This window comes from Suricata suricatta, chromosome 7 (genome assembly GCF_006229205.1).
Source record: "Suricata suricatta isolate VVHF042 chromosome 7, meerkat_22Aug2017_6uvM2_HiC, whole genome shotgun sequence".
Lineage (NCBI taxonomy): Eukaryota > Metazoa > Chordata > Mammalia > Carnivora > Herpestidae > Suricata > Suricata suricatta.
In genome coordinates, this window is record NC_043706.1 from 73,003,983 (window position 1) to 73,068,023 (window position 64,041).

At 39.2% G+C, this 64,041-nt stretch overlaps 1 protein-coding gene across 1 annotated transcript; it reads right to left on the reverse strand.

Moving 5' to 3' along the window:
* Positions 1 to 29,218: 29,218 nt before the first annotated feature.
* TBX18 (T-box transcription factor 18) lies at positions 29,219 to 55,454 on the reverse strand. The gene is made up of 8 exons (XM_029945313.1): positions 55,148 to 55,454; positions 53,779 to 53,983; positions 51,522 to 51,623; positions 48,386 to 48,557; positions 40,906 to 41,073; positions 37,968 to 38,032; positions 31,467 to 31,561; positions 29,219 to 29,943 (listed from the first exon to the last, which is right to left on the reverse strand). The coding sequence occupies exons 1-8, from the start codon at positions 55,452 to 55,454 to the stop codon at positions 29,219 to 29,221; spliced, it is 1,839 nt and encodes a 612-aa protein (XP_029801173.1).
* Positions 55,455 to 64,041: the final 8,587 nt, after the last annotated feature.

Consider the following 64,041-nt stretch of genomic DNA (forward strand, 5'->3'; position numbering starts at 1 on the left):
ATTTATAGTTATTACTTATATATTCCATCTCCTCCATTCTCTCTAGTATATTATTTTAAACTCCTGCTATAGGACCTCCTCCTGTCTCCATTTTCTGCATTTCTCAATCTTGCTAACACGTTTTATATTACTATATCTCTATGATATTGTAGGTTGATTTTTCACATAAGTCTGGTTCACTAATTCTTTTTTCAATTTTGTCTATTCTGCTATTTTACTGATCCATTGGAATTTTAGAAATTAATGTATTTTTTAAATTTTATTCTTTTTTGGTTGTCTTTTGTTGCATGCTTGTCTTTGTAATTGCATTCTTGTTGTCTTTAAATATCTAAAACTTAGCAGTCCATGGAGGCCCAAATCTATTGTTTGTTCTTCCTACCAACTCTCTTCCACAATGGACTTCCTTCTAGTGCATTTGCATGTGAACTCATAGCTTGATATTACTCTTTAAAACTCCTGTGGTCCTAACTTGGGAAACATTCCTCCAGACAAAGTTTGGTTCTGCCTCAACTGGTCTGATCATCAATGGGTACATATGACCTAGAACTACCTCAGTCTTTCTAAAGAGTTTAGCTCAGAGCCAGAGACCTAGATACAACTTATCCTCACTACTATTCCAATTCTTAGTATCTCACACTAGTGTTGCTATAGTAGCACAGCCATAAAGGTATAGTAATGCATCCCTCCAGGCTATCTGCAAAATCTGGCCCTTTCCCCACTCCCTAGACACCCTGCTGCTCTAATTCCCCTATTACTCTGTCCTCAGTCCCCATGTCTACAATCTTGATCTCAGTCATCCATGCTTGATGCAGCCTCACCAAGTCTTCTGGCTGCCCTGAACCAAGATTAGGGGTGCTCATGTTATGTGTCTCAGGGGAGGCAAACAAAATAGAATAAATATAAGGGAAAATGCATTAAATTGGACAAAGAGCAACTCTCTCTGCCATCCCGATTCTTATCTACCTAGAAAGCACCTACCATCTTTCAAAACTCAGCTTAAACATCACTTCTAGGAAGGCTTGGATAACCATACCCTATTTGTGTCTCTACCTACCCCAGTGGGATTTAGGACTGAATCCCTCCTTGCTCTGAAGTGGTTCCTTTTCCTTTCTCTTTTCTTTCTTTTTCTTGTTTGTTTAAGTTTTAATTTGTTACAGGAGAGGAAATGCTCAAAAAATTATGGGTAACTATGTCTAACTAATAACAAATTTGAAAAATTGCTCCCATGTGCAACAAAATTACCAATACATTAAAGAGAAGTAATTGGGAATATTAATTTCTGACCAATTCATTATTTTACTAAATATATACTTAATTTGTTTTCAACCAAATTGTTTTTGACCAAATTATCACTTACTCCTTTGAACCCTACTAAATCCCACATGTATTTTTTTCCATAGCATTTCCAACATTTTATTTCTGTAGTTGTTCCCTAGAGTACTAAATTATAAATTTCTTGGAGGCAGTAACTATTTACTTCTATTCCAGCCCATAGTAGAAAGCCCAATATTCATTATTCATTTAATATGGTTAAAGTAATGAATAAATAACATGCAGAATGATCCCTTTATGTCTAAACAAAGTATGCTAACTCTGTTTCTATAGGCAAACAGCTTTGTACACTACTGTTTATGATTTATAAAGCTGGATGCTTTATCTTAAGATGTGTTAATCTTAGATAATTGCTTGTATATAAAAGGCCTTTGGACTGTTGTGAAAATGAGGATCATGAAATTTAAAACCATGGGCGTTTGCATAGTTCAGAGTTTTTACAAAAGAGAGCACCAAGGGAGAGAAACTGTGTTTCCACTTCACCCAGATTTGTCTCCTCAAGGATCACAATCTACCTAATTATTTATTACAAAAATATATTGACCCCACCAACTATTGGAAGTTGGTGAGATGAATCTTAGAATTTGAACTCCAAAAGTATCAAAATGAATTCTAAGGCCCAGAAATTATATTTCACTTGCTTTGCCACATCTTCTTTAATTCATTTCTTGCCAGTTTTCTTAAATGAATGCTTGTTTGGAGTCTAGGAAATGGAAGAGATTGTTGTTTTTCCTAGAATTTATCTCAATAAATATTTACCAAATTGAATATTAATCTTCATTCATATTGATTCTGTTGATGTACTGAATAGAACAGCTTAATGTATTCATTCTATTAAAAGCCATTAAAAGTTGAACCTAATAATTAGTATCCTCCAAATATTGTCTATCACATTCAGTAGTGATGGATTCTAATTCTGCATGGATTCTATACTTGATGTCAAAATCTTGAAAAGTACGGTTAATGACTATCTCTAGGTATATTTTTTTTAACTATGTGACCATTTCCATACTGAAATGTTCAACCCACTGAGCGGAGGAAACATACTATCATTATTATGTTGATCCCATTCTTAAAAATAAGTAAGGTGGTTGAATAAGTAGAAACTGAAGTAATCTTAGGTTGTGTACCAATGTTAGAAAATATGACAGAATCATATACAAATCCATTTGAGAAGCAGTAGTCAAACATTTGGATTCTGTGATTTTTCTATTTTTTTTAAAATACATTTATTTATATTTGAAAGAGAGAGAGAGAGAGACAGAGAGCATGAGCAGGGGAGGAGAAGGAGACATAGAATCTGAAGCAGGCTCCAGGCTCTGAGCTGTCAGCAGAGTCCAATGGAAGGCTTGAACTCAAGAACCATGAGATCATGACCTGAGCCAAACTCAGATGCCTAAGTGACTGAGCCACTCAGGTGCCCCTGTGATTTTCTGTCTTTAAAACCCAATTCCATTTTATGTTTATAGTGGTGAGTGAACTGATAAATAAAGTAGTGACACAGATCTGGTAAGATCTAGTGGGCATGTTACCTTTCCCAGGGACTCACAGCTAGATTCAGGGAGAAAGTGTAAGAGATGATGAGAAAGCAGCCTATAGGATTGATCTCTGGAAATTTTTTCATAATATACCTTCTAGACCCCAGAAAAATATGACCATGGGACATGTAAGAAAGATGGCTTTTATTATATGTTTCTCTACCTCCCATGCTTAAGAATTACCTATGTTTAGAATCTAAGGCATCTTAGGTAATGTTCAAGTGCACTCCATATTTCAATGGCCCAAAAGAAAATTGATACGCAAATGAACACCCTTTATAGTAAAGATACAATGGTCTCAGATATAATGGTTTCCATACTATATACTGTATAGTCAGTATAATGGCAGCTTTTTCTACTAATTCTAGTTAGTCAGATAGCTTAGAAAACTTAATAGTCATTTTTCATGTCTAATGAAACTTCTCCTTTACAGAAATCCCATTGGTCAGTGTATATACTTAAGTTAGTGATGCTGTGCTTACATAATGCTAATTATGTACCAGGCACTGTTCTAACTGCTTCACATTGATGAGATGATTTAATCTCACAATATCTCTATGAAGTAGGTACTATTGTTGTCCTCTTTTTACAGATTGAGAAACTGAGGCTCAGAGGAGTTAAGGAAAGCATGCAAAGTCTCAAGGCTAGAACGTGTTAGGACCTGTATGCACTTAAAAATTTAGCACAAAGCTCCTTTCATAAGAATATGATACAGAAACCAAATGTTTTCTTCTGTACCTATTGAACCAAAAGAACTATCTGAAAATGTCAGATGAAAAACATGATAATTCAGGTCATTTTAAAGACATGGTAAGGAAGTCAAAGTCCAGGAGAACTTAAGTTATGTGGATTATCAACTTTCTTTGATTTTCCTTTGTTTCAGGGATTTTTATTCTTTAAAAGAATGGAAAAACTGGAAGAATCCATACTAAGTTAAAAACAAAATGCACATTCCTGTTAAAATCTGGGATGGAATCAAGTGTCTTAAATCACTGTTATTCTTCTCACAGAACTATTACAGAATGGGTCCTGAGTGACTGCATGGTGAATAGCATATCGTTTCCCCCAGTGGATAATCGTTGGGCATCCAATACTCACACCCTCAGTCTAGGTTCTTTCTCTTCATAAAATGTCCATGGTATGCTCTGGGTCGGCAGTTTGAGTCTTTCTTGCTGATCTCCTTTTATTGGCATGTTTACTGCATAAATAGTAGTTTTGTTGTTCAGAGTACAAGAGCCACTGACACAGTTACAGTTATACTTTAAGATTTTCAGATATGACCCACTCTACCTCCAGTCAAGTGGACAATAGCTTCCACACACCAGGTAAAGCTCTTTCCCACAGTAGTTGTACGTAAGACAAAAGAGGCAGAGTGAGTATGGTCAGGAACAATTCCAGTGCGTTCAAATACTATCAAGATATGTATGTATATATTTTTTAAACTATATGCAGTCATTATTATTGCTAATGTTATATAATCCAGTATGAACATGAAATGCTTGACATCTGTCAGGCTGAATGGAAAAGGAAGGCTCAAATCACTCATCTTCATAAGGGTAGGCCTATTCTACTGAAGAATCAATGTTAGATGATAATAGTACAAAAAATCAACATATAAGCAAACAAATGTGAGCAATACCTGGTAAACAGCCTATAATGCTGATTTTCTGCATAGGATAAAATTTATATTCAAGTTGACAAAGCAAAAAAAGAAGAAATATTTATGGATCTGAGCTAGGATCGTGAGGGAGGGAGAAAGGGCAAATACTCTTTAGACAAGACAAAAAAGTAATGAAAAAGCATTTCTAGCTCAACAATGTTTTGAGGGAGTTGAGCTCAGGAAACAGATTTCTGATGGACTAGCAGTTGGGTCAGCCAAACAATCAAGAAGACATAATCAGGGGTGGCCATTTCATCCTTCATTCTGTTGGAGGCAAAATTGTGTTGATGTATAAATGCACCTCTTGGTTTCCAATTGTTGTTCTCACTCAGCAATGAGGCATGAAGCCTGGGAAACCACAGATATTTGGATCTAAGAAGGTATTTTATTTCCACTTCTCCAGGGCTGAAGAGTGAAAAATACACAAGAGTACTTTATCTTAGTCTTACAAGGCCTCATAGACCTATAATCCTCTTCCTCCGAGCTCCAAGCTTATCAACTTGATCTGTACATAATTCTATTATCAAAAAGGGCTCCCTGGTATATACATTCCAAGCCAGGAAGAAGATAAGTGGATTTCTTCCCTCCTCATAGGCCATGCACCTTAACCATCTAGGTTTTCAGTTGCCAGAAACAGTCCATCTTACAGCAGCAACAATCTCTTTGTCTTGTTATTTAGCCTTCATATGCCTTGTTGGAATAAGTTTCTCACTGAAAAGATGAAAAATGGTCCTCACCCCATCTAACACACATACACACACATGCACACACAGGCACACACTTTTTTCTGAAATCTCCATATTGTCTTAATTCCTTCAAGACTAAGTCAATCCCAATCTCTTCCAAGGGGCAGAGGAAAGGGGAAGTGAGACAGAGCAATGAATTCAGGGTTTCCCAGCATGGTTTTTACTTTCCTGAATCCTTAGAGACCTCCCTCCCAACTTTTTTCCCAGCTGTAGTTGGAAACTGTAACAGATCCAGAGACCATTTTAGAACCTCATTTGTATTGTCCTGACACTTAGGAATCCAGTTTCTGTTACGAGGATGTCATCAAAGTTGGTGGGCTCAAAACATGACCTACTTTTTAAAACCCATCTGTTAGGAGCTATAGATTTTCTTTGTTTGTTTCTGGCTGTCTCCAGAAAGAGCAACAGCAATGTTCTCACTTTCCAAGCCCACCCCCCAAACAACAATCAACTGAATGTGCACCATAAAGGAGCCAAATATCTTCCAAATATGCATCAGGCAAACAAACAAACAAACAAATAAAAAACAGTGATTTCCCTTAATGTGGAAGGTGAAGAGTAAGGGCAAGAAGTAGAAATCAGTTTAATTTATGCATATCTAGGCTATTTCCCAACAAAAACTCAACCAGACTAGACAGCAGCATTAGAAAGTAGAACACAAGATCTAGCCTGACAAGCTTTTGCCACCGTGGGGTCATGAGGTTATGGTGCCCTCTAACAATGGTGTTTGCAATACCAGGTGGCCAAAGAAGAGAGATTTGGGGACTGCAAGCAAAGTTAATGAACTCCTTCACCTAAGCCCCTATTGCCCTCTGATAGTAGCTCTTCAATGGTTCTCTCCATTGATTTCACGTAGGTCAATGGCTTAACGAGTGCATGTGCAAACATGCACAAAATGAAACCTCTATGTTTCCCAAAGATAACCATTCCTGGATTGGAATAAACTAAAAAGAGGGAGGGTGAAAGGAAAGAAGGAAACAGAGAAGAAGAGACAGAGGGGAAGAGGGAGTGGGTAGAATAAGGGGAAGAAGGAAAGCAAGAATTAAAATCAGAACATTCATATATAATGGTTATTTAGCTAACTCCTGCATCTCTACCTAAAATCAGATACCAGATTCTATTAACACTCAATTTCATGTCAAACAGACCCCAGCCCAATTTTAGTCGCTGATTCAGCTGTTGACTGTTAATATGGTTCAGGACATCATTTTATAGTCTTTTGATTAAAGTCCAGCCTTCTCATGTTCCTGTCTTTAATCTGTGATTCTGTAGAGTATCTTTCTTCTCGACAACTGACTCCATACTCCAGTTTACTCTTGCCACTCCTACAACTAAAACCTGCCAGTGGCTGGCTCTGCCTGGCCCACTGGAAAAAGTTCAGAGTTCATGGCCTGACATACAAGATCCTCTGCATCTGGCTCAAATCTCCCATCTCAAACTTATCTTTACTATGCCTCCATGTTTGTGCTCACTAAATGTCTCTTCGACCTCTTGGATTGTATCTGTATTTTAAGTGAGAAGAAGAAAAGTAGAAGGGAACAAGAAGTGAAAGAAGTTTTCCTGTACCAGGAAAACAAAAACTTTTTAAGAAATCCCTAAAGTACATTGATTTCTATTGTTCACAATGTCACCAATGGCCACAAAGAAGTTCAGAAAGGCAAATAATTCCCAAAAGATAACTGACATTCTGATAGCAAAGGAGAAAGACAGGATGGTTATTGGGTAGGCAACCTACAGAGTCCAAAGCCAATAGTGCAAGCAGGTTACAATGTAATTTGGTAACATAAACTAGACAAATACATCAGTGATGCAGGGCCAAGCTCTCCATAGTAGCCTGTGAAGTTATGTAGGATTTTATATTAGTTATAATAAGGATTATATTAGTTATAATAAGTCAACTCTACAGATGGGATATAAAATTATTATATCTAGAAATAAATATTACACGTAGATACTACATCTAGATATAAATATTTTTAATAAACTTTTTGCTCTCCTTTTTGAGTCCTGAGACCAAATCATAAATTGTTAACAAATAGAAAGAGATGTATTAAAAGGGTTAAGTCACCAGAACATTGATTACTCAACTATTCTTTCTAATTAGAAGAAACTTAGTCCAGGGATAAAACTGAATATCAAAATTATCAAGCATTTTAGCAAACAGCTTGAGCCCAAACACATTATGGTGACTGATATTTTGGTGTTGAGTCAACCAAAAATTACATAAACAGTTACATAGCATCAGTCTGAAAGGAAAGAATCAGAACTGATATAAATCAGTTTCTACATGGGAATTTACATTTAAAAAAATAAACACACAGGTGGTATTTTTATTTCATTTCATTTCGTTGAGTTTTATTTTATTTAAGTTTATTTATTTATTTTGAAGGCAAGAGAAAATGGGGGAAGGACAGAGAGAGAGAGAGGGAGAAAGAGAATCCCAAGTAGGCTCCATGCTATCAGCGCAGAGCCCAACACGAGGCTTGATCCCACGAACCATGAGATCATGACCTGAGCTGAAATCAAGAGTTGGATACTTAACCGACCGAGGCAGAGAGTATTTTTAAAACATCATCCTAACCGTTTTCAGATAGATCAGCTCTAGGGGTGAGGATGGTCAGGAACAATTGTGTCTCTGATCCAACTGGCAACTTGAGTGAGTCACATTCTCTAAGAACTCTGGTAAATGATGCTGAACTGTTGCCAGGCGAAGGAAATGGAGTTTTTTCATAACTGCATTGAACCATGTGGCAGAGTTCCGTAAAGGGACTAAGGAGAAGACTCTCTAGGGCTTGGCACCATCAGAGAAGCTTCCCTTCCTTCTTCCACTTTAGTGTCTACCAATTTGGGTGGGCATCACTTTTTTGGTCATTTTACTTTTGACTTCTGCACTATCTTCTCTTTAGAACATAAGCTCCCAGAGTTTTGTGGTCTTTGTTTTAATTTTAGCATGCTTCTTCTGAGCCAATTCTGAAGATAAGTGCTCCATGTCCAAATCTGAAGAAATGGTAGAGTCTGGGTATAGTCCAGGAGTTCAGCCTTCCAAGTTGAGACAGACTTGCCATGTGGGCTTCAAGGCATTCATCTCTCTCCTTCCATTCATTCATCTCTGAAGTGGAAATAATAGCAGCCGTCCTCACTTACAGGATCGTTTCCTTTGTCATTAAATATTTATTAAGCATCCACATGCATGACACAAAGTTGGAGCTGTAAGGCTAAACCAGACAGACGCTCTCTCTGGCTTTAGAGAGCTCTCCTGATGCAAAAGACAGGCATAATCTCAGCACATAAGTACAGGGCAGGAGTGTGAATATTTGCATGCATGAGTGTGTGTGTGTGTGTGTGTGTGTGTGTGTGTGTGTGCGCACGTGTGTGTGCGCGCATGCTGAAGAACAAAAGCTGGAACCACATGTTGTTTGCCATCTTTCTAACCTCATGCATTTGCGTTGATTTTAGGTTATCTTTGGCCATGAATATTTGGAAATATATTTGGATTTCAAAACCTTTGGATTTCACACTACAGCATAACCAGATTCTGCCTCCTTTTTTATTTGCAAAAAGGTCAGTCATTACCACATGCCCAAAAGGTATTCAGGTAACAAGTACACAAGATAGTCCCCACAGAAGAACAAGGAGCAAACGTTCATAGCATCGCCAAGATTCTCATGTGTTGGTGTTACCTAAGTGTATCAAAGCACTAGGGTGTTATTCTTTATGGTAGAAGTCTACATGAGACTGAATTATAATGGTTATTTCTGCTAAGAAAACACTTTCTCTAGGAGAAGAAAGCATTGAGAGAAGTGGTAACCAAGAGGGTGAAGAATGAAAGTTACTGTGTATAATACGTATCCAGCTATAAAGCTCCATCCCTTCCCATTAACCTTGTGTCAATCTGTATTATTAAGAGACAGTCAATTAGGCGAGGTACGTTATAATTTTTTTTTAAGCTAGCAATAGTTGGAAGTTTTCATCTGGGCCCTAGCTGAGTTTCCCTTGTTTGCTTAATCTGGACTTTTGGTCTTCCTGAAAGATGAAAGGCTGCCATTTTAGCCTCAATGCCTCATAATATGTGCGTTAAACTCAGCACTGCCTCATTATTTATTAATGTCAAGTTATTATACTTCAGTGGAGGATGGGGGCCGGAGCCGCAATGGTGACAGATGTTCCAACAGATCAGCTTATATAATGAGAAGTTGGGCCAAATCTGTCGAAAGAGGTGTTTTTTTAAAAAACACACTGACTTCAAAGAAATGAGTTGTGGCATCTGTAACATCTATGGAGCAGTGCCAGTGGAGGCGAGTGGGTCTGCAGCCGGGGGGCACAAGTCATGCGATTATTGGAGCTTGCAGTGCAGTGACTGGAACAACATCTGGGCTGCAGCAAGCTGGCCAGGACATTTAAAAAGAGCTCCTGTGGTGCCTCAAACTTTGATTTTACAGAGCTGTGGGGAAAGAAACAGGCTGCATTCAAAAGCTCATGTGTTTTGGCTCACACATTTTGTCCTCGGTCACTGTGGAGGGCCCCACTCAGCTGGGGGATATCAGGGACAATGCTAGGCAGTCATTCTCTATCCACTCCACTACCTCGAAGGGTTGGGCTGGGGTCTGGGCAGGTGATCCCCAAAAAGAGGATAAAATAAGAAATACCTCTTGCCAATCCACAAACATGACACTTATTCTTTCACAGCAAGAAATTCTCAAGGGATGCATTTGTGCAAGAACTTGACACTTATCAGTTGGTTTTGGATAGTATACCAGTTGGAAACTAAATAGTGTAGTGTGTGTGTGTGTGTCCGTGTGTGCGCATGCACGCACGCGTGCACACACATGCGTGTGTAGTGAGGAAGTGAAAAGCTTGTGTCCTACAGTTGAGAATTAAGAATATTCATTTCCAGTATCACAAAGTTCAAAAAAACTTTTCCCCTGTTCCCCTTGTAAACTATTCATTTATTCAACAAATATTATTGTGAAACTACCATGCATGACATAGAATAGACAGAGCACTGGACAGAGAAAAGGTCTGGGAATGAACTGCAATAAGTGAGACTTGCTTACTGCTCAGATGCTTTGGAGAGCATTTATGAGGTGCTCTGGAAACTCTGAAGTGGAGGAGGCAGGGTAGCATGTGATGAGGAGCATGACTTGTGGACCCAGAACCCTTGGGTAAAATCCTGACTTTGCCACTCCAGGTTGTACCACCTTGGGTACATTATTTAATCTCTCTTTGATATGCAGTGTTCACATCTGTCAGATAGGAGTGATAATAGTAGTAATAATAGCCTAGTACAGAGGTGTGTTGTTAGGAGCAAATGTGTTAAAATACGCATGATGCATTTAGATTGTACTTGGCACATGAAAACTTCGGGTAATTGCTCCTTAGATACACACAAGCGCGCGCGCGCACACACACACGAAAGGTGTTATTTCGAAACTCAAGCCATCAAACGGGAAAATCAAAACTTACCACTCTTATTTCTGTATCCTTCTCTTTTCAGCCCTCACTTGGCCAAACTCTGTACTGGACTTCCTGATTCCCTTGTTTTTCCAACTTTCTGTGTCTGTCTTTTAATCAACATAAGCTTCCTTTGCCAACCTTTTATGTATTATAAAGTTTGGAAGCGTTCTACTCCCAAAACACAAGCAGCAGCAGAACCCGAAGGGCATGTTGTACGTATAAAACAGAAACGGAAAAGTTAGTATGGGAGCCTGGAGAGAAGTCACTAGGTAGAGGAAGGCCTGGGGCTAAGGATTCTGAAGTTAAGACTGACTTACTAGTGCCAACGAACGTTCAAGAACCTTTGTAAAGTGGGCTTTGGAGCAAATCAGACCAGGTATGAGTCCTGCCATGAGTATTCACTAGCTGTGGAACTTTGGTAAATCACTTAATCTGGTTGAATCATAGTTTCCTTGTATGTAAAATGGGAATCATATTAGTTCCTTCCTAGCACAATTACATAGACAATATGATATAAAGTCGGTAAAGGACTGAATAGAGTTATCTATAACACCGTTAAGTGCATAAAAAAGAGCAGTTGTGAATATCACCACTGGCCACCCACTAGTTAGGGAGGACTGTGGAGAAGGAATGGCCTGCATCAGAAGAAGTAAGAGAAGAAGAAACCCCCCAGTTCTCTGCCTTTCTTCCTCCTAAGTCACAGGTGCTTAACAGTGTCTGACAAAGCCTACTCCTCATTGCTTGATAGAAAAGGAGGGAGCTAACAAGAAACCCCAGGCTGTTTACTCAGGAAAACAGAGATATAACTATAACATGAGGACAAAATCTCAAAGAACTTAGCAAGAAAATACCATTTTTTTAAAGGTCAATGAGCCCAGTTCTTTGTGCCTGAACAAAACAAGGCAAATACGCCAGCAGAGCAGGAGGAATTAAAGAATAACTTTAATAGGACCATAATTTCATGAGCGAGTGCATTTGTTCTGATCTCTAAAAGTAACACTCCTCCTGGTGGAACAGTTCCATTCACATATTTCAGGAACTTTCAGAATCATCTCAATGTAGAAGCCCATAAATGAGTCACTTTCAAAACAGCACATTTTCTTTTCTTCTTATAAATTCAGGAACAGCAGAAAGAGATCATATTCTCTGGAAGCCACAGTGATAATCCTCCTTATCCAACTTATTTTCACTTTGGTAGGAAAGATGGTGTCAGGGTCCAACAGATTTTTCTTGAAGTTATGGTGGGTCAGCCACACAGACATTAAGTCCAGCTTCCTCTTTGATAGCTCCCTTTTCCCCTTATCTAATGCCAACTCAACTTTGCTTTTTATTGGATTTCCATTACCTCAGTGTTCTTCATGGAGACTCAGTTTCTGTAACCATTATAGCTGATGGTAGTTCAGTACTTTGAACATCATTAATTAACTCGCTGCATCACGCAGGCCAGGCACATTTCCCTCAAAATTGCTATCTTGTCCTTCAGCCTAGAAACCTTGGCATGGTGCCCTCTCAGAAAGCCTGGATTGCATCTAAAACCATGTGGCAGAGAGAGAAGCAAAGACGTCCGTCCTGGGCAAACTCAGGATGGGAAGCAAGCTATACCGTCTAAGCAATAAGGGACCAGCCACACTCAGAAATGCTCCCTGGCCCGCCCACAAGTCTCCACACTTCTCTGATCAGATGTGCTTGCTTCCACACCACTTGCCTCATCCTGAGCCCCTCCACTTCTATTACAGTGATGAATAAATCCAAAATCCAATTTCAACTGTGTCTTCTTTTCAAAATAAATGCAACTCCAGCATACTAGGTATACCTAAGGCTCATCAGAAATCAATAATCATTTTCATAAAGTATAAAAGAAATTCCTCTTTTCTCCAACAATTATCCAATGATTGTCTTTATGAAACTCCATCTTGAGTCACGACCGTTAGCTGCCCTTACAGATAAATAGACTTGTTTTTATCTTTTAACTGGTTAAGTATTATATGACTACTCCAGTGGATATGAGGAAAGAAGTTAGTGTTAACACTAAGTACCTGTTATATGTTAGTCCCATTCTGTGACTTCAAAAATTTTAATTCATATCATCAATATAAGGCTAACAAGTTCATAACAATGGCTACTACTTTGTAAGAGATTACAGTTATCCTGTATTCTGCTTCTATGAGTTACTCTTTTCAGTCCTTAACTTTCTAAAGGGAAGATGTCCTTTTACCTCCAAGTCCCACACAGATCCTTGTAGGGATCTCAATGCTCATACTTCTCCTTTTCCCAGTAATTCCAGATGCATATATCCAAGTGTTTAATAGAAATAAAGTAAATCCCCAAATCATGGAGCTCTGGTTCTCACTGATTGAGACCTACCCTGTCTAATATGATAGTCACTAGGCACTTGGGGCCACTGAGCACTTGAGATGTGGCCAATGTCACTGTGGAAGCAGGTTTTGAATTTTACTCAAACTTAAAGTTTAAATTTTACACCAAGAAGCAATGTAAAATATTTTTTCATTAAATAAAATGTTATTGTTTTGGAAGGACTATGCTGAAAATTTTGCATCCAAATTGAGATGTGCTGTTAAGTGTAAAATCAACACTGGAGTGCAAAGACTTAGTCAAAAATGTAAAATATCCCATGAATAATCTTTATATTAATTATGGAGCTCCTGGGTGGCTCAGTTGGTTAAGCATCCAACTCTGGCTCAAGTCATGATCTCGCAGTGAGTCTGTGCCCCACACCGAGTGAGCTCGAGCCCTGCTTTGGGTGAGCTTCAGCCCCACTCCAGGCTCCACACTCTCTCCCTCTCTCGGCACCTCATGGGATTCTCTCTCTCTGCCCCTTACTCACTTTGCGCTGTCTCTCCCAAAAATAAATTAATTAATTAGAAAAAGAATTTTTATATTAATAACATGTTTAAATAATACTTAGGACATATTGGGTTAAATACAATATTTTATTAAAATTAAGTTCAACTATTTCTTTTTATAATTTGGCCACCACCCCAAATTTAAATTTACATATGTGGCTCATTTTATATTTCTATTGGGCAGCGATGCTCTAGAAACTTATAAAGAGAATGGAAAGAGTAGTTTCCACACTGAAATTCAGGGAGAGAAGGATAGAGGACAGAAAGATGAGAAACTAATTTAGCCCATCAAACTATATGAAAGGAAATAATTTTATCTGAGATTAAATCCATGGCCTACAATTTCCTATAGGTTTAGTTTTCCACACTGTGTTCCTAATCAAAACCCTGCACGGGCTACTTCTGAGTGATGAGATTGCTCTGTGAGACCCTGGCGACTCAGTGCCTGGACGTGACACACACTCCCCTCCCCGGACGAAAGTGCTTAACAACGGTGTCATAAACACGCAGCTTACAGCAATGCCATTAAACGTTCCCCTCCATGGAATCTGTGTGGAGCTTAATTAGATGGAAGGATTGCAGAAAAGTTTGTGTCATAATGATTCCTTAAAGTGAAACTGTAGATCAAAGTTCACCACTGCCAAATATACAACTTGAGAACAAACTCAAGTGCTGCTATTAATCATGGTTTCTAGGGATTTGATGACACAGATTAAACTGCTGTAAAGAATACTGCTGTGCATCACATTCTTGCAACTGTCATCAACGCTTCTGCCAAGTGTTCACAGAGCAGGAAGGAAAGCCGCTCAGCGTTTAAGAGAGGTGCCTCTCACTGAGCTGAGTCAAAAATCTGGGCACCAGGTTTAAGTTCCTGACAACACCTCTGAGGTATCTGTAAAGCCTCTGATTTCTTAGACGCTAGGGAACGTCTTGGAGAGATTGAGAGGCAAAATGGAGAGAGAGTGTGGGTCAGGGGGAAGTAAATGGAGAGCAGATATCACCATTAATTTCATTTCCATTCAACTTTCAATCTGATATAAGACTTTCCATAAAGATTCCCTAAAAATATTTAAGTAATTTATAATATACCATATTTCAAAGATAAGAAGATATGTGACTTTTTTGTTACATTTTTAACATCTTTCAAACAGAAATGTTTATTAGAGTTGATGGCGTCTTATAGGGAAAGGCTATAATAAGGTCATTGCTGCCTGCATGTTGTGTGCCCATTTAGCCATGCTGCTACTTTAATTACTTTCTTTGAGTTCTGTGCACTGTTCGAACAACAAAGGTCAAGTGTAACTGCAAAAAATAAAATGTCTTTAAGGCTACATAAGGATACAACATTGAAACAAAAGGCTACTGTGCATACAAAAAAGCATACAGACAGAAAGGTGGGGCATAAATTTGACATTAGTAAAGTCATCACTGGAAGAATGACATCAATTCCACCTGTCCTTACAAAGCAACAACCAAATGTTTTATGGGACTAAACAAGCAGAAGAAGCCACCTTATAGTACGTCAAAGACATGTTTAAAAAAGCAGCCTATTGCATAGCAAACAAAGCAATGGACAGCAGAAGAAATTGCCAACCAACAAGAGACTGGGCTGATTGATTCATGTGTTGTACAAGACTGTGGGTAAGGCCTTGTATCAAGTTTAATTAGCATCATCTTTTTGTTCTTAGTGGTTCCAAAACTGACAACACATGTTAGATTACAAAAATTTACATATAGATAGATACAAATACATTGATATAGATATAGATATAGATGGGGGGAATAGTAAAGAGCTTGTGACCTCAGTTTATTTTGGGCCTGAGTGATATGCTCCTAAGGGACTCTGTCTTTTACAAATAATAAGCTGTCTCCTCTTCCTTCTAACACAGAGGATGCTTGGATGAAATTTATGTATTTCCTGATTTAAATAAGGATTCATATTTTAAAATATGAATCATGTGGTTTTAAGTTTATTTACTTGAGAGACAAAGCATGCAAATAAGGAAGGAGCAGAGAGCGGGAGAGAAAGAATCCCAAGCAGGCTCTGCACTGTCAGCGCAGAGCTTGAGACGGGGCTCCCAGCCACTATCTGTGAGATCATGACCTGAGCTGAAATCAGGAGTTGGACACTTAACTGACTGAGCCACCCAGGCGTCCATGAATCATTTGTGTTTTTTATAGGTGAGCAGTTACAGAAATTATGAAATTTCCCTGTGCCCTCTGGCCAGTAAATAAAATCGTCTTCCATTCTTCCTTACTTAAGATCTAATAGCCAGAGGGGCGCCTGAGTGGCTCAGTCGGTTAAGCATCCAATTTCAGCTCAGGTCATGATCTCACGGTTCATGGGTTTGAGCCCCACATTGGGCTATGTGCTGACAGCTAGCTCAGAGCCTGGAGCCTACTTCCAATTCTGTGTGTCTGTCTCTCTCTGCCCCTCTCCTGCTCATGATCAGTCTCTCTCTGTCTCTCAAAAATAAATAAATGTTAAAAAAAAAAAGATCTAATAGACCATAGAGACTTACTAAATAATCTTGATAAGCTGTCATGATTGCCAGGAGAGTCAGATGCTCACTAGTAGATGACAGGTACGAACCAAACACACACCAGTTGCATGTGTGTGTGTCAGACTAATTTGTTTAGCAGGCTATATTTTTAATGCCACACTCCTGCAGTTGCACTAGAAACATTCCCATGCTCCCTAAAGCAATTTCACAAGTGTACTTGGTTTGCAGAAATGAGACACTTGGGAAACCTGTGCAATCCATGTTATTTGAGGGGCAGCAGTATAGTGTGCCCAGCACGCAAGTGTGCATGTTTAAGTTTTAAACTTAAAATTAAGAACAATAGTTTTCCTTCCTTCAATCATATTCTTCCTAGTTATGCTCTCAGAGCACCACCCTTTTCATGCAGAACACTTACACTGTGGTGATTTTCATATTTATTTGAGTTGAGTAAGGTCTGTTTCCTCTGCTAGATCATATACTATGTGTGCAGAACAATTCTGTGTCCTATTCACCATAGTACTCCTGGTTCCTAGAATGATGCCTAATTCACTAATGATATCCAATAAATATTTGTTAATTTGAAAGTTAAAATAGGTAATGGAGTTCTGAGACCACAATTCATGTTAAATAGATCAGGCAATGACAACATTCTTAAGATTTAAATTATAAGCTCATGGAATTTTTCTTCAGCTAATAGAGCTACAAATTGGAGAACTTTGGCACTAGGCAAACTTTTCCTTCAAGAAACAAGTTGATACTGGCATGCCTGGATGGCTCAGTTGGTTAAGCATCTGACTTTAGCTCAGGTCATGATCTCATGGTTCGTGTGTTTGAGCCCCCTATTGGGCACTCTGCTGTTAATGCAGAGTCCACTTTAGATTCTCTGCCCCTCCCTAGCTAAAGTGCATGTGTGTACTCTATCTCAAAAATGAATAAACAATGGGGTGCCTGGGTGACTCAGTCGGTTGAGCAGCCGACTTCGGCTCAGGTCATGATCTCACGGTTGGTGGGTTTGAGCCCCCCGTCGGACTCTGTGCTGACAGCTCAGAGCCTGGAGCCTGCTTCAGATTCTGTGTCTCCCTCTCTCTCTGACCCTCCCTTACTTATGCTCTGTTTCTCTCTATCTCAATAATAAATAAACACGAAAAATTAAAAAAAAGAATAAACATTAAGAAAAAGAGAGAAACAAGTTGATACCATTCTTCTCTAATATTCACTATCTCAATATAAATGCTCCCTCTTGTAAGAGGTGTAGAAAAAATAATTTTCTCAAATGAAGACCTGACTATTAGTATTATTTCCCATAGAATTTTGAAGAACATGGATACATGTTTCTAGGAGGATCATTGGAGGGACAGCTGACAGTTTCACTTCTCCTCTTTGCAATCCCTAAGAGTAAACTCTGCTAATTAAAAGAGGTCACTGGACTGATGTGTCTCTAAAGCTGTTGTAGCTACATAAGCAAACCCAAATCTGAGCCTGTAAATGCTCTAAGGTTAGGCAATCAAATGCTAAGGACAACCAATCACAAACAGCCAATGAGGCTTTAAACTATATTCAATCAATAGTTTCCTTATGTTGCTTCTGTCTCCTCTCGGTAGAAGTCTGTCCCTAAGTTCCCATCCATAGAATGCTCCTAACCATTTCTGATTTGGTACTGCCTGGTTAGAATCAATTTTTGCTCAGATGAACTCAAAATATTTAATCATTTCATCTTTCAAATACTCTTTAACATAACCAAGACTCTCCTACTAGCTTTGCCCCAGCTCTGAATCCCTCAGCTACCAATTCATGGTGTGGGCTGCTCATGGGAAACAGGTGGCAAGAGGAAGTTGTACTGAAGGATATGTTTGGTGATTGTTTCTGTCAACCAATTGCTTTCTCCAACAAGAACTTTGTGTTTTAGTTAAAATCAGCAAGGAGCACCTCTTTCTCTCCTCTTCTTCCTTCCTTTCCCTTTTCTTCTCTCTTCCTCCCATCCCAGTCAAGAATTTATCCCCAAACATTATTACAGTCCTAATCTCATTTTTTCCATGTTCTGGCACTATTTAAGCATCAGAAGACTAAAGCTGAGCCCCAGCCTGTCACTTAATGGGGGTAATGGCACTCCTTAACTTTTATGAGCCTCAGTTTCCTCACTTATACATAACGTGAAGACCAACCCATCTCTCAAGATTGTTGTAAAGACTAAATGAAATCATGCATGGGAATATGCAATATGCAGTAAAAAAAAAAATGCTGCACAATCTCTAATTGTCTTTTTGTACTTCCCATGAAGAAAATTCTGCATTAATTTTTCCTCATCTTTCCCTGTGTAGATGATGCTCCTGGAGGAGTCTTGCTTTACTTCCACTGAATGAGTTAAGAAAGTGTCTTCTTAACTCATTCAATGGAAGTAAAGCAAGAGAAAGAATCACATTCGCCAATAAATGATCATCTCGGTGCTGCACCAGGAGTGGGGAAGTAGAGCAAGAAGAAAGGAGTAAGGGTGGTAGAGTCACCCCAGCCAAGGAAGGTAGCTGCTGACCCTGTAAACAAACTTCCCTGTTTCAGACTTAATAACAGCTCTTCCCAAAACAAACTTTGTCAAAAGGAATTACAATGTGCATACTCCCCAGAAAATACCCCATTGGCCTCTGCCTGATAGAAAGGAAACAACCTGAGGCCTGGGTCACCGCTGAGTGATTATATAATAAGACCAACTGCTTGTAGGACAGAAGGAGAACTGCACAGGGGTTCATAAATGAATTGCTTGGCAGAGTCACATAGCATTAGTCAGCTTTTAGTAACTATACAGTCATGACCTACTCATAATAACCCTCCAGGAGCATCATCCACACAGGAGGTGAACTACATACTGTCCATTATCCATACTTCTTTTAGGATGTGCATTACTTTCTGATTTGCAGAGTTTCCTGGAGCTTTGCTGTCCAACATGGTAGTCACTAGCCACATATGGCTACTTAAACTTGAAATAATATGAAATAAAATTTAAAAACCAGTCCATCATATTTGCTTCACTTGAAGCGCTCAGCAGTCACATGTAACTACTGTATGGGACAATGCAGATAGGTACTATTTACATTATTATAGAAAGCTTATTGGACTATTTGAGTATTGTTTTAAAATGCTCATCCTTCATTTTTCCCAGTCCTCCAGGCCTTTGTCAAACAGAGCCTCACTTTCACAGCTTTCCTTGATCCCACTCCTCCACTTGCCACCATATAATCTTAATCACCTTCTCCGATGTTCCCTTGGTACTTGGTATTACCTCTTGGTACTCTTGGTACTATCTCTATTTTAACATTTACTGCATTGTATCTTGACTATGTATTTGCACATGTGACCCTATGATGAGGCACCCCCAAAAGAACACATTTTTCTTGCTCATTGTCACATTTCTAGCAGCAGAATCAGTCATGTGGCAAGTGCTTAACAAATTCTAAATGCAAAGATGAATGAATGAGTGAACTTCATGAAAATAGTAAAACACTTGGCTTAAGAGCTCACGATGTCATTCACAACCTTCTCCCTGGGGTTCTGAAAGATGCATCACACACACATGGAAAGTAGGAAAAAAACAGGCACAAAATACAGAGTACAGTTTTATCAATCTGGGCAGATATCTGGTAGCCCCAAAGCAGAGCCATGGCAAAAGATATTTCATGAGCTTAGTAGGGTCTCCTTCTATATATATACTCTTTCCCCTTATCTATTGTTATTTCACCCCTAACCTCTTAGTTGGATCTTACCACTAAAATATGAAAACAAGCAAACCAGCAAACTAGCCAAAGTACTCTCCTATATTCCAGAGAAAAGGGATTGGATAGACAGCAAGGAGTGTGTGTGTCCCAATATGCAGTGACCCACATCTAAGATGCTTGCTCCTACGATGGCACCAGCTGCTGGGTCAACAGACATCGTTATGGTTTCTCTCATAGCAAAGATTTTCCCCAAAGTGTCATTAGTCTCCATCAATAAAGAAAGTTTTTTTTCCTTGACAGATCACTCCTAATCCATGGTAGATGGAGAGATCTCTAGGGTCCTCTTCTGAAATTTTATTTTTTATAGTATATAATAAGTGCTTTTGCTAGATGAAATAATATTTATTACAATATCAACTCACTTGCACAGATATACAACTAATAACCTAGAAGTCAACATCTTAGTAAAACCTAAAACAGCAATCCCTTTAAAGCCACTGGGCCCATAACTCCCAGGATACAGTATGCCCATCTCTTGTGAACCGGCTTCTCTATCATCCTATCTCACTACAATCAGCAACACATCTGTGGCTAGCTGGATGGCAGGAAGTAGAAAGCCTCACTATCCCCCCTATTATTTCAAGACTAGACTCTAAAAGGTGCCTGCAACAGAAACCACCAATTCCTGAAGTCATAACTTCAGCCCACTGAAGCTTCCCACACTGAATGATCTCCAAGTTGCATGTAACACATTATCCCCTGAGTAGTGTCTCCCCCTTTGATTCACATAACATCCCAATAGCTTTCAGAGATATTCATAATAAAATACCCACAGTCTGAAGAGGAGCATCTTATTTAGGTGCCGGCCATGATCCTCTCTTCATACAATTCAGTTCAAGAAAAGGAAGGAATGAAGGAAGGGAGGAAGAAAGGGAGGAATGGAGAAAGGGAGGAAGGAAAGAAAGAAGGAAGGGAGGAAGAGGGGAGAAGAGGGGAATGGACAGCAGGGAAGGGAAGGGAAGAGAATGACAGATGAGAGAGGAAGAATGGAAGGGAGAAAGAAAAAAAAGAAAGAAGAGAGGAAGAGAGGGAGGAAGTGAGGAAGGAAGGAAAAAGAAGGAAACAGAGAAAGAGGGAGAGAAGTATTCTTTACACTATCTTTTCATGAGAAAGCTACAGTCCTCTGTATCTCCATTAATAATGGCAAATGGCAGCTCACCAAGCAAAACCTCCAGATTTACCAAATTTGAGGTTCCATTCTAGGCTTACAAAATGCATTCATTATTTTATTCATTTATTGACACATTTATTCATTTATTCACTTGTTCATTAATCATTTTTATCTTTACCATATTCTGTGGCAAAAATAAATGAGATACACCTCCCTCCTTTATGGATCTTCCATTGTAGCTGAACTAGTTGACCTACATGAAAAGCATATGTTGAAGAGTATTCCTCTAAAAGAAGAATGAAGAGTGCTGTGACAGTATTTTAGAGGGAGAGTTTATTTCTGCTGGGGAAAGGAAAATGGAAGGAATGGAAATTAGGAAAGTTTCACTCAAGAAAGTCTAGAGTACATTTTTGAAAAATGAGAATGCAGGTTTGAAGTACATTCAGGACTGGGGGAAAAACATAAGGAAAGACAAGAAAATCTGAAAAAGTCTGATGTCATTGGAGACTACCACCAAATTTGCTGAATATCTTGTCTAAAGCTTATGGATGAGTCAACATGGGTTACCTCTGAAGGTCACTTGCTTCTCCACAACTATCCTACTTGGTATCTCAGGATCTTCTGGCTCTAAATTGTTCTATTTTCCTAAGGTAAAGCTGAGCAAACAGCATACATTTAAACACATACCATTTCGGGGTGCCTGGGTGGCTCAGTCGGTTAAGCCTCCGACTTCAGCTCAGGTCAGATCTCACGTTCGTGGGTTCGAGCCCTGCGTCAAGCTCTGTGCTGACAGCTAGCTCAGAGCCTGGAGCCTGCTTCTGGTTCTGTGTCTCCTTCTCTCTCTGCCCCTCCCCCTCTCATGCTCTGTCTCTCTCTGTATCAAAAATAAATAAAACATTAAAAAAATTAAACATATACCATTTCTAATTCCTTTCTTCCCCATACAGCAAGGTTATCACATTTGGAAAAACAAAATGAGCAGAAGCTATAAGGGACCCACCATGATGTTTGTTCATTCTGAGCCAACCTTCCCTAAGGCAAGGCACTATTGGAACCATGTAACATTCCTGGATAGATGTTCCTTTAAGATTCTCTTTATTGTTGTTGAGTGGGGGCTTCCATTTTGTTTGGAAAATGTAGTTTAACTAATTTTCTCTTGAAATTCACTTAGGCAAATTAAGAAAAAGGAATCCGCAAATCTCCTGCAATCCATTTCATCAAATGCCTTCAAGAAAACTGTGCAGGAGTTTTCCAAAACCCTAAACAAGCAAGGTTTTCCCTTCCTGCTATTAATAGAGAAATATCTTATTACAGTTCTGTAAACAGAGCCAAATTGAAAAAATTGCATTTAAATGATGTGAGGGTTTCCAAAGAAAACCACAAAACAAACTCCAAGTTAAGGCGATAATGCATCCCTGTTGTACCTTGGCAAAGGAGCAAGCATTTTGCAGTGACCATCTGGGATATGTAACATCGTAATAAGGGCAAGGGCACCAAGTCGTAGAGAAGCCAAGTGTGGCTATATTTTTTCCTGCCAACTGTGATATATTCTAGTATGAAGGTTTTTCCAGGAAACCACCATTTCAACTTTTACAAGGCATTTGAAGACACCAAAATATTTTTCCTGCTATACCCCAAATGTCTAATGCCAAGCAAATAGGAGATGCTCAATAAGTATTTATTGATTAAATAAATATTAAAAGTGCAAAGCTTTTTCTATAATAATAAAAATTTCATGATGCTTTGGGATCCTTTTACCTTCCCTTAAGACACTGAAGGATGTAGGGGTGCCTGGTGTCTCAGTTGGCTCAGCATCTGACTCTCAGTTTCAGCTGAGGTCCTGATCTCATGCTGTATGAATTTGAGCACCACATCAGGCTCTGTGCTGACAGTGTGGAGCCTGCTTTGGATTCTCTCTCTCTTTATCTCTCTCACTCTCTTTCCCTCCCCTGTTCCTTCTTGCTCTCAATAAATAAATATTTTTAAAAAGACACCAAAGGACATATCATTATCTACCCAAGAACATTCTAGGTGTGTTGGTATAATTTAGCAAGTACTATTAAATTTCTACACTCAAAAATCACTTTTAAATGCACTTATATTACTACTACTTCTACTAAGAATGTGAAAAGGCAAATTTTAAAAGTTCATTAAAATCTCTTGGCCCTCACACCCCAAGCAGAAGCAACAAAAGAAATAAGTAGGTAAATCAGATCTCTTCAAAGTTAAAAACTTTTGCAATGCAAAGCACATCATCCATAAAGCTAAAAGACAGAGCATGGAATGGGAGAAAATGTAGGTAAATCATAGATCTGATGACTCTAAACTCTAGAATATATGAAGAACGCCTCTACTTCAATAGTTAAAAGACAACCAAATTAAAAATGAGTAAAGGACCTAAACAGGCATTTCTCTAAGGATACACAAATGGCCAATAAAGCACAGGAAAAGATGCTCAACATCATCAGTCATCAGGGAAATGCAAGTCAAAACCACAGTGAGATACTACTTTATCCACAACAGGATGGCTATAATCAAAAAGACTGATAATAACAACTATTAGTAAGGATGTGGAGAAATTGGACCCCATATGCACTGTTTGTAAGGATGTAGAATGGTACAACCACTTTGGAAAATAATGTAGAAGTTCTGTGAAACATTATAGCAGGGCCTGGCACATACCCAAAAAAGGAAAACATATGCCCACATAAACGTTTGTACACCAATGTTTTTTAGCAGCATTATTCATAACTGTCAAAAAATGGAAACAAGCCAATGTCCATCAGATGAATGGATTAATAAAATGTGAAAAATACCTACAGTGAAATACTATTTAACAATTTAAAAATTTAATATTAATCCATGCTGCAACACAAATAAACTTTGCAAACATTGTAAGTGACAGAAGTCCATTACAAAGGACCACATATTGTACGTGGTCCATCCATTTACATGAGATGTCCAGAACAAGCAAATCTATAGACAGAAAATTCTTGGACTTTGGGGTAAATAAGTGGTAGAGGGAAAGGTGGGGTGACTGCTAACTGGCACAGAGATTTTCGCAGGGTGATGAAAATGTCCTAAAATTGATTGTGGCAAAAAAATTGATTGTGGCAATGGTTGCACAACTCCAAATGTGCTAAAAACCAGTGAATTTCTCACTTTAAATAGGTGAATTATATGGCTTGTGAATTGTGGCTTAACAAAGCTGTTATTCAGAAAAATATTTTGGCTCTATTAAGTTATTCTAGGACCTAATCAATATAATGTAAAATGTAGACACAGGATGTGCATGAAGATCCAGCCTTGAAATTCAATGAATTAGAGAATAATCAACTGTTTTATTATTGTGTATGAGTCTCAGCATAAATTATATCCTTCAAAAAGACACAGTCAAGTATTTTCTGGATGATGATTTAAATTTATTTTGAACATATTTGGAATGATCTCTAGGTATTTTACTAGATACTTTTCCAAAATGAAATAATTTTATGCCATTCAATAAAAGCATCATGAAAAGAAATTTTATTAATATCTTTTTCTGTTCACTGTAAAGTAACAAATACATTAAGTTCAGAGTCCTCAAAATACTAAAATACTCAAGTTATGTCCTATGTATTATATCTAACAAAGCATAGTTCCATTTAAAAGATAAATTCCTGGGGCACCTGGGAGGCTCAGTGGGTTAAAGCATGCGACTTCAGCTCAGGTCATGATCTCGCGATTCATGACTTTGAGCCCCACATCGGGCTCTGGGCTGACAGCTCAGAACATGAAGCCTGCTTCCAATTCTGTGTCTTCTTCTCTCTCTGCCCCTCCCTGGCTCATGCTCTGTCGCTCTCTCTCTCAATATTAAGTAAACATTAAAAAATTTTTTTAAATAAAAAATAAAGATAAACTCTAAGTAACCTGATAAGTTTAAAACAATCTTGGTTATGGTATGTTCTTTGTAAAAAAGAAATATATATATATTCCAAAAGACCTATCTCTATAGAGATATATTTTTATAAAACTATTTTCCTATTATTAAGCTGGATGTGATTTACAAACTGTCATATGAATTTAAAACTGAAAGGAACAGTATAAAGTTTCTCATTTCAGTCACTCCTTTCACACATAAAAAAACTGAGACCTAAGTAGTAAAGTTTTTGTCAAATATCATGACTGAGAAGTCCATGGTTTGAAGCCAAGCTCCCTAATCCCCAAGGAAATGATGTTCTCACCTTACCAAATTTCCAAAAAAAGAAGAAAATTTATTATTTGAAAGTCTATCAGCATGTAGAAGGACACTACATTTATGTATGTCTCGGATGTTTTTACACTTGAATATCTATTATTTGTTCATTTCTATCACTGATGTTTGTAAGCTTTGAGCTCCTAGAAGGTTGCATTCATGTGTGTCTACTTAACTGTTCACATAGTCAGCCTTACTCTCAACTTAGCACGTGTTTTTTAGAGTTTATTTTGAGAGAGAGCGAGAGAGAGAGCGAGAGAGAGAGCGAGCACAGGGGAGGGGCAGAAACTGCGGGAGTGAGAGAATCCCAAGCAGGCCCCACATTGTCAGCACAGAGCCTGATGCAGGGCTAGAACTAACAAACCACAAGATCATGACCTGAGCCAAAGTCAGACACTTAACCAACTGAGCCACCCAGGCGCCCCTCAGCACATATTTAGAAGAATGACGATCAAGGATATTAAAACACAATGTGGTAATAACACAATGTGATATAACAATACAATTATTTAATTTTCAATGGAAAGCTTTAGAAAACCTCCATGTAAATGAGTCAATAAACTCCCCATGAGGAAAGGCGGCATGGTTGCACTTTGAAAGGATTGTATACAAACGTGTCTAATTAGAGAGAACATCAGCATAGCATCCACCAGCTCTACCATGACTCCTGAAAGAAGCTCATGAAATGATTATTTTTAATGGTTTTACACCAGGTTTGGTTAGAGAGCCTTCTTGTACCTTCCACTTCCCTTTCAAATCTTCTCAGAATTGCCTTGCTCCAAAAATTACTCTTTTCTTCTAATCAAATTCTGGCTACCTCCAAAGCTTCTGTTTATCTAATTCATAGTGAGGTGCGAGTTGCTGATAGGTTTAAATCTGAGGAGTGATGTCTCAAGAGGAATTCACATTTTTTTTAATGTTTATTTTTCAGAGACAGACGGAGTACGAGCGGGGGAAGGGCAGAGAGAAAAGGAGACGAAATCTGAAGCAGACTTCAGGCTTCGAGCCATCATGTCAACACAGACACCAGCGCGGGGCTGGAACTCAAACCACAAGATCATGATCTGAGCCGAAGTTGAATGCTCAACCAACTGAGCCACCCAGGTGCCCCGAGAGCAATTCACATTTTAAAGTGAGGCTTCTTTTGCTCAGAATTCCATTAATTAATGTGAAGAGTGAGTGTGAAGAGCAACGTTGTGCTCTGATCTCTTCTGGGGACCGCAAAAGTCTCCTGACCCTCTACATTCCAGAAATCAGGGGTCAGCAAGTGGGTGCCCTGCTTGTGAAAAGCTGTTGACCTCTGGAAAGCAGCTTGTAGAGAAGCAAGTGTTAATTTTCAAAATGTGACTGGCTGTGATAGCAGCAACATCACCTCACCACAAAGTCCCTTGGAATGTTTTCCAGTCAAGGGGTCTAGAAGTGATCTGTCATCACTGGTCAGTGGTAAAAGCGGCTCATTCTTGTATGCTTGCCCTTCTCCCCTGGACCAGAAACAAAACATACCACCGTGTCCTCCTCTTCTTGCATTTGAATTTTCATGTGTTCAACATTTGTCAGGGCTTCACCTTCGATGACATGGTCAGGGCACCAAGAAATTATATTTAACACATGAAAATGAAGGCCAGACCCATTTCTCCACGCCTTGTAATCGAAAGCTACAAAATTTGTATTTGGGGTGTTCAATGTGTGTTTGTTCTTGGAACATTTATAGACACTTTAAATGATTACCCTCCAAAGTCGTAAAAGGGTTTAGTAACACACTTTAATATATAATTTCTTAAGCACTTCTTTAATAAAATACAGATATATAATTATAATTATCAATGCATGAATGTCATTTTAATATAATGATAAAAGGCTAGACTTTGAAGTGATTAATATTTACAGTAAAGCCTAAAGGAAATAGCAATTTGTATAATATTGTTAAATCAAAAAAATTAATTAAAAAACTCTATTCATATTGTGGTATCATTTCAAATCACCAATGGCTAAAAAGGAAAATGTTCCGCCTATCAATATATATAGGGTGGATCATTAATTTCCATGTTTTCTTAAGATAGAAAACTCTTGTTCTTGAACTGTACTAGGCACTAAGGCTGGGATGTACTCATGAGGACTTTTCACAAATCTTTGTCAAGCAATAAATACCATACACAAACATCTTACACAGATCTACTTGCTGGAAACATTCTGTGTCCCTGCACGCGAATCTTCAGTTTAAAAATCAATATAGTTTGATGAATTGTTACAGAATCCATGACCAAATTTATCAATATCCATAAACAGATGTTGTCACATTTGGTGCAAATAGTTTTCAAATAGTTATCAGCCTAAATATTTAACAGCCATGCTGTTTTAAAGTAAAGAAGCGAATCAGGAAATATACCCTTTCTCTGTCTAAACTAGGAAAGAGTTAAGGCACTTCTGTTTACAACTGAAAGGAAATCACACTGCTTTAGCTTGACAAATATATGAAAGGTCATTAATGAGTCAACTAACAGACATATTACTTGAGCTTCTCAACAGACATATGGTAATGCTCCTCACCATGCATTCTTAGACTTTCCTATTCATCTCATAATGCGCATCAAAGTTCCTTGTTTCAAAATCTTAAACCATGTATACATTATTTAGGGATTTTTCAAAAATTAATTGTTTTCATTTTTCCAGTTTTGAGGTCAAAAATACTGCTGAGGTTAAAAGTTTTATGGATCCTTTATCATAATTAGTATCTTCCTCCTTCATCTTCTAAGGGGGTCTTTATAGTAATGGGCTTTGGCCTTTGCACTACAATCCTCAAAAGACAGATTGCTTGAGATAACCCCCTGAAATTCCTCACAGTGTTATTTAATACCATAAAAGCCTAGAATCTATCTGTTTCAAGAAAGACTCAGAGAAACAAAGTTAAAGAGGGGGAAGGCTTCAATTTGTAGGAGTTGCAAGATGTAAATGAGTAGCATAAATGCCTTTTTCCTTGCTTATAGACCATGGATCAGGAATCTCAAAGCAAAATGGAAAAAAATATCCTGACTGAAAAGCCACACTATAAAAATCTAAGGGATAGCTGACAACATTATTCCTCTTGATTTAAAAAGACAGACATTTCTCATTGGAATCAAAGAATTTGAGGGGGATTTAGTTTCTTTTTGCCATTCCACTCATATCATATATTTCTTCCCTGGTGAAAACTGGAATTTGAAAATGTTTATTAGAACATTCTTGGTCTACTTAAACTAAATAAAATGAGGAGCAAAAAATCCAAAATACTATAAATTTATTCTCTGCAGATGAATAAGTACCTATTACATACCCAATGGAAAGTAAATAGAAAGTACAAGCCTCTCTTACACCTTACTTAAGTAAAAATTAGCACAGGTCATGGATTTTTACAGAGCCAAGGTCATGTACTATCTGTGAGAAACAAGAGCAAGCAAGAACACAAAAGCTAATCCTTCATGATTACAAACACCTCAGAACTAATACCAAGACCTCAACTGGCTTTTGCATTTTAGGTTCTCCTTTTGTGCCCAAGAATAACAGAAATCACAAGACTCTGTGTGCTGGTTACTGTTAGTTATCAACACTCATGTATGAAACTGTGTAGAGCATATTTCTGATAAATTAAGTTATAAGTCTTGGTCTGGTTAGTATCACTGCCAAGTTTTAAGTTTGCTGTTTGGTTTTTAATAGAGTCTGAGAATTTTGGTTAAACATTACTACTTATGCCAATACTCTGTGCAACTAGATGAAATAGGGGGGAAAAAGAAGGAGGATGTGGTTTGTAGGTTGCAAAACTCCACATGCTATATACAGTATATGTATATACCATAGATAATTACAATCTCACCATGAGAAAGTCAAAACACTCAGTGAGCCTTCATTTCCTATTATATGTAAATCTTACAAGCTACTGATAGTTTCTTTTCATATTGCTTTCAAAAAAAAGAAAAAGAAAACAAAGAAAGAAAATACATTAGACCAATTTGAATACGGTTTAACTTCAAGGATTCATCAGACCATATGTGCAGACACTTGAGATGATGACAGAGTTAAGCTTCCTAGGGTCCTAGAGTCAAAGAAACTCTGCTGACCCCCACTGCTAAGCAGGTGCACTCCTTCCACAGGGGGCAACATCTGCCGATCGGTCATGGTCCCACTCGGTGAGGACCCCAAGAAACTTCCTTGGGAAGAAACAATTTTCTCAGGACTGGCAGCCAGCTTGGGGGATGTAGAGAAATTATATCCATACAAGGCACAGGGGCTGTGTAACCTGAAAGTGTTATAGGAGCCCTGATGGGTCTGGTTAGCAGCAAAGGCGTTGCTGGAAGGTGAAGGCATGATGTACTGGAGCTGGGGGGACATCCCTGAAATCTGCATGGACAAGCTGGTCTGTGGGCAGCTGAAAGTGTCCCCATCAGCGCCGCTCATGGACATGTTCACCGAGGTGCTGCTGCTCACGCCCACATAGGAAGGAGTCCTGGGCGCGGCGAAGGTCTCGCTGGTCTGGCTGGTGAGCCTGTTGTAGGTCTCGGCCAAGGATGTGCTGTACCGGTTGAGGGTGAGGCCAGAGCGAGCACAGGTGGAGTAGTCAGCCGGGGCCAGGCTACACAGCTGGCTGGTGTTGGGCCCCAGATGGAAGGCAGGAGAGGAGCAAGGGGAGCCAGACAAAAGATGAGGGTGGGTGGCAGGGACGCCACTCCCAGAGCCTTGGAGCAATGTGGAGGAACTCGTATTTCCTACAAAAGAAGTTGAAATGTAAAGAGCAACGACTCTACCGCCATGTCTGCCTTTCAATGTTATGAGCATGAGCTAGACACAGCTTGTCACAAGGAAGCCTACACTGAACGATGAACAGGAGATGGTTTTGTCTCTCAAGGAATTAGGACTTAACTGAATTCCAACCGAAACATTTCAGACACAGGTCCTCTCAGTATTTCCAAGGCAAATGATCTCCCCAGGATCATTCTTTTTTAATTACAGAAGATACTAGGACACTGCCACATAGAATTTTCACATTTTCCCCCTCTATTAGCTTTCCCAAAGGTTTCAGAGTTTTCTCTAATATTACAAAGTTGACTTTCCTGGCAACTTTGTAAATTTCATCTCCCTATGTATCTTCTTCCAAAAGTATAGCTGTCACCTGTTTTCTTTCCCTATTTTACTCTTTCAGCAGACCTTGCTCTGGATCGATATGTGTTCTTGCAAGAAAATAGAAGGAATTAAAAGGAAAGAGCCAAACTAGTCAAAGACACATCTTGCCTCAAACACATCTGCATTTTCCCACTGAATGCTGTGTGCATCAGTGGCTGTATCCCAGAGGGCTGTTACAAGAGACAATAGTCTAGAACTTCAAAAATCTTACTTCCAACCAGAAAACAGGTTGATGACCCAAATGCTAACACAAGAGCAGAGGCCCACCAAAGAGATAGTCCTGTGAAACAGAGAGGGTGGTTAGCCCTGGGTGCAATCAATGATGGTGGTGGTGGCCACTCCTCTCTGGATCCGCTGGCAGATTGATGTTTGCAAACTTGACAGAAGTTAAAGGGAGAGGAAAATTCCAATAGGATGGACAGGTTGTAAAGCCTTCATTGCTCCACGACAGTGTTTTAAATAGCTTCTCAAAATAATCTAAAAGCCCGAGACAGTCAATGATAATTATCTAAAACCTGGCATGTTAACTGTCACCGGGGTGCTGGGCAGGATCAGGCATAAAAAGCTTGAGTGCAGGAGTGGGCTGAGAGTCCTACCTACTGAGCAAGAAGGAAGCATCATTCCTTTGCATGCAGCTTCCTGAGGAAACACTAGCCTGAGCTTGGGGGATATACTCAGAGGTGAGCCTGGGAAAGTCTGCCTGAGTCTGCCCGCTCTTCTCAGCATAAATCCAACAGGAGAACCCTGCCTAAGGGCAATGCTGCTGAAGGTAGTGAAGAAAGAAGCTGTCAAGAAAGGGGGACCTGGGACCACCACTGGTGCACTGCAATTCCCTGGGCAGTACACCTGGCACAGTCCGATGTTAATTTTAGAAGACATTTAAGGGTGGTGTAAAGGTCATGAAATATATAAACAGCTTAAAACATCCAACAGTCATTTTTCTGGTCCTCATCCACATTCCACACAGAAGAGATGGATGCTGTCACAAGAGGATGTTGGTAATGAGGTCGCCATTGTAGATGCAAATGACGACTCGTTCATTTTTCAGTGCCCGAGCTTCCAGTCAAGAACTGGCTGTATCTATGACCCAGGAGACTTTGTGTTTTACCTTGCTTGGGAATTCCAGGGATATCTTCAAAGGTGAGAGTCTGCAGTGAAGGTCTCCAGAATGCGTATGATTCCACAAGGGCTTCCAAACCCATTCTAAATGGAAGGATTGGGACGGAGGCGGACAAAAGAAGCCTAGTTAGGAGCAGTTGGAGCTTTCGCCAGTAATAAGCAGTGCAGAAAACATCACTGGTGTTGACGGTGCCCCCCCCCGCCACGTTGGTAGGGTAGGAGTTTGGCAAAGACAGAAAGAAATGCTTCAGAGATGGGTTATATTCTGTCACCAGGAACACAGGATGATGGAAACCACCAAGATGTCCTGTTAACAGTCTCGAAAAACTAAGCTGATCCTGGAGAATAAAAAGCTGTCCCTCTGTGCTAGTGAGCTGAGGTGAAGAGGTCCATCCTAGCTGATGTGAGTCCAAGGCCCTGCTGGGATCTGGAATCCACCCTCACTCCCTGTAACATTACTTCTCCCTCTGAGGAGCAAGGCTTTGCCACAAAAGCATGACCTTGTAAAGCCAATTATTCTGAAGAGGCATTTCTGCCCATCATTCAGTGCCTCGGTAGTCAGCTTTAGAAGAGCATTCATCCAAAGAAAACTGACTTCTCTCCGGGGAGTGCAATCTCCACCACACCCAGTAGAGCCAGGATAGGCGCCCCCTCCAGCAACAGGGAGTCCAGGAAGGCAGGAGGCAGCACTAACCTCTCAGCCCAGCATGCAGGAGGAACACAGGAAGGTGATCTCACAGGCTGGTGCAGTATCTGGAGCTAGTAATAGCATCAGTCTTTTCAGGTCCCTACATATGCTTAATGAACGGATACTTAGAGACAGGACAAGTTGGCTGTAAACTATTTATATGACATATGTATATTTGAAACCAAGGGTAACTACTCTAAATACATACATAAAGGTATGTGTCTCCGACCATAAGTGATTCAGAATCTTCTCCTATCAAATAACAAAGTCCTCTATGTTCTGGAAATGAGGCACTTTACTCAACTGGCCCATTCTCAAGACATCAGTTTTCCCTCAACTACCACAGCCCTAAGCAATTTGTTAATCTTAAGAACATTGTGATTTTCATGAAACATAGAGCTCCATTGTAGGCAATGCATGCTTTCTTAGTGTCCAGCAATACTCAGACATCTTTGTGATTGCCAGACACTTTTATTTAACACAGATAATTTGTATTTAATGCAAATGTTAAAGATCAGGTCTTTCTCTAATAGCCTGCACTCAACTTGCTACCTCTTCTGGATACGTTGCATCCCCAAGTAAGGAACTATAACTGAGAGTAGAGAACCCCCCTAGCCTTGGAGTCATACCACCTACACAAGATGGGGAAAACTGTTCAAACACTTATAATAAGTGCTATGTGCAGATAAAACCATCTTATACAACTTGCCCTACTGTTCTAAGGATTTACACACTGAATTTACTTCCTTATAGTGTTCAGAGTGTAGAATCTATTAATTTGTTGAGGTCTATAATGACTCCATTGAGCATCACTACCACATCTTAGGGATAGAAGGGACAGAGATATGTGTGTGGATGGGTGGTGTGAGTGCATGCACATGAGCCCACACATGGACCTGACTTGTCTCTCAAGTCACAAGTTCAGGCAGTGCTGCTCTTCAAAGAGCCATCACCAGCCCCATACAGATGCTAGTACTGTATGGGGAGAGCGGGGCACAGAGTGGACCTGCACATGCCTTACAGCTGGGCTGTGCTGAGAGTGAAGGGCAGAATCTGGCTTTGGATATAACCAGTGTTCCACAGACAGAGGATTATTTCATGGTAAGAACACTGGATTGGGCGTCAGGAGAATTGGGCTGTGGCTGCAACTCATTAAAAATTTCACTGTGTGACCCTAAGTAAATGTTTTAACTTCCCTGGACTTGTTTCCCACAAAGTGAGGATTCGTATACAAAAGCTCTGCCTTATTTCCTAGCTCTAAAATTGTATGCTAAGTGATTTTTCCAAAACCAGACATCATATCTGGGGCTGACTACATGCCAAATGCAAGATCACTCTACTCAGTAATATTTTATGTACATGAAAGTATTGATTTGGGGGCAGTTTGGCAGCTTGGTCAGCCCCAAAACCTATGTAGCCTGCAGGATGCATTTAATACTCAACTAATGAATGCTGGGGACTATTTATCTAATTCATCTATATTTAGCTTGTACTCAGTGTTTATGACTTTCTAGAAACAAGCTTTTTAAATGCTCAAGAATGTTAGGATGTAGTTTTGTATAAAACTGCTTTTTTATTACCACATAGATGAGTTTTAGGAATCATTGTTTTAATACTAAGGATACCAAGTGGTCATGGAGTCTCGGGGGAAGTTTGCTAAGAGGGAACTAATAAGCACCCACTGGACTTAGACATTTATTAACTACAGAGATGTGCATTACCGCATCATTTGTTTTAGCCATGTAAACTTCATTATGCTTCAAATACAAATCCATAGACCAAATTCTTGGGGAGATGTTATTGATCATCTCAAACGTATAATCCCAAGCTTTAAAGGGATGCTCTGGAAGGTGACATATCGACATGTGATCTGACTTGGAGCTATTGATATTTTTCTTGAGGCTGCTGTTTCACACTGCAAGTTCCAGAAAGGATTTCAGATATTGTGCAGGAAACAGTTATAAAATATTTATTAGCTGAATCTGGACTTTTTAAAAAAGGCCTTCATTTTCTCCAGTAATGGAGACTTTTCCCATCTAGTTAAAGAAAAGATAAAAGGCACCTCCTGCAGGAGTGTAGCCAAGGCGATAATTTATACAAGATGCCTTTGAACAATTTCCACATTTTATCACCACCCGAATTTATGCTATCAAATGGCCAAGTTTATTTAGTAAAATGGTTATGTTTTTCCTGAAGTATTTAAAGCAGAGAAATTTCTGTACCTTCCTGAGTAAAAAATTTTATAGGGTCAAACCCAAGGCCTAACTGAAGAATGAAACTATTCTCAGCACATAAATTCTCTTTCACGTAGCAAATGTCTTGCAGGAGAGCTTTTAAGGGTTGAAGCTACTGATTCCTATAAAATGGGTGGTAGAACCATAAATAATCAGGAAGGGATAATTTTTAATTAAAGTAAATTGTTTTATAAAGTTTAAAAAATCTCAAGTCCATGTTTATTTCTTGTCCTGCTTAATTTGTTTATTTCATATGTGGGAGAAAAATAAAAACAGCATTTATGTTAAAAGTAAACAAGAAAACAGAACCAGGGGTATTACAGAAATATAATGAACTTTTTCTCATGGGCTTTCTTCTCTATTTCTATGAAAAAATATCGCTCCTTTCCCAAGTCCTCAACACCAATGCACCTTCCAAGTCTTACATATAACTTAACTCTTTTCTAAAGGAAAATAATAGATAAGTTGGAAGTTTTTAAAGGTGACCAAATTCCCTCTTCTCTATACATGCATTTTTGCATTTATCAATAGAAAATGTTAAAATTAAATTTTTAAACAGAGGATATTGATTTATAAATATTTAGTATTCCAAAATAAGGACTGAAATGCTATTTATTATAAGCAGGAAAAACTAATTTCAATGAGATAAAAAGTGAAATTATTTATTTCACTAATAAGAAAGCTATATATAGGCTCAACACATTTTTCTTGCACTATAATATTGTGTATGTATTTGGAGCAAAACAAAAAATTTAACAAAGTGCTAAAATTAAAATTAAAAAAAATTTTTAATGTTTTATTTATTTTTGAGAGAGAGAGAGAGAGAGAGAGAGAAACAGCGTGAGCAGAGGAGGGTCAGAGAGAGAGGGAGACACAGAATCTGAAGCAGGCTCCAGGCTCTGAGCTAGCTGTCAGCACAGAGCCCGATGTGGGGCTTGCACCCACGAACCCTGAGGTCATGACCTGAGCCGAAGTCGGACGCATAACTGACTGAGCCACCCATGCGCCTCTAAAATTTAAAAAGTGTTAAAACATAATTCATTGCATTCTGTATTGCCATTAAAAACTAAATATTTTAGGGGAGCCTGGGTGGCTCGGTTGGGCGTCCGACTTTGACTCAGGTCATGATCTCCAGGTCTGTGAGTTCAAGCCCTGTGTCAGGCTCTGTGCTGACAGCTCAGAGCCTGGAGCCTACTTCAAATTCTGTGTCCCACTCTTTCTCTCTGCCCCTACCCTGCTTGCATTCTGTCTCTCTCACTCTCAAAAGAAATAAACATAAGTTTTTTAAGAAGTTAAAAAAAAACCTAAAAATTTTAGAGTCAGGAAAGAAATAGCAGTGAGCACCACGGATGCTATAACTATATACTTATAAAACAAAAAGAAGGAAAAAATTCATATCAAACCTAGCATTTTTACTTCATGATAACAAACACAGGACTTCATTTATTTTCACTAATCCCACAGATTTTTTTTCACTGACCAAATTTAAAAAACCCAATGCCTTTTCATTACACTGACATTTCTAGAATTCTTCCTGAAAACTTATCATATGCATCTTATAATCTCACTTCCATTTGTAGGTTTATTCACTATTGTTGCCTATCCAAAATACACCTTTAAAAATATTTTTAAATGTATTGCTTCAAACATGAACAGACGGTATACAAGCAGTGTGATTCTCCCAGTATCAACACCAGTGATATGTTTGCTAGGTCAGTCCTACAGGAGAAGCTGGACACAGTTCCTAACTGAAGACCCAATGCTGCCTTCCTGGAGTTTCAGAGAGTTCTAATAAATGTATTATCTGCTTTAAAAATAATAATGAATTGAAAGTAATGCAAGACTTTTAAATGGATAAATACTATACTGCTATAACCAAAAGCACAAGAAGACTCCATCAAAGTTCTTGTCAAGGTAGAAAGAAATCACCCTAAAGGCTTCCTTCAGTCCTTTGTCAGTGACCATCTCAGTTACTAAATTATTCAGCTTTTAGAAACTCCTCTGAACAGCAAAGGTAACCAAGAGCTACTGTAACAGTAAAGCCAAGCAGAGTTGTTCTTAACACTGAAACAGACATCTAAAAACGAGAGAAGAATTTCAGTATCTCAGACAACAGGTATTATAGGAATACTTGCAAATCTTCCTACAGAATGAAGAATTTCAGAGGGATTAGTCCTATTATTCATCAGTCTTGTTGATCTACCTGCACTGAGTCAAAGGCTACTCTACTCTCAATGCATTTCAGCTGCATTTTTGTCCTCCCATTGCATAGTATTTAAATAATGCCATTGCATATGAAGACGGAATCAGATCTCTGCAAGCACTTGAGTATACTCTGAGAAAATAAAATCTCTGCCTGCACTAACCTTGCCTCATTAATCAAGTGGAAGAATGAAAAATCTGAACTACTACCTGATTGTTTTCTCTCTAAAATTTTAAATCAAATGGTCCCTAAAACAAGATAATCGGGGTTTCTTACTTCCTGCAGACAGCCTATGCATACCACGTTTTCAAAAAGTATTAGAAAAATTTTGGGAGTAAAATTATAAAACTTTCTCAAATATTTCTTTCTAAAAGCAACATGCTTTTAAAAACATTTAAGGCAAAGCCTTACCCTGAAAAGGCATCTGGAGAACGTTAGTCTATTATTACTCTCTATTACCATCAATACTTATTTTAGAAAATGTTGCACCAAAATATATTGGAATAGAATCATATCAATAAATTCAAAAACCCTTGGCACACAGACTAGGGTGATCTGCTTTTTGATAAAAGTAATAGAGCGGAATTCGTTATTGTAGCTTTCCCACTTAGTACAAACACCATAAAACACGACACAGAAAAAATAAACTACTGAATACTGGAGACAAACCATGGACTGAAGGGGGAGGGGGTGGGGGGAGGGGGGATGGTCATGGTGGGGGGCACTTGTGGGGAGAAGCACTGGGTGTTATATGGAAACTAATTTGACAATAAACTATTATAAAAATAAAATAAAATGAAATAAAATAATAAAATATCTCTAAAACTGGGGAAAAAAAATAAACAAGTGTGTGGCTGTCAGTGGAGCCAAAACAAATTTGGAAACTAAAGAACATCAGCTCCCTTGGAAATGGGGAGAAGTTTCATATTCTAGCTGGAAATTTGAGGGAATGAAAAACACCATCACGTTTGAAAGACAGAATCAATAGGTTTTTGTGACATCACTAAGCAAATTCTAAACCAAAAGCAGATGCAGAAAGACTATTGACGTGGAATACTGAAGACCTGTGCCTAAACGGTAGGTTTCTTCAAGGCCCCTTCAGAAGTGGCATGCAGTGTGCACCCTGAGAATTTCCATTTTTCAGCCAGCATCACAGATCAGAGTTCACCTTAGGGTGGTGCCACAGTACTACACCCAAAAGTAAGTTACATCCAAGGCCCAGTGTCACCAACAGACTTTAATCCTCATCAGAAAATGATTTCAAAACCATGTCAGTAAATTTAACTCTTTACCTTGTAATGAAAAATTTGCAATAAAAAAATCAAATATATTTATCAGAGCCAGATGTTCTTCACTAAGACTTACCTGTTACGCCCAGAGTCTCGAAAGCCTTTGGCAAATGGATTTCTATCTATCTTCAGACGAGTAATCTGCAGAGTAGAAAAAAAGTAATATAGAATACTTGAAATGTCAAAGAAGGTTATTAAAGACAGAAATGGTAAGAGAACTACAAGTAATTCCAAAATTGACTGTGTTCCTCTCTCCTATATCTCAGGTATTTTATTATTTTAGCCACAAATCTAGAAGAAAATGTCAGAAATCACCTAGACATTCATTTGTTAAGAAAAAGACAATCCTCATCCTTATTCAAAGTATGTAAATAAAATTAGTTTTGTTTTTAATATCACTAGAGAAGTAAATTCTAAGTCTTCTCTTGATAACTTGACAATCCCTCTGAACTAAAGTTCTTCCCTTTAATTCCATGACATGGTCTAATCCTATTTTTCTTGGTGATGGATAATAGCTAATAACCAACTTCTATGAATTCAAGTTATTTATATGCTTGAATTCTATTAAGCTTCGACATATCCCTCTCTTCTTCTGAAGGTAATATGCACTTCTTTAACTTTTCCGTCTCTGTGTTTTTCTTTATTTCTCTTTGAATCATCTTTATGGCTCTCATCTGAAAGTTTTATTCTTTCCTCTTTTTTCTGTTGAATCCTGACCTGGTCAGAGCGTTATAGTGATACAGGGACAACCAGAGGTAACCACTACTGGAAGGTTCTAATGAGATTAAATCTTATTCAAGTAGTAGAAATAAATGAAGTTTTAATTTTAACTAAAATTTGGTAGAAATTTTACAAACGGTCTAATCATCTCCATTAAACATATTTTTAGTCATATCATCTTGTAATTGACACTAATAAACAACATCTCATCTATTTCTTAACAGATCTGCACCTTGTCCAAAGGTATTTACAGCCTATTTTCTAATATGCTCTTTGGTTTAGTGGAATCTACCAAGTTAATGAACACACTTCTGATGGTACCATTTTGGCTAAGGACAAACACTGTTGGATAACACTAAGGCAAAGAAAAGGCATCTCTGAAAAGTCATCTGTGGTCCCCGATTATCGTCCTCTTTGTGCTCTGCACAGCACCTGAGATACATGTGCTCCCTATGATGTTGTCTTAGTATGTGGATAAAACTACGTTATAAAGGATATAATGTAAAGGTTTGCTAATCAATTCAGCATGTCTGCCTTTCTGTCATTGAAGGAGTTCTATATAATTCATTATAGCTTCATTCTTTGTTCATTTAAATATTTAAATAACATTAAATAATTTAAATGTTCATTTAAAGTAGCATTTCAAAAAAGAGTACAGATTTATATAATGGTGCCTTGTCTGAATAGAGATCTACTACTATTATCACTGTTTCTCTTACTGAGTGCATCATATGTATGCCGTACTGAGAATTTTATGCACATATTTCATTTAATTCTCATGGCAACTTACATGTAGTTATTATCCCAATTTGATGTTTTCTTTTAAACTGGGGCTTAAGTTTCCTATGGTTTCTTTCATAAGGTTACTTGGCAGCAGAATTAGGCTGGGACTCTAGGCTTCAGAACCCATGCTAACCACCAGGCTAAGCTGCTCACCAATTTTCCATGAGATCTTAAAAACAGTAGCCAAAAAAATAAAAAATGAACATCATTGCATTTTTCCATTATCAATTTCCCTTCTAAGTTTTTTACCCCATTAATCGATTGATTTGTCAATGTTTGTCAATTGGTGTAGTCACTAACATGTACCAAAAGCCCTGTTGTGTGTTGTTTATTATATCACAGAGGCTGGGAGAAAACACACATTTGACATGGCTAATCTGTTTGTGTTTGAGACAAAGAGGCAGAGACAGAGAAAAAAGATAAACTGGGGCGGCTTAAAAGGTACTGAACGTCTCAGCTCTTTTCTCCTTACACATTTTTTCTAAAACAAAAAAAATTCATTCTCTGCACCTAACATATTTTAAGAATATGTTCCTAATTATCTCCAGTCCCTCTAAAGGTTAATTTCATGCTCCTTTCGAAAAGTCTATATAAAAGCGTGACAATGTGAATGAGAGAACAGGACAGCTTCAGCTGTGGGACTGGCGACTCCCCAAGGATGAGAGCGGATGAGCCTCCCAGCCCTAAAGGAAGATGCAAGGGACAAGATACAAACCTCCTTCTGAGCTTTAGAACAACAGAAACCACAATAGAGGCAAACATTTAACTGAGATGTAAATAAATGTAACGAGGAGACCTAGAATAATTCTGTTAATCACTATAATTAAAAAAGAAAAAATCTACCACTGACCACATCAGCCTCAACTACATCACTATTTTTTATGAAAACTCACCATAAATGCATGAACTAAAAAATTGCCTCAAATCAATTTTCCACTTACTTGACACAGCCTTAAAAAAACACATACACTTACTAATATCAAAAAGAAATATTTCACCTCTGAAATTATTACTAATTTTATGAAAAGATTATTCCACAATTGCTAATCTCTCAGCTCTGTCACAATTAGAGCATATTTTGGAAGAAATAGCCCTTTTTGTATATGTACCAAAATGACTACAAAGGATAAATGCCTCTGAAATATTTCCTATAACTCATGGGATTGTAGTTTTAAAATAATGTGTTATCTTTCATATTCCATTTGTGTATTTCTTAGGCAATACACATGCTTTTGAATTTTAATTATCACTTCATAATTCAATATCTCAAAATGGAAAGTAAACCTACATTGTCATGACATACATTCTTGTCTTAAGGAATTCTCACGATAGTATCCTTACTGAGAGAACACACACACACACACACACACACACACACACCCTTGGATGTCTTACATGGCAAATGCTTTATGACACTTGGTAATATTTAGATTCAGTGAAAAGGATCGTTAGCTTTCAATTCACACCTGAAAGAAAAAAATCTAGAAAGATACCAATTCTGAGAACAATACCTGCTGATTCTGATAGGCAGTGACAGTCGTGAAGACAGTTTCTGGAAAGGAGAATGCCTTTACTCCCTCCCCAGAAGGAACAGGCTTGATGGGAGAAAGATCATCCCCGCAGTCTTTACGGATGACATGGACTCGTGGTTGGTATTTGTGCATAGAATGAAGAATAATCTGGGTCAAGGAAAGAAGGCAAAATATATCAAGAACTTCTGCCCAATCTAACACCATGACTAAATATTAATGTGTAAGAAAAACTGGCAGGAGTGCCAGTTTAATAAAGTATATCAAAACTGTAGAGGGAGGGCTAAGAATTTATTTGTAAAATATGCATAAAACTACAAAAGGAAAAAGAAAGTCATTATTTTGGTAGAATCCTGTGAACAACCATGAACTTAACATCTAATTTTCTGTTCTGAAAATACAAGAATAAATTCATTAGCATTTTATTTATAATAAGCCAATGGAATTGATTGGATTCAATGAGGCAAATCAGTAAAACTAAAAATGAGATTAAAATTATTATTTAAATTCCATCACAACCATCCCCTAAAAATAAGTATTTGCACAGCAAGGTTTTTCTTAAGAGAGCATTTTTCCTCTATCGGTGATGACAACATGTCTATTCACGGGAAAAAGGAATTTTAAGAATACCCAAGGGTCTGCTTTGTCTGTGGCTTGCAAAATCCCTGGTTTGTTCAGAGAAACCAGTGTCCATACCTGCATCACAATGAAACTTCGAAAACCCAGGCACCTGGGGATGGAAAAGCTAACGCACTCAGACTCTACTAGGGAAATCTGATAATATGGTTCAACTATCTTCTAACCCATGATTTCACTTCTGAGAATTTATCCTAAAAAAAATATTTCAAATCCAAAAAAGCACTTCATGTAGAATGGGCAGTGCACCATTTATAACAGTGGAAAAACAATAAATTACATGAGCAGATTGGTTAGGTCAATGAGAGTCTGTACAATGGGATAGATGTTATTCAGCCATTACTAAATGCTGTTCAGGACACTTTTAACCACAAAATAAAATGCTTCTGTTTAAACCTGAAATGATACAAGTTGTTTATAAGCTTATCACAACTGTATGAAAACAGAAAATAAAAGGACCCACAGAAAGATATGAACAGTGATCATCTCTAGATAATGGCATTGTGAGTGAATTTTTTTCTCCTTCTGTATATGTTGTATGCTTTCAAGCATAGGAGGTGGAGTAAATAAATACCCTTATCCAATGAAATTTTTTATTTACAGCTGGGAGTCCATAATCAGGTATTCATTAATTAGTTTAGTTAACGAAGCTCTATCTTTCCTGAGTTCCATGATCTGAATTCAGGTTTGCGGAGTTGGGAGTTGAGAGAAGAAATACTTAAACAAAGTCTTGGAAAAACACCTTGATTGACCTGCCTCGTGTTTTTCAAGATGCAGACAGTTTAATGAAGCCAAATTCAGAATATTTGATCAGCCCGAAAACAAACAGCTCTATACCCTGCAAGCGTGTTTGCTACCGTAAGAGGATGTCTTCACTCCCAGGCAGTAACCAGCGCAGTGTCAGTTTTGTTTGGTTTTTACCCTAACATTTTCTATCAGGAGAGGAAATGCCTGGAGGGCAGATCTAATGATAGTGCCCACCAGAGCCACTTGATGGGGTGGCGGTATGAGTATAAGGAAAGGATAAGAGAATACAATAGCTCTCATGGTCACATGTGGACACACATATGAATCTGCAACCTCTGGAAAAGTCTCTTTCCAGGTCTAAAAAAAAGACAGAACTTTAATAACCCATTAGTGGCTCACAAAAACCAATTTAAAAGGTCTCAACAAGAAATTATTTAAGTAAATAAAATCATAAAATAGAAACATCAAGTGTGCTTGTTATAGCAAGGATAAGTACCGGTTTGCAAAACATTGCTCACTTTGTGTGTATTTACACTAGGTCATAACGGAACGTATGCGTGTGATTGTGAGTCAGAAAGTCTGAATAAATGAAAGATTTATCTTAATAACTCTAATGATCAGTAAATTCCAGAGTAGAAGAAAAAGTGGAGAAAGCTACTTTACATCAAACAAACAAAAATAAATACATAGCGAATTTCAGAAGAATATAAAAAACTAACTTGGAATCAAGAAAAACTGATTTGGGTTTCTGTTTACTACTCCATGAACGCAGGTTCTGAGTTTATGAAGGTTTTGTTCTCTCAAGCAGATTTCTTCATATTGCTATATATATTTAAATCTTATTCCCTTCTTTATATCCTTACAGAATTTCCAAAATGACCTAAAGTGGGGTATACTGGGGTAGTGCACAGAAGTAGCTGATGCATGCCTATGTTTGCACAGTAAATGGCAACTGCCTATAGTACTGAAGATCATTCAAGCAAAATAACATGTTTTCAATATGACCTAAAGGGATTTAGTATATTCCTGGATGTTTTCAGGTAATGCTAAACATGTCTCAGTTCTTCTGTAAGAAATAGAATTATTTGCTTTTTAATGATCTATCAAACTTATAATGATGAGTGGTCAATAGCATTTTGTTTATTTAACAGAACAAGTAAAACTGGGAGAACTACTGGCCTTATAAACAGATGATAATGCTGAAACTCAAATTAATTATATCAGATCTGCATGTACCATGCTCTCTGTTCTATGTAAAAGGAGGATTTTGTTTTTCTTTTTGGCATTACCTAGTAACACAGATAGTCACATGGACTAACGTTCATGAACACAGTTTTTTTTTTAATGCACTTTTTTTCCACTTTAAAGACATGAGTTTTGAGTCAAAAGAAGCATGATATTACTTATCTCTAACATGAAGGACCTAAAGCGCCTGAAGTTTGACAGACAAGCCAGCTGTGCCTTGTAACACAGCTCAATAAGGAAACACTACACGCTGACTCTGGAAATTTTCTAGACGACCTAAATGCCAGTGTTGGAACAAGTTAAGCAAAGTGCCGAGGAGAAGCAGATACATGGCGCCCTGCATTATTGGTGATAACTGGTACTGACTCACTTTGAATGGTAAGGGTCAAGACAGTAACATCAGATCACAAGCTCCATAGCCAGATGGCCTTGGCTTTGTCTCAGACGTGACACTGAATAAACACTCTTTACAAACATGTACTTTCAAGTTCATCAGCTCATCTGATTCACTCAAAATCCTCTGGTTCTAATACAACACATGAGAAAACCAAGCCTCAGAGAGCCAAAGTGACATGCTCATGAACATGAACAAGATGGATCTCTAAGCTGTTAGAAGTCTCTTCCTCAAGCAGACCTTGGCACTCTCCTTTATAGTACCTTGCTTCCCCATCTGAGTCTCAAGCAGAAATGGAAAGAGAGTGAGTACAAACTTAGAGCTAGAGTGACTATGTCACCGACACTTTGGCGGCTGAGAAAGAGACCCTCCACAGGTCTCCTGACTATAACAGGCTGGCCATACTTCCTTCCAAAGCACCCCAGCACTGTGGGTAGGAGTCCTGCCAAGGTTTAATGGCATCATTACCTTTTAAACGTCTTCTAATTTTTCAGAGATGTTCATGTAAAATGTTTCCCTCCAGACAACAAATTCCAGATGAATAGGGAACCATGCACATGATGAGAAGGAAACCTTACCCAAGCATGCTAACCATCTGCACATGGGTAGCCCAAGGACCAGTCTTAGTTGTTACGGATTCCCCAAGGAGTAAGTAGAGATTATAAAGTCTTGGCAATATTCAGGATTAGTTGTGGGAGAGTAAGACATTCCAGTCTAGATTCTCTCCAATATTCCTCTCTAAATAATCCCTGGTATTTAGAAAGATGAAGTTACAGTGAGGAAAACCTAGTGGCACATAATCTCATGTCTCATGCAGTTCTGCGTCCAGTCACAGCCCTGTGAGGATTTGATTCCTATGTTAAACACACTGTGTTTAATAAAAGTCCTGAGTCTACATGCAGTTCTCAAGTGATTATGTTGAATGCATCTATACTTATAGAGGAGTAAAACTGGGAAGTGAGAGGCTAAAAAAGGTAAGAAAGCAAAATTCATTCAAAACCTCTCATTTGTGTCTACAGCTCAATTAGTTAGAAATTAAAGAAATTAGAAAATAATTGCAGGCAGAGGACCTTAACTATATGATGGCAGAGGGGTGAGCTCCTGAGCGGTCTCTGCATCAAGAAAAGGACTAGTGAATTAGAAAGTTCCACCAAAATGGAACTACTATCTTTCTACATACTGAATCACATCAACAGTAGAATAAAAGGGGCACCTGGGTGGCTCAATTGGTTAAGCATCTGACTCTTGATCTCAGGATCCTGAGTTCAAGCCCTGCATGGGGCTCCTTATTAGCTGTGAAGCCTACTTAAAAAATAAACAACAGAATAAGAAACAATTTCCTAGTCTCCAATCTAACCTCACTTGGGGTCATCAAACTGAGTAAATAAATGCAATAAACACCTTCCTCATGAAGCCTTCTCAATCTCCCCTGGCTGAAATAACGTGGCATCTGCATCTCTCTGGGCCGACAGCATGATCATCTGTGTGCATGTCTTCTCTCCCCATCTAGGCTAGATCACTGAAGGCAGAGACTAAGGCTTTTTAAGGTATAATACATTTTACAAAGTCTTTAAAAATATGTTTTTAAGGGGCACCCCAGTAGGTTAACCATCCAACTTTGGCTCAGGTCACGATCTCATGGTTTGTGGGTTTGAGCCTTGCATCGGGCTCTGTGCTGACAGTTCAGAGCCTGGAGCCTGCTTCGGATTCTGTGTCTCCCTCTGCCTCTCCCTCCCTCACTTTCTCTCTCTCTGGCTCTGAAAATTAAACTGGAAAAAAATTTAATAAAAATAAAAAAATATATACTTTAAAAAAATAAGTAATGGAAAAAAGCATTTTCCCTCCAACATTCTCTTAGTATCAACTGATTCATAGATTTTTACCATGTGCAAAGGCAATTTTCTTGCTTCCAAAATAGGTACATACCTTTATCTTCCCTGTTTCACACACTCATTACTTACCTCCATGCATTAAAATACTACATCCTGCCACAACTTTAAAAGAAAAATTTCATTGATAGATGATACATTTCTCTAGATTTTTATTTTCTATGTTTTTGTTTTTCATAAAAGTGAAATATTATTTAGGTATAAGCAATTGAATTTCAATTGTGATGTATTTTATGTTTAAAAAATGTATGTGATGATTAATTTTATATGTCAGCTTGGCTAGGCCATCTTCCCTAGATATTTGGACAAACACAGTCTGGATGTTGTTATGAGGGAATTTATAATTTTTTTAAAGTTTATTTGTTTATTTTTGAGAGAGAGCATTAAAACAAGTAGGGGAGGAGCAGAGAGACAGAGAGAAAGAGAATCCCAGGCAGGCTCCATGCTGTCAGCACAGGGCCCAACTCGGGACTTGAACTCAAACTCACAAACTATGACATCATGATCTGAGCCAAAATCAAGAGTCAAACACTCAACCAGCTGAGACACCCAAGTGCCCCACTGAAGGTATTTTTTAGATGAGGTTAACTTTTAAGTCAGTAGACTTTGAGTAAAGCTGATTACCCTCCATGATGTGGATGGGCTTTATCCAATCAGTTGAAGGCCTCATAAAAAACAAACTGAGGTCCCCTGAGGAAAAAGGAATTATGCTTTGAGACTGCCTTCATGCTTGAGATGCAATATCAACTTTTCCCTGGGTCTCTAGCCTACTGCTATAGTTCTGGGACCTACCAGTCCCCACAATTACGTGAGCCAACTCCTTAAATAAATCTCTCTCTACGTATATATTTATTCACATTCTACTGGTTCTGTTCCTCTGAAGAATACTGTTTGACAGAAAGTCTAGTGAAATTACAAAGTTTAAATTATGCAGATAAATTACTATATCTACATCAAATATTGCAGATACATTATGTATTAGATATAAAGCCAGTTATCTGATGTGAAAAATTTTAAATTAGAAAGTGACCATACTGTATTTAAATTACTGAAAGAAGTATATACCTTATATATGACGGAGTATAGTTTTTAGACCCAATTATCTCTTTAAAAGATATATTCTCAAACTGTAGAACTCAGAAAAGTAGAAGATACTTAAGCTTTTGAAAACAAGTTACACTTAACAATATTATTTTTAAATTTTCTTTCAAAAACAAAAGACACCTCAATGAACATGCTAGCAATATTTCAGTCTGTTCTCTCAGTGAGACAAGAAACTAGTGTTCCTTGGCTGAAGTCAAGTGAAAACTGTCACAACTTGTCTGTGTAAGTAAAGAATAAAAAGAACAGAAATAAAGTAATGCACTAAAACAGAGGGCATGAAGCTGGATTCAGAAGTGAAATCTACTACGTTGCTTTTCTGATTTTTTTTTAAGCAGCCTATTGCGGGGCCTGAACTCAGAACCCAAAGATCAAGACCTAAGCTGAGATCAAGAGTCAGACTGACTAAGCTCTCTGATTTTCTTTTAAATCATAAAAGGCAACAAAAAAACAGAAGCAATGTAAAATAGATGTGTCTTAAAAATCTTGATACTGAATTTGTACCACAATGAAATTTATACTTGAATGTTTTTATTAAGGTCAATTGCTTAAGATATTGTCTAGTAACTTACAAATCATATCCTGTCATAACTGTATTACTAGGTTATGACAGTTTGCATTTTTGTTCGAAAAGATTTGCTCATAAATATGCTATCTTTATGTCACTTTGAGAAATAAACTGGTTGATATTCGATATTCCTTTAATATAAGATATACTCTTCAAAAAGCATTTCAATCCTGCCTCAATCAAAACCCTCTCAAATAACAAAACCTAATAAAAATACTAGCTTTTGAATGAAATCATGTATCCAAAGTTACTTATTTATTAAAATAATAATGTAGAAATCTTGCCTAGGGATAGTTCTGAATAACAATTAATAAGATGTTAAAAATCACTATAGTATTGGAATGATTAACTTTGATTTACTTATCATGTTTCAGCAGTTTTAAGTCTAAAAGGAATTGCTATTGTAACATATTCTGACACATAAGATAGCATTATAAAACGGGGACACAAATAGTATAAGCCTGGACCTTTCCTGAGAAGCAATAAGCTTCAACAGGGAAAAGAACTAGATGCAGGCAGGACACAATAAACCATTATCCCTGTTGACCCAACTCCTAAGTATTCATATTCAGAGCATAATAATTAGCACCTTATAGGATTTCAAACATATGTTTTGGCGAAAAAAGTCTGCCCAAGATTGTTTCATTTTAATACAAATGCAGTTATCTAGTTTTAACCTATTAAACGTTTCATACGATAAGCCTCAGGCCACAGACGTAGTCTCTGATGCAAATATAACCTTGATTTTGCACACATCAGGCACATGCTGACCAACCAAGAGAGGAATATTACGATCTGAGAGAAGCTCATGCCCTTCAGTCAGACACAGTATAGCTATGTCTACACCACCGATGGTGGCACCTTAGGGAGTCATCTACTCACATGGCCTTGGTCATCCAGTTCATTGTTGGTGAGCTTCAGCTTGTCAAAGCTGATCACTTGTCTCATCCAAGTCTCCCCCGAGGCAGGCGAGTCCGGATGAATGTACACCCGCGGTGGCACAGGGGAGTCAGCATTACCTGCCACCATCCATTTAGAGCTGTGGTAAACATACCTAGAAAGCGATGACAAGGCTCAGTATATAGAATATTGCTTTCTTGGGATTTCCAAGTCAGTAGAATCAGACAAACTGTATATCTACTTTTTTAAGTCTAAAAAACAACAATTTGCTCTCTACATCCAATACACATAAAATAAGATTTCAAGCACTTTTCAAAAAACTCTGAGGCAGCTGTGGTTTACTGACCTTTCAGAGCAAGTGATGTGTTAAGGGTTTATGCACACTATCACCAACATAAATGCAAGTATCTTCATTCTTATGATTCACACTTATGCACACCAGACATTCCATCTGCATACTGATATTTTCCATTTTTCATCTGGATATTCAATTGACATGAAGAAACTATTAAGTTGTCGAGCTCATCTTTAAAGGAATCTCAAAAAACCTTGAGAGTGATACCTTTAAACTGTCCACTTCTTTTAAGACTACTCCCCATTTTAAACAATGTACAGGCTAATGAGATCAATGGTATAAACTGTCAAAAGTTCCACACTTTCATTTTCTTAGGAAAAAAAAGGTTTAGCTATTATCACTTAAAACATTTTTCTACTTCAATTAAGCTAAAAATTGCAGATAATGTATTAAGTTTAACTTAAAAAAATTATATAATCCAAAAATATAAGCCTTTATTTCTTTTTCTCAACCCTTATAAGAAAATTCTTTAGTTTTCAAATTCCACTAATCAAAATATACATCAAACTTTGAAAAATGAGGGTATATCTAATTAATATTAAGTTCTCAAATTAAGAGATCAAATACCCTCTTCTGTCCATTTAAGCTTTTCAAATGTATTGGCTCCATAAGAACAATATATTTAAATAATAATGTTTCAGGTAATAAATAAGATCCTAATATTTAATCCTATATTCAGATTATCATTTATTAATGTTAATCTAGAATTCACTAATTCAAAAACTAGAAACTAGTATATGATGATTCGTTTAGAAAAGGGTATAAAATGAAATTATATACTTAGGTGTTTTCCTTCCATTTGTATTTTAAAATATGACATACAATTTAAAGCAGTAATGTGTGAATGGTCTCAGAGATTTCTACCAATGTAGTATGCAAATTTCTTTTAGAAATAGCATGAAACATTTTCGTCACATCTCTGGTTAAGCTCTCTGTTTTGACTAATGTCACATATTTTATTCTGTTTTGAGCTCAATATGCCTTCTATTCTTTAATTCCTTTTCTTGGAGGAAAAAAGTATATAATCACAAAATTATAAATAATTTAAAAAAATTTCCCTGAATTGGTATACTGAATTTCAGTAAATAAATTCCTAAGTGCATGAGCTTTTGTGAATATTAATTTCACATTATAATAAATCACAAGCATTTTTAACTTGACCAAGTATCACTCTTTGACAGCAGAAAATAACCAAAAAATTTTTTCTACTACTCCTAAAGAAGTTAGAAAATAAAATACAAATCTTAGAAACATAAAAAAAAAACTGCTCTATAGTTATTCACAAAATAGAGTAATATGCTTTATCAAACCTCGAAAAAGTATACCTATTCAATAGTTCAAAAATCCAAACCACCAAAAGAATACACATTACATGTTACATATTCTTTGTGAAACATTCTTAATACAATTGCTAAATCTAAACTTCTTTGGAAGCATTATAAGTGAAAACAAATTAATGATTTACAATTTGATCTTTCAAAATTTGACATCTTAATACAATACTTGAAAATTTTCTTGCTTTATGTGAGGATAATAAGAAACAATTAAGTAAAAGAAACTACCCAAAATACATGAAAGATATTTGGAAAATATGGAAGAGAAAGGAATAATTTCTAAGTTCATTAAGAATTACATTACCTTCTTCAACACAAAACCCAGATTACAATATGGATTTTAAACCAACTATATTTAAACACTAAATGCCTTCTAGCTTCTACCATGTAGTAGATAATTTTAGCAAATTCCCTAATGAGTTATTTAATTAAAATCAGTAATACAATACAAAACACAAATAATAAAACTGTCCTTTTTCTTACCCATTCTTTTAGCATTCCATGTGTGCCTGTACTAATTAAATCTGTATACTTTTGACACTATTAAGCCTGTCTCAAAAAAGTACTCCCTAAATTTTAAAAAGTGATGAAAACCAAATCTGACTTCATTGAAAAACTTACTAAATGCTTTAGTTGTTTATAAAAAATTATAAAAAATATATAGAGAACAAAGAAGAACAAAATTTAAAGCAGCATCTTCTAATCTTCTACTCAAAATTTCCTTTTTTAAATGTTAGCATTTTTAACTCCTCAGGAAAGTAAAAAGCATTGTCCTTGAAAACTGCTGATTGGCTTATTTGCAGAAGAAAAAGAGCAAAAGCAGGTTTGAAATGGAAGGATGTATATCTTTTCCAACTTTATCTGACATCCAAATAAATATGTACTCTTTCAAAATCTAAATATTACAAGCGTTCCTTTTAAATCTGTTAGCTACTAACCAAAAAACAACAGTAAGTTAACAAATTCATTACCAGTTTAAAGATGTCCTAATATCATAATGAATTAGAATACTGTATTTCCTAAACTATATAAAAATCTTCAATACGTTTCTAAAATTAAAGAAAAAAAAGCCTGTCAACAATTATAATTTTGAACATAACAGGGTAAGGGGAATTTATTTAAAGATCAAAACAATCATAAAGAAAATGAAAAGACAGTCTGGCAACCCTACACTAGCCCTTATTTAAAGTTCACAATACTTAAAAAACATTTTTTCTGTTTCTGTTAAACACAAAACAAAAATTAAGTTTCCACATTTACTGTAAGAGAAGGCACCATCTGAGCTTTTGGGTCTGTCGGGAGTTGGGTTATAGACCTAGAAATTCTACAGGCTTCTGGAAACAAACATCATAGTCATCAGAGATGAAATACGCATAGCCTGTGAAATCCTAGCATTTTCTTGTCCTCCTGTATCCATCGGACCACGTACCTGTATCTTTTGTTGTCCACTGGCACAATGTCCATGGCAATGTAATACTGTTGGTGAGGGTCTAGTCCTGAGATCTTCACTCTCATTGCTGGAAACATGCGCCTATGCATATGGAGGGGAGGAAACAGGGTCTGGGTTTTGTTTTTGTTTGTGATTAGCCATGGACGATGAATAAGTGAAGAAACATAGGGAAACTGCTCTGTTTTTCATGGGGAAAAATTTATAGCATTCACTTTGGTAATGTAATTCAAAAAATCAGAATACAGGACATATCAAAACTGAGGCTTTTAAATGTAATTTGTTGTACCCTGTCATGCACAGTGTTTACTGAAATGTCAGTACAGCTAAAAGGAAAAGAATTGTACACTGAAGGAGTAATAGCACTAAAAAAAAGAAGAAAAAACCCAGCAGTTTACTTTTTAAACAAAAATCAATAAGCCGATTTACTCTAATAATATGAATAATAAAATGTTCCAAATAGTAGAAATAGAAAATTTGAATTTGTACAAGTGATAAAATATATTATAATGTGAAATTTTAAAAGGGTTATAAAAAACCACAAGGAGCCAATGTGCCATGCTATAACCAAACAATATGTTCTTTATTGAGACAGGACTTCCTGTCTGCAGCATGGTAAAGGTGAAGTGCAAAAGTTGCTCTAAATTTGAAAGGTATAGTAAAACTTCTTTATTGAAAGCAGAAACTAAACACAATGTATATTTACCAAATCATTCCTTCCCCCACTATGCCCTGGAAATACTTTCTTATTTAGCTAAACTTACTCAAAACTTTGTTAATTAAAACAAATGAAAATCTGCATTTCTCTAGGCTTCCCAGAGATGCGTATCAGAGATGCTAAAGTACACCCAGCTGTCCTTTAAAAAGGACACAATAGCATGAATATAACAGCAAATTATTGTATATTAAAAAACAAATAGAGCAGTTCTCTTTTTTTAAACTTTCATCTAGTGATTTATGTTTAGGACCCTGCCAGTTCATCTAATTTTTGTTAACTTAACCTTATAACACAAATTTTAGTACTGTTATTTACTAAAAACTTTTTCTATAACAATAATGCCATTAAAGACCACTTCCAGAGTAAAGAAAGTCCATTATTCCTAACTAGGCATGAGAACGATTTAATATGTTGGCTGTTTTAGTGTTATTTCAGTGCACCTGTAAGATAAAGAATAAAGGTCTTTAACTACATCCTTTATAAGACAACTGTTGCTTTGTGTTGTTGAAGACTGAATTTGGATCATTAATAAAAGCTCTGTGAAATTTAGAAGGTAGCATATGGATTCAATAAAATATGTTTTTGTAATTTCTAATAAGTTTGGATACTTTTATGCTATCCAGGTTTTTGCCATGTGTACTCCCTGAAAGAGTTGCTTGGCTTTTTTAAGGTTCCTTTTTAGGAAGATATTATTCATATATTTCACTTCACTAAATAAACTGAAAACTTTAAAACGCAAATATGTCTGTGCTTCCCTCAAATTAATAGTATCTACCCAACAAAACTATTTATTTTACTAACTGGATGTACAAATTTCACACTTTCAAAAAACAGACATAACTTCTTACATTTTTGTGTCTGTGGTATTCTTCAGCGAATTTAGGCGACTGTGTTGGATTTCATTTAGGAAAAAAAAATGTAACCATGTAACTGGATCCACAAACAAAATGGTTTTTAAAAACCGGGTAATTATTTTTGCAGGGATTGTACTTGTATTACCAGTGATTCCAGTAACTTTTCATTCTAGTATAACATCAAAATAGCACATGACGTTCCAACATTGGAGGAAATCTTTTGATAAAGAACCAACTTGGAAGTCTGGAATCTTTAAAAAAAAAAAAAAAAAAGGAAATCATAGTTTTCTAAGGAGTAAACGGCTTCTTTTTTAAAAAGGAGCGGTTAAGGAGAGTCGTCTGTTCCTTGGTTCCAGAAACGATAACTAGAGCCTAAATAAATGCCTGGACAGAGGTAAACAGAGACACGAATTTGTAATTACCCAGCACACGGAATATCAACCTCAACCGCTACCGCATTAGCGTGGACAGTGGTTTTCTCCCTAACATCCAAGAGGGCGGCGGATCTGTGCCCGTCACCGACTGCACCGTGGTGTAGGCAGGCAAAGCCAGTCTCAAAAGTGAACCACAACCCGAGCCTCGTCTGGTCCGTACGAAAGTGCTAACCAGAGATTCCACAGCTCTGCAGGCCCTTCTCCTTCCTGACCCATGACAGATCGCCCTTTACCTGCCCGCCTTGGTGATGATCATCTCAGTGCCAATCTCGTGAAAGCGCTTCCAGAGCTCTGCTCCCTGCAGATCCACCCGCGGGGCCTGCGGCGAGGGCAGCGGGGTTCCGGGCCGTGCCAGGGTGGGCGCCGGTGACCCCTTCGGGGATCCTCCCGGGGACGCCAGCGGGGAAGCGCCCTGCAGGAAGCCGTCCTCACAGGCGCCTGGGCAGTAAAGGGCAAAGAGGGGTAACCAGTGAGGGCTCGAGAGGGGAAGTCCGATGGGGAGATTTGATTCCCGGAGGGCGGCTGGGGAGACTAAAAGGATCAGGAGAAAAGGGGAAGCGTTCGTGCCTTCGGATTCCTCTAACAAACTGGTCCAGGGGTAGACAACTGCTCTGCCCGCCAAAGGGACTCGACGTGCAGGCGGGAACCCCACTTCCCGAGACCCAAGACATGAGGGCCGCGTACATCCCTCCCTCCAGGCCTCCGCCAGGTCAAGGCCCCAAAATAAGTTTCGCGCAGCCGCCGGGGTCTAGGATAAGTGCCCCCAAAGAGCCTGAGATGGCTTCCTGAATCCAGAACCCCAGTGCAAACCCTGGCACACCCGAAACGCACGCTGCAAAACCGCCTGGCGTCTGGATCCCTGCTCCGAAGCGCCTGGGCCTCCCTTCCCGTTAGGCTTCCGAGGCGCCTCGCTTTGGGCCTGGCCAGAGGCATCTTCTAGAAAGCTCTTCAGAATCCACTCCCGCCAAACTCCCCGACCGCCCTGAACTCCTTAGCCAAGCGGCGAAGGGACGAGAAGGGCACCAAAAGCCAGCCCACGGTGGCCGTCGGCCTTGGTGTCGGGAATCCAGAGGGGAAGGGAAGGGCTCAGCTACCCCTCGGGAAACCACGTTTGCACATACGCCGCCCTCTTCCTGGTTTGCCCAAGCTGTTTAGGGCATCCGTTCCGGTTTCGGGGGGGTTATGCCGTCGCTCCCCCCACCCCCTTGCTTTTAAAAGTTAGGAAAGAAAAAAGAGCACCCATTGGCTGGAACCCCAAGGGAGGCAGATGCGGAAGGCAAAGCCCTGCACCGCGGAGAGCCGCAAAGAGCAGCGGCCAAGGGCGCGGGTCGCCAAGTGGGCTGCAAGGCTAGGAGCGGCATTTTAACGGTCTGGAGGGCCACCAGAGTTGAACGGCGAGAGCGTCCACCAAGGCGGCTGTGAGCTTCGCGCCCGGACACCCAAGGCCAAGGCGCTGGCGGCAGAATTGCCTCAGGCACGGAGGGGCACCACGCGCGCGCACTTCTACAATTCGCCCAGGTTCAGGTTCCCCGCGGCCGAGCAGCCCGGCGGGACCGGGAGTAGCGCGGCGGGAAGAAGTTAGGCAGGAAAGGGCCGACTCACCCGCGGCTCCCCGGGAGCCGCAGCTCCGTTCCAGGTCTACGCAGCTCCGGGCGGGCCCGGATACCGCCCCGGCCGGTGGTGGATGTGCAGCGCCTTCGTCTCCCTCAGAGGAGCCCTTTTCACCGGCGCCACCGCCGCGGCTGCAGCCTCGGTCATCTACGGCCCCCGCAGCCTCTTCCGCGCCCAGCTTTCGTCGCTTCTTCTGAAGCTGTTGCTGCTTCTCGGCGCCTATCAGCGCCTCCACGGAGAAGGCGTGCGCCTTCAGGCTTAGCATGCTGCACGGCGAGCCCCTCCGCTTCTCGGCCATCCCCGCCGCCTGGCGCCCGCCCGCCCCTCGCGCATATACACTCAAGCGGGCACACGCACACACTCGCTCTACTCCCCCACCAAAATCTGAACGCCTCTCAGGGCCTCCTGCAGGCCGATCTGCCCCCTTCCCCGCCGCGGGCAAAAACAAATTTGGCGTTTCCTCTTTCTCGCTCGTGTTAGGATCCGAGGAACCAGAGACGCGCCCGCCAAGTTTCCTTCCCTCGGTCTCTCGCGCGCGCTCTCTCACTGATGCACTCCTTCGCTCCCACCCCCTCCACCTCCTCCTGCTGCTCCAAGATCTGCTTCGACTGATGCGCCAGAGAGGACTAACATGGGTAAAAAACACTCTGCGGACACAAATTAGGGATTGTAATTGAAATTTGTTGCCTTGATCTGTCAGCACTTCCAACCAGGAGAGCGGTGGGAAGAACTTGCTCATTAGTGTCAATAAAGCGACAGGGTGGAGTCTGAGCCCCTGTCAATCACCTGGCAGCCCAGCCAATCAGGAGGTGCCGACTCCGCGCAGCCCGCGCCCACTTCCTTACAAGGTCACAGAAAAAGGGGTTTAAAAAAAAAAAAAAAAGAGTGAAAAGCGCCGCCGTCTGGCTTGGAAGTGCCAGCCCCGGGCTCTGAACCCGGCCAGTCTCTCTGACTGCCCTAGTCCATTCCAGCCCGAGTCTCTCGTTTTCCTCACCCAGACGTGGAAAGTGTGAGGCTCCTGGCTTTAAACCCAGATGATAACCAAACTTAGAATATCAAGAATCTTCCAAGCCCCACTCCCTTATCACTTAATTCTGCTACAACTGAGAACATTTTTGGGTGGGGACAATTCACAGCTTCCAGGCCCGCCTTTTCTCGTTTAAAATTCCTGCCTTCAGTAGCACCCATTTCGTGCCACGAAAGGCAGTAGGTTGCTTGTGTTTGTTTCTTTACTTATGTTTTACTTAAAAGATTTTTCTTGGGGAACGTGTGGAAATTCAAGATATATTTAAGTCCTTTATATTAGGAGAGCAAACTTGTATATCATCGCTTAATCTCTTATATTTACTAGTCTGTAAAACACACCCTTTCTGGAGCCTCCCTTTCCTTTCAAAGCATGAGAATTAATTTTAAAACGTAGGTCTTGGGATTCTAAATCTGTATGGCTCCAATGATAAGGACTTAGCTTTAAAACTCCCCAAAACTTCGCAAGGTGGAATCAGTTTTAAGGCACAATAAAATTTCCATTGCAACTTTTAAAGACAGTTTCTGTGATGTAACCTCACCCCATATTTGTCCTGCTATAGAATAGTTGCCACCTGTTTTCTCAGGTATTTAAAGAGCCCACTTGTTTCTTTAAAACAAAATTTTTAAATGCTTTTTTAATTGAATAACACCAAACATGCATCTGTACTGTCTGTACTTTCAACTCGATTTTTTTGTCAAACCCCAAATGCGTTTGGTGTAAAGAGAACAAATTTTGTGTAGAATAAAATTCCTAATACATATCACTCTTAAATCTTTCGTATAAAAGACACAACAAAGCGTGGTTGTCTCCCCCCCGCCCCCGCTCCCTCCCTTGCTCAATTCAACGTCCACAACTGCAGGCTTCCTTATCTCCGATTTCTAAGCTTTCAGTAGAGTAATACACGGAGTAGCTTTCGCCACTGAAATCTCTTTACCGTAAGTCCTGGGAACACTCGGTTCCACTGAGGTAACCTTTTAGAAGAGAAGGAAACTGAGCAGGCGGTGCCCACCGGTATCCACGAACTCGCCTCCCTGCTGGCCACGGCAACCAAAGTCAAAAACGATTCGATAACACCCTAGCGGAAGAGGGCCCTTTTAAACGCTTAAGAAACCGATTCAATTGGAAGGAGATGTTTTGCATTTGTAAAAGAAGTCTTTGCAAACTGTCTGGAACAGTTCGGACCCCGGAGGGCGCCCCAGGCGGGTAATACAGCCTAAAATGTAAACGCAAACCCGTTTCTGAAGCCTGGCGGAAGGGGAAGCCGGCCTGGGCGAGCAGAGGCCACCTGGAGGGCTTGGGCTGGGAGTGGAGGTGGAAGGGGAGTGCGCAAAGGCGGCTGGAGGCTGCGCCCGGAGCTCGCGCGCTGGCCGTCTGAGGCCGCGTCAGCAGCGTGCGAGGCCCGAGCGCCCACCTCCAGGCCCAGGAGCTTGATGACGCGAAGGAGCGACCTTCTAGCAGCCCTCGAGACCTCGGAGGAGTGTTTGAGGCCCATGGGTGGAGTCGCCGGGGCTCTCAGGCCTATTCCCGCCCTGTGGACCGAGAGAGAGCGGCTCGTCCTGAGAAAAGTGAGGCCGCAGGGATGAACGCAATTTCCAGAAGCGAAGCTTGCTTTGTAGACGGGTTCTTGTCTAGCTATATGCTCCGAAGCTCAAATTCTAGACTAGACGGCCTGCAAGGGCGCTGTCAGCTCCAAGGCCTCCTCTATCTCTCTTTCACCTTTACCTGGGACAGAAAGGGGCGCAGACCCCAGAACCCACAAACACGGCAGAACTTATGCCCACATAGACGACCAGCTGGAAAGCTAGGACTCACAGATGCCCAGGATGTCAGATAGAGATAATCCGGGTATGCGCTGGCCGAGAAAGGCAGGGGGAAGCGTTGGTCCCTTTAGTCCAGGTCCAGACTGTGCTTTGGGAAGCATAACCATAGAGCCCGCACCGCCGCTCGCCGCCACCGATTCGCGCTGAAAGGGGATCAGGCTTCCTGAAGTAGCAAGACCAGCTGTCCTCGACCCCGCAAAGCAGCAAGTCGCAGACCCCACCTCACCCGGACCTTTGTTCCGGGAGAAGGGACGCCGAACCTCTCCCAGGCATGAGAGGGAAAGAAGGCCGGTGTCTGCAGGGTTGAGGGGGGAGGGGAGCATTGGAGATCTTTCCAGTGATGGCTAAGCCAACGCCCTTACAAAGCGTTTTCTCAAAAGCGTGGCTTGCGCGTGCCAGAGCCGAGTCAGGGCCTTCTTTGCACGTCGCGGGTCTAGGAAACAAAAGAAACTGGGACAGGACGCGAATTGGCAGAAGAAAAGCTCAGTGGAATACGTGTGCGCGTGTGCACATGTCTGTATGTGCTTGTGTGCACGTGAGTACGCCCGTGTGCACTTGTCTATATGTGCCTGTGTGCGGATGCGCGTGTGTGCACCTGTGCGCGTGTAAACGTGGGTGAGAGCATAGGTACAGGGAGTGTGCGCCTCCTGTCACTTTAAGAGAAAAATGCCTTTTCCCAGGTCGTGCTACATTAAGGAAATGATTAAAACGGAATTAAATCGTCAGGCCTCTGGCAAGACTAGCCAGGCTCTATTTCTAATAAAAGTCATCCAGGGAAGAACATTATCCGCGTGGGTCTGTCTCTGAGACTTTGCGAGAGGGGAAAGGACAGGAGAGCCTTGCCTGTCCAGGCTTGGGAGAATGGTACTAGTACCCAGCCAGATAGCCAAACTAAGGCGCGGGTACGCTAAACAGCGCATCTGGTTCGTCTCATTTCTTCCTTTCTCTTACTTTACTTTTGTTTCTTCCAGTTTTCCTTTTTTTTTTCATTCACAGTTTAAAGTTAAACCTTCAGAAAGATTTTCTTTTTTTTAGCTCATTCTGTAGACTCCTGCTTTGCTTTTAGCCTAGACTTGCACTATGTATATATCTATATACCTTTCTATGTTTGGAGATAGCTTGCTACTGCTTCTTACCTAAGCTACTATAGTTTATATCTTTGCATTTCTTTCCATATTTTATGTTTTTGTATTTTATTTAGAAACAACTATTTGTTTTTAATTCCAAAATTTAAAATCCCAAGAGTCAGGATTTCATTCTCTAAATAGACTTTTTTTCCCTTTTCCTTTTTGTTTTTCTTTTACACTTGACAATCAATGTAAGAGTTTCTAACCACATGTCTGATTTCCCAGACTCAAAATCTGACACAGGGAAGTTTACCCTGGCATACAGGGGAGACTGTTTTTTGCCCCCGATCTCGAGGCACAACATGTAGTCTCGGAATTTCCAAACAGGCAGGATCTGGACTTCCTTCCCATGCACAGAAAGACATCTATTATTTGCTAAAAGAACAACGTAGCAAGAAATAGAGTAATAGAGGGGAGAGTTTGGGTGAGGAAAGGCCCAATCCAATTACCAGGAGGGATTCATATTTGGCTGCCTTACTTTGTAACTTGATCTGGGAAGGAGTCCTACCCTAATTGGGGACCGTGGATGTCAGAAGCCACCCAGCATCTCTGGACTGTGCCACACATTTGGGCTAGGGCTCCCTCTCTCCGCCATCCCTTCCCTACTTTCCCTCACTGTCTTCTTTCTCCTTGTACAAACTCTTCTTGCCTCTCCCTCTTATTTGAATTAATAGAAATAAAAAGTTGCAACTTGCAAGCTTCCAAACGCTACAAAAATAAATTCAGGTGGCCAAGGTCTGTCTGCGCTTTCGCGGGCTTCTCTGTGGAGTCTTGGCTACTGCTGCAAATCCAGGCCCCGAGGAGAAAGCAATCTAGAACTGCAGTTCCTCGCTGCCCCCTCACAGCACACACAGGCACCTCCACATGTGTTGAGGACTGTTAACCATTCGTCTCTTCCACAACCACTCTGTTCCCAATTCTCACATCTATCTACAAAAGAACTCCAGCAGCCAATCGAAAGAGCCCTTCATGGCTCCTCAGGGCCTAGAGAGATTGTCTTGTTGTGTTGGTTTTTAATCAAGGATCATTTCTCTCTGGGGCTTAGAGGAGGTACAAAGTTTTGGTAGAGCCAAAGAAGAGCGAAGAGCATGCTCTAAGATTTAGTTTCCTTCCTCCATCCCTCTCGTCAACAAGTTCTCCAACATCCATAAGGGGAAGGAAGGGATAGAATGGTGCCTCCGACCTACCAAGTCGAAGCACGGGACCTGTGATGTGTCCATAACAAAACTCACTCAGCTGGGCTAATGAGCTTCCCTACTCATGCCTAATTCCAGCAGTATCTGTTCTCTGCCTACAAAGGATACTGCAATTATTTTTCACCCTGTGCTAAAAAAAAAAAATCGCTGCCTTCACTTCCTCATTCATGGACACTCACTCCTCCCAAAACCCTACAGTTATGGGGTAGTAATGGAAATGTCCAAGAAAGGCCACACTTTCTCTATCACCAAAACCTAATTCAGATATAAGACGGCCTGAAAGCAGTAATGAAATTAACATCCAGATGTAAATGAATGACTAAAGATGGATAGTTGGATGTTGCTGATACCAATATTGCAACAGGTCGATTTGGATATAAATCGAACTGATACAAGAGTGGGGAAATTAAATAATATTCTCTAAGTAGTTAATGGGCATTTTAGTAGCTTATGGTATATAACATTATACTTAAATTGATTTTTTTAAATACATAACTTCATATTCTTTCAATTAAATATATAATACTATTTCCCTATAATCAAAGATTATCTTGAGTCTGTTGCTTTACTCAAATGAATTGAAAATGGAACTAAGCATCTCTGTCTAGGCTCCATTCAAGAAATACTAAGTATGGTTTTTAGCTTTTTGTAAAAATTATTACATCCTCTAATTGGCTGTAAATTGGGGCCTGTTCTCATATTTCACAACTGTAGATACCAAAGTTCTTAAGCAGTGGAAATTTTGTGCACATTTATATAATCTGCTGAAAGTATAAATAATGAAGAATGTGACTGGAATTTATTCATATTTTTCTACTGACAGAGGAGACATTTCAGTTTCAGCTGAATGAAAAGATTTTTACCAGAATAATTTAAAGTTAGCACAGGAATCACACAAAAAGAAGTGAACTATAGAAAAATACTATTAGCATTGGGAATGAACCCTGAATGAACCTGGTCAAAAAACTTGACAACAAACTGACATTTCTGCATGACTTTTGATTTTGTTTTCTTTTCACTTTTAATTGTGTGAACTCTCTCATCCTTTAAAAAGTGTATCATGAACAATCGAGATAAATGAAAAATGAAGAGGTTAGAATTCTTTTCCCTCTAAAATATAGGGGGAAATATAAAAATATTAAACTTTGCTTTAAATAAAATAAGCTTACTGGAATACATTTCCAACCTGGGTTTTCAGGAAGACCCAAATGAGAATCTTCAAGCAAAAGCCTAAAGAATAGTAATAACAAGAGAAACTCTACCAAGAAATTTCGATGTGCTTATAGAGAATCCTCAGAGCATACAATACTGCATTTCCAAATCCAACTTCATGAAGAAAGGAGAAAAAAACCTATCTCAGGCTGTTGGTAATAGGTGATGTAAATTTAGAATAACTAGCATTTCTAGAAAGACTTCTGCTTTTTTATGTTAACCTTTAGTCTTTGGTGCGGGTTCCTTCTCATATTACATAAAATGTACTTTAAGAAGCACTCACTACCTGCTACAGATGTCCAGGAAAAACTGAATTATGGAAGTCGGAAACATATGGCAGTTGCCTATTGCACAAGGAAGGTACATATGAAAGTTATAAATTTCTTTCTTTAAGTCAGCATTGTAAACGCATTTTATAGGGCTCACAGTATGTATTACGTCTGTAGATTTAATTTTTGAAATATATGTCTTTGGAGATATTTGTGGTTTGGGATTCTATGAGAAGAACTCATCTTGATGTGTTAGGAATAAAGGGGGGGAACCCCCAAAAATAAACATGTGGAGAAGCAAACATGCTTCTTTTAATTTCCCAGCTTGTTATACTGAAAAGGACATCAGACTGTCTATTGGCAAAGGATGACTCATAACAGGGGTATTGCCCGTCAGCATAGCGTTCCGAATTTATTGAGAGAGATCCCTCTTTGAAGAAGCAGAGATGTCAGTTTGGGGAAGGCCAGTTTGGGGCCAATGGAGAAACCACCAGATTAAGAACTGGATCCTGCAAATGTCAAAAATGTACCAGTTCACTTTACTGTTGAGGGAAAAAAATGCCCAACTACTCACTGATTTTTTTTTCTATCAAACTATTAGATTTAATTTTATTTCATTTAACACCTTTGAAACTACATATTTTGATTGCAATCATATTATATATTCAGTATTATCAATGGATACCAAGTACTATCAACTACCAAGGTATCTTTCCTGAAACCTTCAAAGTTATTTTAAAATAATCCCTCCAATTTTCTACCTGAAGCCCCCTGTGGTATCTTTAATTTTAATTTGTGGATTTTAAGAGTCACAGCTCTCTTGTTCAAGTTTATTTGAAGAAATGTTAGAAGCAAGTTATGTGAAAGAGCTTGGTCAAAAAGGAGTTTAAACAAATATATACTTGTTTAAATACCCTAAAAGTGGGGCAACTGCCTACAGGTAAGGTCGCTGTGAGTTCAGGTCGAGAAACGGTCCTCAGATTACCCCAGTGAAAAGTGGGAGGCTAATCCCCGCTTCGTTGTGCTAGAGTAAAATTTACTTGGGTTAGAAATAATGCAGAATGATAGCAGATGTGCCCTTTCTGGGCATAAGTTTTATTTGATTGTGTTTTGGGTTTTCCTTTGTGATCAATTATTAAGTGGTGGCCGGCATGGATTTTCTCTCTCTCTCTCCCCCTCTCTTTCCAGTTCCTTCCTTACAGAAGGCTAGTCCCGGCCAGGCTTTTAACCACTTGGTCTGTGTGGGGCGGTAAGAAATTGAGCTTTCATTATTGGGGGCTTCCACTTAGAGAAAGGAATCGTTGAGGCACAGAAAAGAATAACAAATTCTTTTCTATTTACAGAACTTGTGAACAAGGAGAGTGCCAGAGCAATTTCGGATTTCCTTCTTTTCCAAGTTTTAGGTCACTTTCGAGCTCCCATTCTCTTCCCAAACTATTCTGCACCCTCTCGTTAGCATTTATAATTAGAGCTCTTCAAGGAGACCTCCCCCAAAACATTTGTTATTCATCATTTTTTAATAACAAAAACAGCAGTAACAGTAAAAGGAAATAGAGAAATCAGTTCCGTTTCCGGGGGCACCCTAGAATTTCTGGGACGGATCTGGCTGGTAAAACATTTAGGAATTCACATTTCGGATAACGTTCCACGCCTAAAATTAAAATGCAGTCTGGATTTCTGAAGTTCATTTTGTTTTGGTCAGTATCTGCGTTTTCTTTCATTTTATTTGCGTTTCCTTCTGGATTTGGTGCCTTTTTCCCCCCTTGCCGAAGACAATCTGATTTACAGTTTGAGAGTTTCATTTCTGTCTAGAAGGTGAAACGTCCAAGTCAGTTAGCCAAATTATTCCCCAATGGCTCCAATATTGCGCCAGAGTCCCAGAGTCAGTTATTTTTATGTCTGACTGTATTTCAAATGTTGCAGGGTGATAAATAAGACCCGCCTCGAGCTGCAAACTATCTCAGTGTGATGAAGAACAATTGACAAAAATTAACCCAGCCACAGCGTTGGGGTTTTCGCGAGCGCTGGAGCATAAATCAGCCTCGCGGGCGGCTGCGGGAAGCAGCGCGCTGGAAGCCGCGCGCCGGCTGCAAGGAGCCGCTACTTTCTGCCGCCGCTGGGCTCGCCTGGCCCAATGAGTGGGCTTTGGCCGCGGGGATCCCGCGGGGATAGGACTCTGTCCGGGTTCAGAGTCATCCCAGAAAGGAACACAACACGTTGGACTACGGCTTAGC

Coding starts and splice junctions, on each gene's coding strand:
- TBX18 (XM_029945313.1), bottom strand. CDS start 55,454: ATGGCCGAGAAGCGGAGGGGCTCGCCGTGCAGCATGCTAAGCCTGAAG. Junction 48,558..51,521: donor GTGGACAACAAAAGATACAG/GTACGTGGTCCG, acceptor ATCGCTTTCTAG/GTATGTTTACCACAGCTCTA. Junction 29,944..31,466: donor CCCTGGAATTCCCAAGCAAG/GTAAAACACAAA, acceptor CTTCTTTTGTAG/GAAATACGAGTTCCTCCACA.